This window comes from Peromyscus maniculatus, chromosome 14 (genome assembly GCF_049852395.1).
Source record: "Peromyscus maniculatus bairdii isolate BWxNUB_F1_BW_parent chromosome 14, HU_Pman_BW_mat_3.1, whole genome shotgun sequence".
Taxonomy (NCBI): Eukaryota; Metazoa; Chordata; class Mammalia; order Rodentia; family Cricetidae; genus Peromyscus; species Peromyscus maniculatus.
Genome location: NC_134865.1, coordinates 24,242,607 through 24,314,695, shown reverse-complemented (window position 1 = coordinate 24,314,695; position 72,089 = coordinate 24,242,607). Strand labels below are relative to the sequence as shown.

Genomic DNA, 72,089 nt, shown 5'->3' with positions numbered 1-72,089 from the left:
AATGGAGGTTCACCTTTGTGAATTGAATTTCTACCCTGCTTTTAGGCAACAGTGGAAGGGGAAATATACTCATGTACACACACACACACACACACACACACACACACACACACACACACACACGTATTATATGCTACTTTTCTATTGCCTTCAGCTTCAAAATAGTCTCTATGGCAATGTTTCATATTTGGGGATTCTATATTCAGCTTCCCTTCAACAGTAACAGGCAAATTGTCAACATACAATAGCTTTGAATACACGACAGAGAAATTGGTTCAGACTACTTTCTTCTACACAGGCAGAAACTGAAGCTCTCAGAGCTCATCTAGTTTGCTCAGAGCAACACAGCTTTTTCGTGGTAACCAGGAACACTATTTGGATGTTGTTGGTCTGCAACTCTGTGTGTTTTAGTTTGGAGTCACAGCACTGAAGGTAGTCATACCACCCTGTCGTCACCTTTTGGATATCTTCCTGACTTGAATCTTTAGCCACAAACATACATCTCTATTCCTATTTGCAGCAAGAGATGAACTGACATTGTGTGCTTGTTTCTGAGGAGGAAATCATTTTGTGTTGAAATCCAGCCAGACTGAGGAAGTCCTGCTGAGACTGAAGGAAGCTCACTCATCCTTTGCAAATGCTCTGGGAGAAAGAAAAACATAAGAATTCTTGTCTGTGCGGTTTTAGCTAGCAGATATTGGGCAACAACCCACTGGATTATTTCCTATGCACCTGTATGTAAATAATCCGAATGGAACTCATTAACATTTAAATTCTAAGTTACTAAAGTATCCCAGGGAAAACTGATTAGATTGACTTGATTTGGTGCCAATACAGTAAATGACTTAATCTTTTAAACAAATCGAGACAGTAATCTTCCATAATTTTGAAACACCAGACTTTTCTAAAAAAAAAAATCATCATTTTGAAATGTGAAAGTACCTTATCTGAAACAGCTTCTTTTCCTGTATCAAATAAATGTTAATGTTTATTTTTAGAGTCATGGAGATACTAGCCATGAGTTTCCATTGTATTCCTCTAGTGAATACTTTCTAACCCAAATGGCTTTTATTTTCCTTTGAAGAACTCAAATGCCTTTGGGGCTCAATATACTTGGAAAATATGTAAATGCTGGCTTTCCCCTGTCAATCTGCAAGTGAGGATTCAGGAAGCCCTTCACCCACATCATCTGTAGCATAATAGCATTTTAATTTAGAGTGAACCTTTTTGCTTAGCCCATATGTATCTTGTATATTTTAAGGAAAACTATTTACAGAGACTGGTACAAGTCCCCCGAGATGCAGCATCTCATTTTCAATTCTGTTGGCAGGAATACTAATTACATTATCACATATTCAGCAGCATTCAGCAGAGTTAGTTTTCATTCATCCTTAAGACCTGGCATGCCCACCAGGTCAGTTTCAATAAGCACTACCTTGAGAATCTCTGCTGATGGTACACACAGATAATTAGGTGTAGTGTTACAAGAAATCTCACCCCCCAAAAGCTCAGCCTTGGAGATTTGCTCCATTTCTCTTTCTTTGAGGGAGAGAAAAAAATCCAATAGTTGCTAGAAATGAGAGAACATTTATCACCCAACCCTCTCACCCCCACAGGTTAGGTTTTTAATTGAAGTTTGGCTTTGGTTCTTAGGAGTAGCAAGCAGGACTGCTGACAGTTAATACTGAAGTCTGGGTGAATGGTCTTCTCAGACTTTGGTTCTCAAGAAGCTGCAAATGCACAGTATCTCATTTGCAGTGACTTGCTCCTGCAGAGCCTACTGAATGAATGCTCCCTGTTTTGTACTAGACCCCTTCACCTTTGAGAAATCTTTAATAAGCATTGGGGAGATTAATGACTAACACTGCTCACCATCTACCCACCTTGCTCTATGAAGGTATTAGAGGAACTAGAATTCATTATATGTGTTCTGTTTTCTATGACATGTTGTGGTAGTATCAAGTCAGAGCTGTTGAGAAAAAATATGTTTTTGGCAATATGGAGACCTTAGAAGAACAGAGTTTGGTTTTTTTAAAAAAAAAAGTAGAAGAACACGATCTAGAAGTTGTTTGATTTCATAAAGGAAATAGTAGCTTTGCTGTCATACCAAGATTATAGCAAAACTCCTTTCTCATCTTTGTTACTCAAAATGAAAAAGAGAAGTCATCATGGACCACATAGCACATTCCTATGGGGTCACTGCTTCATAACTTGCTTTTGTGTTTGATTTGGAATGTCTACTCTTTTCTCTTCAAGGGAATTGTCAGTGACCTTGATGTAGATATGATACTTGAGCTACAGCTTGTCTTCTTACCCTGTCCTTTCACGTAAGAAAATTCCACCAGCTGCACCAGCAAAAAATACAGTGAAAATTCAGACTTAGGAGGGGGGTTGTATTCAAGGCATCACATCACATTCAGTGCAGAAAATCATCCAGAAGCACTGTAAAAAATCCCACCCTGAACATCTTTAATGTCATTTTTCTTAGCAATAGAAGATAAAAATGAATGCATGAAACAAATTCATGAAGAAATATTTCTAAGATCTAACTGCTACAGAAAGAATAACATTGGAAATGTATTCCTTAGAGATTTTAAGCTCTTAGTAGAGAACTCAGATGCCTGTGCTATCCTGGTAACTGTGGATAATGATGGAAATAAATGTTCCACATCCTTATGTCTCTTTCTTAATCATCACTTTCTTTACAACAGACAATGATATTTGGGTCGAACAGTCAGCCTGCTATACTGGTTTGCATATACAATATTATGTAGTAATACAAGAAAAAGGCCAAGAGAGTTTTACTTAGGCAACGAATGTAGTCAAACCCTTCTAGATAGTCTTAACTTATGTAATGGCTTGTTTTTTGTTTTTGTTTCCTCTGTTATATTCTCTTGTGAATGCTATAGCAACCCATACATACTAGCTATGAGGTTAAGTGAATTGTGTTCTTCCCAGCTGTAGAGCCAGATAGATATTTAATGCAGTTGTCCAGTTCCCACTCAGTGGGGACGGTTCTTTTCTGGCTAATAGGCTAGAATGTAATGTCTTTCCAATCCTACTGTATGGCCAAGAGCACATCCACAGAAGCAGCATGAATGCTTCACTGCAGGGGGAAACACAGAAGGCCATGCAATCAGACATGCCTCCTGTGACAGCAAGGATGGACTCAGGTTTTTTGTTTTTGTTTTTGTTTTTGTTTTTTTAAATAAAACTCTTTAGTAAAATCATCAATAGATGCTTAATACATAAATTTAACTTTTAGTGGCTGCAAATGAATGTCAAAAATGTGCAAAGAGTAGCGATGGTCTCAATAGATAGAAATTATCCCTTATTAGTGCAAGCACCGACTTGTTGGCACAAGAAACACTGTGGAGACATGTACTGACAAACATTGGGTATCCAGACTGACACATATTGAGGTCATTTTCTTGGACCAAGTCACTCTGATCTTTTCTTAAGTTGTTTACTGAAAAATGGCATAAAGCATACACATTCTTTTGTAGTATGTTGTGTGTAATTGTGGCTAATGATGTGATGTTTATTGAAAGATGGCTCTGTAAGGTGGAGTGGACCATTCCAATGAATGTTTACAATGGTTTCATAAAGTCCTGTAGCGGGGATCCCAGATCACTGCCACACAGGGTATTAGAATTTTTCAAATAAAGAAATAGTTTATGATTCACAGGACTTGCTTCTGCCTGTTTCAACTTATTTTAGTCTATCATGCCAGCCAGAGTGACTAATGGAGCTCACATGAAATTGATTCCTTTGTTCAAAGCTCTCTGTGCAAGAGTCATGACACATGAAAGTTTAATTTGAGGAGATTAGAACACTTCTTTTTCAGCAGTCAGTCTCCTGAGTATATTTTACTTTCAAGCTTTTTAAAATTAATTTTAACATATTGTCTATGCACATTTAGAGAATGAATCAGTTAGGATATGATATATATGTTTATGTTTTCAGTGGTGGGGGGAGGGAGAGAGAAATAATAATATGAAGTAAATGAAGTCCATAGGTGATCATTCTGGGAGAAGTTTAAGTACAAAGATTGTGTCTTTATCTTGGATTTGCTATTTGTTCAGTAGAGTATAAATAGGAACAGGAGCTATATCCAATGGTCATAAGTATGAGCTATGAACTAAGTATTTTGGAACAGCATTCACCTAATTCTGTTTTCAAAACTTGTTTCTGAACAGCATAGTTGGCACATAGGATGGAGCATAGTCAGTGGCTCCTGGGCAGAATTTGGGTTCCAAAGTGAAAATTACCCTTAAAAGTAGTATCAATCACCCACTTGGTGTTAAGCCCTCTGTCAAAATCAAACTGCATTAGATTTTTTTTCCCCAATGAGACAATAGACTACTATTTTCCACTGGCATCAAATGAAGTAATTTATATGATATTTAAGGGGCCACAATGCAGGGCATGTGCAGCTTTCATCCTAAGAAGCAGGTTCATAAATGATTCTTCAATGTGTTATGGAGACCATTGTGTTAACCATATGGGTGCATTCTCTCAGCACATAGGAGTTCAAATATGTGTAATTGTAAATGTGTGTATTTGTGCTTGCGTGTGTGTGTGTGTGTGTGTGTGTGTGTGTGTGTGTGTGTGTGTGTGATTTCCTTCATCTCGGCATGTAAGGAAAATACACTCTGTGACAGCAGCCCCAACACAATCACCACCAGTTTGAATAATTTTAAGGGTACTCTTTATACCTTATTTTAAATCTGCTGTTTATTTCTCAACCACACAGGCATACCTAATGTTTGTTCAAATTCATCAGGCCAAAGACTATTCTTCAAACTTTCCTCCGGGAAGCCCCACTGTTCTTCTTGCTGAGAATCAAACCAACACTGTGTCTTCAGAACATTTCTGTTGCTGTTCAGTTAGCTGTGTCCTTGGGGACCCTAGGAATAGCAGCAACCCAGGAAACTCCATCAGTGTTGCTGCTACCTGGCTGAGCTTTGGTAAATCTTCTAGAACTTGGAGCCGAGGTGGAGAGTGTGGGTGGTAACATGCCTGAAAGTTTAAATTGGTAGAGATCTGAACCTTTTTTTTTTTCTTCACTGTCTTACCGATAAAGCTCTCAGCTTGGTGCACTTTCCAACATCCCCCCTTGTTCACAGTAAGATCCTGACAGTGCTGTCTACGGAGAATATTTTTCATGTCCCAGAGAGTATCACTTTAAAAATGAAAGAAAGAAAAGACCACCAGGCATGAATCCACTTGAACTGTTTAAAAACAATTACAGAGCCTTTTATCTAAGCAAATGTTTTCAAGTGTCTATTAAATCTTATCATTAGTGGCCTTGATGGTAACTGTCTAGGCTCAAGCTTCTGACTCAGAATAGGTTCATTTTCTAAACAGGCCCTTGTGAGAAATTGTTCTTTCATGACTGATGACTGATAGGATTCAGTGAACTAGACCTTAACATGAGTGTTCTTGCTTCTTTGTGGCATAATCTGATGGTGTGTGCTACAGGGCTTCTGAAAGCGATGCTAAGAGATGTCACTCATTTATATTAAAAATAAAAATGGTAATTTTTCATTTTTAGGTTTTCTGAGTGACTGCAAAACTAACAGCCACATTTGCATTTGACCTGGGCAGTGATTATATAAAGAATATTCTGTGAAATTTGATAGCCTTTAGAAGTTAATAGACTTTAAATTATACACAAACAAAAAAATGAAGGCAGCCCTTAGCTTCTGAGAGAAACACTGCCAGAAACAAGCTTAAACTGGACCCACTGATTCTTACAGACTGTAGCTCCTTAGTAAAAAAGAAGTAATAAGAGGTAAAGTGAGAGAAGGAGAGGGATGGAAAAAGGAAGGTGAAGGACGAGAAGGAGGAGAAAGAGAAACAAGAGAAAGGAGGGAGAAGAGAAGATGGGATGTACTTAAATCTGTGTTTCAACCATTGACTCTCTCTGCCTGCCATCCAACAACTGGTCAGTTTCTAGAGAAAACATATTTTTGATAAGCATCCCTTGGTGTCTGAAAGAGTTAACACAGACTCTTACCCACATAGTGGCAGCAGAATAGTGATATTCAGTTGACTATGACAAAGAATCTGATCTCTGCTCATTTGTAGCGCCAAAGTGTCATTGCATAAGCTGTCAGGATCCAAGTAGCAGAAGCCCATCACCAAATATTCATTTACCTGCGATGTGCATCTAATAACTGACAGCTCTGAATCCCATATCATTTTTGGTGGCCTTCCCACTGACATGTTCTTTGATTAAGAAAATAGTCAGCCAGAAAGCCAGTGTGTCCCTAATGTGCCCACCTCAGTTTAACCTCCTTATTATGCTGGAATATTTTCCCTAAATTAGATTTCCTGTCCTCACAGTGGCAGTTTACAAGAATTTAATACATTATAAAATGTGCAGTCCCCTTGAGATTCTGTGATAGATTGTGGTATTTGAAACTCATATTTCCATGGGAAATAAAAGTCTAGGCCATGACCAAATATGTTATCAGCTTAGCATTATCTTGAGATAATGGCACTATCAATGCTTGTCACCCCTGTCTGCTTCTGAGAGCTGGTGTTGCCTCTTTTGTGGTTCCTGAACAAAGTGCAGAAAGTTCCAGAGCTTTGTGAACCACTTGCAACAGCCAGCCCAGCTAGTCCCCTTTGTTCCATGTCATGTGGCACATAATCACACACAATGGTCCCCTCCACTCTTTTCCCTTACAGACACTGCATTGTAAGAGCAATTATGCTGCATGGATAGGACTGCGTAGTTATGTTGGAATCTGGGATGCAGCATCAAGGCATGGTGGTACTCTGTGAGCTCTTACTGTAGCATGTCTAGAAGAAAAGAATAGAGTGAAGAAAAAGATAGAAAATAGAAGCCTAAAAAGTCAGTCAAATGAAACCTAAAGCCTCAGGCACAGGCTCAGGCTCATCAGTTTACTAGCTAGGAGATATTAGATGCTTCTGGGCTAAGTGGGAAAAAGGAGAGAGAGGTAAAGTGGGTTTTCTTCTGCATATAACTTCATGGAGAAAAAGCAAAGTAAAAATTAGTGAGACACAGTCGCTTGCATTGACCCTCTTGCTCACGTGTGTCTTCACCTCTGTCTTCACTCTATTTCAGTTGCTTGTCCAGAATTTGAGTTCCTGTAGGTGAAAGGTTATTTCTGATTTCCTAATGATATTGGGCTCTTTTTTTCTCCTCCCATTTTTTTCCTAAGATAAATCTGTGTCTGGGTCAAGGGTTCATTGTTTCCCAACAGAATCAGAAAGCAATTTCTCACTGCACATTTGTGCTTTGTCCTTCTTTTGAAATGCCTTAGCAATCACCACTAAATTGCATTAGTAAGAGGTCATCTATATGGTTACTGGGAACTACACATTTGATTCTCCATTTTCAGTGTGATTCTCACCTGGGATAAGACAGTAACTGTGTCTACACATGCACGGCAGGATTGAGATTCACAATGTCTTTTTGATTAGGCCGAACCATCATCTGGTCAGGTTTTGACATTTAAAAGGCATGAACAAGATGAATTCAAAGAAATGTTGAATTCACAAGCAATGACTGGGGAGTCTCAAATTCTTTGAAATGGAATCATACTCCTATTTCCTGAGAAATTATCCTCACAAATATTGTCTGAGATTTAATGCCAACAGTCTTCAGTGGAGTAGGAAGTATACTCATGGGCCTGTTAATCAGAATCAGGTTACAGGCACATCTATGTTCTACACCAAACATACTACTGTGCCTGTGAGTCTTGATTCCTGTTCTGTAAATGCAATACCATCTGTATTAGTCAGGGTTCTCTATTTGGAGTGGCAGAATTTATAAGATGAATCTAGATAGTTAGATAGATAAATAGATAGATAGATAGATAGATAGATAGATAGATAGATAGATAGACGATAGATAGATCAAGATAGAGCTATATCTATCTAGATAGACTGATATATATATATATATATATATATATATATATATATATATATATACAGATTGATATAGATATGGATTTATTAGAAATACTTATAGGCTGTGGCCCAACTAACCCAACAATCAATGGCTGGCTATGAATGGAAAGTCCAAGAATCCAGAAGTTGCTCAGTCCACGAGCTATCCATGAGGCTAGCTATCTCAGCTGGTCTTCAGTAGACACTGGAATGCCAAAGAAGTAGGTTCTAACACCAGTGAAAGAGTGGACTTACTAACAAGATGAGAGCCAGCCTGCAAAGAGCAAAAGCTTCTGTCTCCCTTGTCCTTATATAGGGTTCCAGCAGACGGTGTGGCTTAGATAAAGGTGTATCTTCCTGCCTCGAGATCTGTATCAAGCATGTGTCTTCCTACTTCAAAAGTCCAGACTACAAGTGAATCTGCACATGTTAAACAAAGCAAAACTTCCCTCACAGGTATGCCCTCCATTTGGGGGTTTTCACTTCAGATGCAGACAAGTGGACAACCAAGAATAGCCATGACACCATCTTCCTTATAGTTTGTCAAAGCAGAATGTATATATCAAAGTAATAGAAAAGTTAGCAGGGCTGAGTAGATGGTTTTGCCAGGAAAGGGCTTACCATGCTCAGTGATTCAGTTCAGATGCCCAGCACCAACACAAAAGTCAGGTATGACAGCATGAATCTGTAATTTTAGTATCACTGGGGATGGGGTTCAGGGAGATCCCTGGAGCTCACTGGCCATCCATCCTAGCTAAATCTGTGAAAGATCCTATCTCGAAACAAAGACAAAGTGACTGACAGTGTCTTCCTCTGATCTCCACTGCATGCATGTGCATGTGCTATTCACACATTGATTCAACATACACACTAACATAAATAAGAAAAATAAAAATTATTCCACAATTTTAAGTTTATTTTTCAGTAACTTAATGGAATAGAAATAACTTTCACTTTGCCCTTGACTGTGGGCAAGAGTGGGAATCGTTATATTGTTTCTATCAATTGAAGGGCATTGCTTTACTGATGACAACAAAGCCTATTCAATGCTGTTCAGATTAGGAATTTATTTTATTTGGAATTGAAAATAAATGGTAACAAAAGGCAGTCCTCACAACCTCGTTACTATTAATTTACTACTGATAATAGCTTTACTATTAATTGAGGCTGTCAAATTTCTTTAAAGGAATAATAAAATGGGTGAGTAAAACCAGGGAACTTGTTTTCTGACAACCATTGAAATTATAACATTACATAGGTCCAAACCAGCTCTGCTAGAAGCAGACTCTGAAGTAGAGAAGTAATTTATGGAGGGGAGATCATGAGCTAAGCATGAGTGAGGTAGGGTTAATGTGAAGAGAGCAGGGATATGTAGTGGGGAATGTTGACTTGTAATATAGTCCCAGCCTTAGCAATATTGTCAGCATCTCCAGAGCTGGGGTGCTACCCATAGTGCTTCAACAGTGGAACAAGAGGCTCGTCCTTTGTGTTCTCACCTGAAGCAGCCTGCAAATGTGACTGTCCTAGAAAGGGACATGACTAGTGAGAACGCTTTCTTCAGCTAGGATTTGTTTCAATGACCACCAATTTTAGCTCATGGGTCTCAGTCCTGGAGAAGAATCTGAGTGACACATCACAGCACCCACTATGACGTGTGTGTGATGACAGGGTACAAAGGCAGATTTGGAAACAGATGAGCTTTGGGTTCAAGATGTCCCAAGTTTGGAGATGAGATATGGCAATGACAAGTTATGACAACCTAATCCAATTACTTCCCTTGTAAAAATCTCCGTTCAACTGGAAATAATAATAATAATACTTCCCCCCCTCTGCTGTTGAGAACACTAATTAGAATACACATAGTGCACTGAGAGATAGAGAATCAGTTTTCTTCAGGATGAACCTTTTCATTGATTTTCTAATCCAGACTAAACACAGAAAAATAAGAGCAACACTAAAAGGACTCAGCAGGTTGTAGTGTGTGTGCACGTGTGCATGCTCATGTGTGTGTAACAATAATGAAGAGGAAGAGACCATGAACTTGAGATGAAATAGAAAAGGACACAGGAGGAATGGAATGGGGAGAGCGAGAGGTGGAAATTTGCAAACACAATACTCATGTATAAAATCCTTAAAAATATATAAACTAAAAAAAACACCAAATACATTGTTATTATTTACTATCCAATAGATATTTTGAAGTTCACCATGCCATTCTTCTCTGCCCCTTCTCCCTGCTTGTCTTTTCTACTAGGAAATACTTTTAACGAAGCTCTCCAAAGGAGAAAAAAGGAACACGCATAATACAGCAACATCGTTGTGCCTAGCACACAACAGATGTGTAAATGTTGGTCCCATATTCCTCACCAATTCTCACGTCCAAAATAGAATCAGTGAACTAATAAATCTCTTCTGAGTATCTACTCACTTCTGAGTACCAAGGATAAGAGTAAATCAAAAAACCGGTCCCTGTTTTAAAGAGAATACTTAGCCACAACATAGAATAAGGACGGACACACACTGAGAGAGAGACAGAGACAGAGAGACAAAGAGAGACAGAGACAGAGACAGAGACACACAGAGAGAAGCAAATAATTACATTAGAAAATCAATCAATGTCATACAAACTATATCGTTATAGGATAAGATTAGTAATAGCCAGAGTGACCAGGACAATTAGCAAAAAAAAAAAAAAAAAAAAAAAAAAACAGTTTCATGGAAGTAGCAATTTTTGAATGAATGGGTTTGAAGGTACAGGTCAAGTGTAAATGTTTGACAGGTAAAGTAAGGATTCTGAAGGACGGATTCCTCACTGAGACACTGAGAAGGAGCAGGTATTTCTCTGATTTGAGCATCACTGTGTATATGTATTTGAATAGGCATTCATAAACTGTCACCCCGAAGCCCAGTCTAAACTTTCCAGGGCTACTGCAAAGCTGACTCTTTTTAACCTATTAAAATAATACCATGCTAGTGAAAATAGATTCTGTCTGTGTGTGAGATGGTCACATATTGATTCCTGATTTCTATTGACTTTCATATTACTCCTGGCTTCCCCTCAGAAAAGCCACTGGCTGGCTAAACCTAGTTTATGAAAACACTAAACCTAGTTTTTGAAAAGACTGAAATACTAAGTCAGCAAATGAAAATACTGCTGTTTTTGATACACAGAATATAAATAAACCAGAGAGCAAGGTACCTGGATTGTACTAGGCAGCTGCATATTGTCACTTATTTTATTCCTTCCATCAACTAAGAATTAAAATGGACTCCAATGAGACTAAATTCCTCTAAAAGAAGGACCATATCCAAATCAGGTGAGATTGTGATTGCAAAGAAAGCCTTCAACAGAGGCTTCTGTAACTCATTATTTGTTACTGGGTGTATCTGAAACCATTAGGTTTCAATCCCTGCTATCTTTTAGATATCATATAGTTATAAATGATATATAAATAGTTATAAACTAAAAATCTGTATTCTCTTATCTACTGTGCTCAGTGCTTTTTCCCCCCACTACAGAAATTTCACATTATATGTTTGTCACCCAACAGTGTTCAGACTAGGTGTCTTTGTATGTAGTTCAAACACTTTCACTCTCTTTAACATCTCTTATACTACATCTTAATTGTTACTTATTTGCATTTATCCCACAGAAGACCATCTACAAGATCAGAGAGCAGTTAACAAAACTGTTAATGAATATTTGTTTGGTGAGAAAATAAATTAACAATGAATAAAGTTCTTAATAAAGCAATCAATACTTATATCAATAACGTTCTAACAAAGCATAGAAAAATATTCTGAAAATAGGAAAACGTTGAAAGAGTTAATTCTCAAAGAAAATGAGTTGTGATGATTTGCAGAGGACATGGGAAAAGGGTAAAGAGACATCACAGAATCTTGGAACTCTTGCCCCAAGACTTGATGCTCTGCATAGACGCAAAGCAAGAGGAGGAGAATGGTCCTTAGAACCTAGAGAGAAAGCAGTTCAAAGGTCACGTGGTCAAGAGCAGTGTGGCATTTCTCAACACTAGTGCCAGCTGGTGACCACTTTCTATGGAAAGAAGCAAGGTACTAAGTGACTTGGTAATTTTTTCAACTTCCTCTGCTATTTCCCAGAGTTTCCTCACACTGGAGCCTACTGGAGCCACGAAGGCACTAGAACATTCTGATGGCATCCATTTAGACTAACTTCTGGGATAGGGATCAGAATATAAAAGACCTGAGAATGTCACAGGGGAGAGATTGCTCAGATCTGGGTCTTTCTGACAATATTGTGTAGCAATCACTTTAGTGAATGATATTTCTCAAATTATTTTTCAGGCATTCAGCTAGGAATACCATTGTCTTCTTTCACAAAAGAAATTGAATTAATTCTTTAAGGCCCAAATGAGAAATGCTTCTCCTAATGATTTCTTTAGTCTTGTTCAAGATGGTATTAATATAATATATATGTATATATATATATATTCAACTATATATAACTATAACACATACATATAAATCTTTTTCTAGAGTAATTGTCAGAGTGCTAAAGTGGAATTAGTCACAGTAGCTACTTACAAAGAATGCACTCTGTACTCAGCACTATTTTCACATTAGATATGTATGTACTTATCAAGTATCCTTTCTTCTCAACAACTCATTCAGGCAAAGGAACTGAAGATCAGATTTTCATTTATCTGTGCCATATCTCATATGGATGACACAGGATATAATAAAAATGAGCATTCCTGTATTTTCCCAAAGCCTTGCCTTTTAAACATTCCACAATACCAACATGAGTTTTCTGTGATGTTCAGCTTACCAGGTCCACGTGAAGAGACCATGTCCTAATCACCTTAAAATGCTTAGTGTCTTGCTTAATGTCTACACCGTAACAGACATCCATAAATGTTCCTAGAAAAGTGAAAATAATGCAGAGAAAATAAAACGCTTATAGATAGAAGCCACACCAGTCAACATAAATGATAAAATTCTATAAAATATAAAACAAAGAAAAGTCAGAATGTGTTGTGGTTTGAATGAGAATGACCCCATACCTCATATATTTGAATGCTTGGTCTGAACTTGGTGAAACTGGAAAGGAATAAGAGATGTGGCCTTTTTGGAGGAGCTGTGTCACTGGGGGTGGGGTGGGGTTGAGATTTCAAAAGCTCATACCATTCCCATTAGTTTTCTCTCCCTTAGCCTTTTGCTTGTGGATCAAATTTAAGCTCTCAGCTACTGCTCCAGCACCATGCTTGTCTTCTGATGATGGTCGCAGACTAACTCTCTGGAACCATATGCCCTGAATTAAAGGCTTTCTTTTATAAGTTACCTTGGTCATGGTGTTTATCATGGCAGTAGAAAAGTAACTAAGACAGAAGTTTAAGTCTTAAACCATTGTTTCTTTTTCCTAGATACACAGCAGATTACTTTGATCCTTTTGCAGGAACTCTGACTAGTCCCAGCCTGGCCAACATGGCTCTGGCAGGCCTTACCCTTCTCCCCCATTCCCTCTGCCTTGGTAAACCATTAGATTACATTCCTAAAGCTAGTCACCAAGGTCTGTTCCCTTATTTGGACACTTTTTTTTTATGCCAGACTCATTCCTGAGGATGAGTACCAAAGTCCAGCAATCAAAAGTCCCCTTTAGTTCACCTAATTAACATGCCCAACCAAAGCATACCACCACATCCTAGCTAGCCCATTCTAACACAGACCATGCCTTTTTCTCTTGAAAATCACAACTGCAAGGTCATTTGCTACTCCCCCCCCTCCCCGAATCTGAAAGCAGCCACTTTAATTTTTCTCTCCATCTCTGTGAAAACAGGTGTTTGGGTGTGGTTTGTGCCTAATCAGAGTCCAGGAGGGAACTACCTCCGTGCAGGAGTCCCCACCACCTTTTGTCTCAAGTGAAAGCAGGTTAATGTTTCTTTTCTTCTTACAGTTTTGCTAAGAGTCACAAGATTCTTTTTCATTTGCCTTTTTTTTTTTAACAGCCACCCTCCCTTTCCTTGGAAAAATCTTCTCTAGAAGCAAAAACCCTGTCTTTTAGAGCAAACTTTCTTCCCAGGTTCCCTGCTTGCTGGCACCATTACTCTTTCTCATCACTGGAGCCTTTCTGAAGATGTTAACACACTGCCTTTTGTCATCACGAGGGCCTTGTTCCATAAGTCTCTGAAGTTCTATTTCTTTGTCTCAGCTGCCTCAATAAAACCTTACAGCAAAAGTTAGTTGACTACGTAAACAGGTTGCTCTTCAAAGGCAAGGTTATTATGATACTGGTCTAATATCTATCATAAACAGCAAATCTATTTCCTATATAAACAGGACAACTTTCTGAGCAATGCAGACATAAGATTAATCTTCAGTCATAAGCAGATAATGAATCTAGTAATTATGAACTTAAGGGTTGGGAAAAATAGAAGTATATTTAGACCAACTCCCTACCTATTAAAAAAAATCTCTCTAATAATAAACTAGAGTTAGTCACACAAAATGAAACCTTTTCCTACATTAAAAAAAGTCTTGTTCTGTGTTTGTTTACTCTGTTAACAAAACTGGCTTTATCCAAAATCTGCTTTTCTGAAAATTTTATGCTTCATGTTTTTAAATAACATTTACTGACTCTGCTCAATCCATAGACATTGAACTAGATTCCAGGGTTTCTACTTATTATATGGAAACCAAGTACCATATGCTACCCAATTGCCTACGTCATGAGTTGAGTGCTCTGGAAATGGATTCAAAAGAAAGGGGGTTCCGAGTCCTTGGGGAAAGGAATTGGATACAATATCACAACATGGAAGAGGAAGATGAGCTTCAGTGTGGTTTCCATATGATAGAAATTGACAGACATTACAAGTCCAAAAGGGTCAAGATGGAAAAGAATTTGTGAGTGAGAAACACAGCTTGGGATGAGTGTGAATTCAATGGTGAGAAGCAAATATATAAGCAAGAAAAACTTACCTAGGAGTTAGAGATGAACCACTAGAGTATAATGTATGATACTGAAATGGAAGCAAGATAGCTCTCTGAACATAAACATAGATCAGGAAATAGAAGCTTTTCCTATCCTTTGTCCCTCCCTTTTACATATAACTATTTTTCATGTTTGCTAGGGTTAGGTGGACAGAAGGTCTCTGTCACTTTTCCATTCCTCATTGCCATCAGAAACATCCTGTTCATATTTGTGGAATCTGAAAGTAATAGAGTCAGCTGGTTATAGAATACTACACTGTCAGCAACCATGGAGCTACTCAACATCCCTCTTTCTTTTCATTACAGAAATAGAGAAAATGTCCTTATTGCCACCAAGTAGGAGTGGCCTCAGTAGATAGCAATTGCTGCTTTTAAAGATTTATTTTATTTTTATTTAGGTGTGTGTGTGTGTGTGTGTGTGTGTGTGTGTGTGTGTGTATGTGTGTGCATGTGTGTGCATGTGTGTGCACACACATGTGTGTGCATGTGCATGAGTGCCTATGGACAATAGAAACAGTGTTGGATCCCATGTTCTTCAAAGCATCAAGAACTTCTAGTTGCTGAGCCATCTCTCCAGTCCCTACTACATTTTTATTTATTCTTTGAAAATTGCTCACAAACAATCAATGCATCTTTGTCATATACCCCATTTCCATCCCCCAACTCAGCCCAATCTTCTGTGTACCCCTTTCAATTTCGTGTCTTCTTTTTCTACTATTCTTTCGTGTCTTCTTTTTCTACTATTCTTTACAAGCCACTGAATCCCATTAATGGCAGGCATATATGTTCTGTGGACACTCAGTGGAGCATGGTGAAGGCACCTGAGAGCACATGCCTAAAAGAAACTGACTCTCCCTCCCCTAGCAGCCATCAGCTCTCAGTAGTACCTCAGCTTGGTTTGGAGGCGTGTGCCTCTCCCCTTCCATTATGGAATGCTAACTGACTTGATCGTGTACAAGTCTCGTGCAGACAACCGTAGCTGCTTTAAGGTCATGTGTGCGGTGGTCCTGTCAGGTACACATGACATTGTTTTGTCCCACTCCTCCTCAACTTGCTCTATTTATCATTTTTCTGCTCCCTCTTTTATGATATTCCCTGAGCCTTGCAGGAAAGCACTGTAATATTTATATTCCATTTATGGCTGAATATTCCATAGATATTTGCTCTTAACATCTGGCTAGTTGTGAGCCAATATTAGCCACTATCCACTGCACAAAGATGCTTCTCTGATGAGAACTGATCGATGAACTAGTCTATGATTATGGAGCTAGACATCTAAAAAGAAGAGAGACATTAAGTCTGTTTAGCAATATAGTAGTAGTACATTTATCCTTAAAACCTAAGAGCTCTCCAGACACAGGTGTCTTGGCCAGATTTAAGGTACCTGGGGTGAATTTCCTCTTTGTAGCATCATTTTAAATGGCCAAAAATTAAAAGCACCACGATGCCGATCAGCAGGAGTGAAATAAAATGTAACAACACAAAACAGAGGAAGGAAAAATAGAAAACTGTGTTTACACACCTACGTGGAATGGTATCCAATATGTAGTGTTTCAAACTGTTCATAAGGCCACGTGCCTTTATGTGGGACTTAAATCTAACTGGAAAACAGTTTCTGACCTCCATAACATTCATGCCACTATTGTAGACACATGCCAGTCATTATTTCAGTTCCCAGGTTTCACAGCTGGATAGCACTGTTGTTGACTTTTTTCCTCCAGCAGCTGCATGGCATCTTCCACTGCTGTGAAAGCTAGCTACCAGACGGAAAGTTTCTTGGTCAGTTCCAGCTTGATTTCACCAATCTCTGTGACCAAAATGTATATAGTATCTTTAGCAATATGGTTTTACCATCAAGTTCTGCTAGACAACCATGAATAGTGGCAGGCAATAGTCTGCATTATATAACTATCACTTTTATGTGGCTCATTTCAATAAATAGAAAATTGCAATCAAATATTTAAAATTCATGCCATTGTTTTTAATAACTACCTTCTCAGACTTAAAAAAAAATGACAACATAGATATCACATGATGTCAACTATCATGGAAACCTGTTTGAGTACTATCTTTCTTTAAATGTTATCCTTATTTAGCTTATTATATATCTATACTTATTACACATATTAAAAGATTTCTTTATTGCTCCATCTAAAACTCCAAGCACAAATTTATTCAAATATGACTGTATTTCTGTAATTAATTACTTTCTCTCTGTCACTCCCTAATTTCTCTCAACCTATTAACTCAAGATGCTACCATGAATCATTTTCATTGATTCAAGAGCAACACAGATGAATAATCCTTGCTTTACTTAAATTAGTTTCTATTGTAACAAATAGTTCAATGGCTACAGTTTGTCCACTTTAAAATGCAGCTTGAAATCTGATCAGCCTTTCAGTCAAGTTGGAATATGAGACAGTCCCAGGAGCTGGTACTGAGCTGTAAGGTAGAACTATTGTGAAAGGTTAATGATTTGCAGGACAGAAAGGATTGGTTCTTCTGAAAATTTTGCCCTCTTTTCTCTTCCGTACTCACTGTATTTGTTTTCAGTTGTGATGAAATACCATGACCAAAAGTGACTTAAGGAAGGAAGAATTTGTTTTATGGCGGGCTCCAGACAAAGAGTCCATAATGGCTGGGAAGGAATGACAGAGCAGAAAGCAAAGAGATCCCATGTTATGCAAACACAGGAAGCAAGGAGATGCAGCAGGAAGTGGGTGTGGCTACAACCCTCACGGCCCTCCTTCAGTGATAGACTTTTCCAGAAGACTCCGCATACTAAAGGTTCTACAGCAGCTCCCCCAAAGCGCCCCCAGCTGGGAACTAAATGTTCAGTTCCATGAGCCTGTGGGACATTTCTCACCCAGGCCACAACACCACTTTCACTTTTCTTTCCAGTTAAAATGAAGAAGCAGGAGGCTCTCTCAAGACTCAGCCCTCTGACTTTGAACTTCCTAGAAGAGGATCCATAAGCCAGATGAGGTCTTTTTGTCAAAAATCGCCCAGACTCAGTTATTCTGTTATGGCAAAAGAAAACAGAGTAAGGCAAGTACTTATGACATAATGTCAAATATATGCATATATGAAAAAAATGTATCTTTTATTCTGTACAATCAGTATGTGGTAATAGTTTTTAAATAAGAAAAGAAAAATGGTTTCGTCTTTTTAATATAACAAATGGTATAATATGAAATGCATACTTTATCTATAATACTTTGACCCACATCTCCCCAGAGTAAATTATTATTCAGTATTTTTAGTCAAACACCTCACGATATTTATCAGACACATGGAAATTTATTTGACAATTTTCTTCAAGCACCAGCCTGTGCTCTGGTGTTCCTTTACTTTCCATGTACTGTATGTTCCATTGAAATGTTCATGTCCTTCCAGAATTTACATGTTTAAATACAATTCACAGAGATATACTGTTAGGAAAATGACCTTTTGGAGATGATTAGGTTCTAAAGGCAAAGAATCTGGATGAAGAAACATCACCCTTCCCACCAAGCACACAGGGAGATGGTACTGTGTATGATCCAGGAGGCATGAACAGCCAGACATAAAATCTTCCTTCACTTCAAGTTTGTATTTGTTAGTAGCTGAGTATGTAAATGATGTGTATGGCATTCTAGACTAATGATTTATCAATGAGTTATAGCCTCTGCCGTAAAGCATCTTAAATATAAAACCTGCTAACTTCTTACTGATTATATGCCTAAACATTTAATACTATTTATCATAAAGGGTGTTCTCTTTTGTGTTTTCTAATTTTATTTTGTAAATCTAAATAGGCTGCTAGTTTTATACATTAACTTCATGATGCAAAGCCCAAGAATTGAATGGCCTAACAAAGATCACCATCCTGACCCCGTTTCTGCCATCCAAATCTCTTCTCTAGAATGCTCACTGTACTTCCCTATTGATTCTTGATGTCAGCATCTAGCAGCATCTTCAAGAAGGCTTTTGCATGTTCAAAACAGTTGGTTCCCTTGATCTTAGGAAATGGATGTTTCTCTGTGAGCTTTGAGTATTTCATGTAACATGGAGACAAGTACTTATGATGTCAACAATTAGAAAATTACAAAATGATTTAGATCCTATTTTTTTTTTTTAGTAGTTAATTGCATTCACATGTGTTTGGGAATAGAAACACCCTGTAGGACTGTCTGCAGCTGCTACCACTGAAACATTTGCTCTTATAACAAGCTTCAGTGGAAATTGTCAGACATTAGATATACAATTCACCATCCCCAAAACAGATGCTAAGTAATGGATACTGAGCATGGAATCTTTAAACAAAACCAAAACAAACAAAGGAAGTCCCCAGGAGGTTAAGGTGATAAGCTCAGTGGATAAAACACTTGCTGTGCCAATGTGATGACTGAGTTCAGATCCCCAGGGCCTTGTAAAAAAACCAATTACAGCAGCACATACCTGCAATCCCAGACCTGGGGCAAGGTGGAGTGAAGGCAGGCAAGGGCTTGCTAGCTGTACTGAAAGTTGTACTGAAGTTGTACTGAAACAGAGTTCTAGATTCAGTGAGAGACCCTGTGTCAGTAAGAAAGGTTAGAGACCAATAGGGGAAGACACCCAAAGTTGACTTCTAGCATGCATGTGCATGTCCAACACACATATCTCTCTCTCTCTCTCTCTCTCTCTCTCTCTCTCTCTCTCTCTCTCTCTCTCTCTCTCTCTCTCTCACACACACACACACACACACACACACACACACACACACACGCACGCACGCACGCACGCACCTGAAAAGCAAGCAAACAAACTACAACAGCAAATATAAAAAATAAAGCAATTCCTTTCTTCCTGGAGTTGCCACTGCTAAGCTAAAGGACATGTGAAGGGTAATCCTATGCAAGGCTCTCACATCAGCCACTAAAGGATATGTGAAGAGTAGTCCTATGCATACAGGGAGCTTGAACCAAGACAAACAATGGCTCCACTTTAAGGCACAGAATGTTTTTCTTCCACTGAAAATCATGGTTGGTTCAACATTCCTAACATATATCAACTTTATTTCCTTCTCTAAATCACGTGAGGCACCACTCTGTTGCAGTGAGCCAGTAGAAATCTTCCTTTTCATTGCGAGGAAACTGCTTTGTCATCTAGTATCTGTGTAAACTGTTCCTGCAATGGCTGTGGACTCCAGATTACTGCCCACCCACCTAGTGTTCTCAGATGGGAAGCCAGTCAACCATAAACTCTTTGGTTAAAAGTTTGGGCAATTTGTGTTAGCTAATTTTACTGAGTGTTAAGTATTTAGCATATTTTACAATTGAATGGTTTTGCGTATTCAATCCCAATAACAAAAGGAGGGTAGGTGTGGTCAATACTCCCATTTTAAAGAAGTGGAAATTAAGGCCCAGAAAGAGTAAGTAACTCTCTTGAGTTCACACAACTGTGGAGTGCATGGTCATGATCTAAAGCCGGCCCTTCCAATTCCAATCATTTTGACTTTTTTACTACAGCTGCTGGGGTCATCCAAAGTGATGTTTTGACTTATCATGGCCCCAAATTTGTTCAGTCTGTCTTAAAACCAGGGAGCCTGCATGGTACTGACCTAGGCTCTCTGCATAAACATTATAGTATGTAGCTTGATCTTCTTGTGGAACTCCTAATAGTGAGATCAGGGTCTGTCTCTGACTCTTTTGTTGGGACCCTTTTCCTCATACTGGGTTGCTTTATCCACCCTTCAACTTGGTACTCCATGTTTGGTTGATATCATGGGAGGCCTGCCATTTTCTGAATAGAGGAGTGAATTGGGGCCATCAGAGGGGAAGAATGGGGGCTGGAAGGAGAGGAAGGAAGGGAAACAAGCAGTCTGGCTGTAAAAAAATAAATAAATAAAATAATAAAAAAGTTACTAGTGTTATAAAACAAATATCACTGGGTTAAAAGAGTTATTTAGTGTCTGAATTTTTAATGGTGGTATCTACTATCCAATCTATTATTTTTCCATAATATTAGTATCTCTAGAGAATCATTTAAGAAATAAAAGATAGATATAACACATTCTCTCTCTCTCACACACACACACTAAACATTTTTAAAAATATGTTTATTTTAAAAAAAGTAGACACACAAATTCCAGATATGTGCCATGTTCTTCTTGTGCTTCAGTTTTGTAGAACACAGGCTGTGTGCCACACAGCTGCTGATTTGTCTTGCTCTCCAGCTCTTCGGGAAGCTATAGCAACAGTATTCTCAAAGTCTCTTGCCCAGGACATAATAGAGTCGCAGGGACTTCAATTGCTTTGGAGAGAGTAAATAAAATGCAGTCTCTTCTTCAGCAATTTGCAAAAAGTGAATGAAGGCAAAACAAGAATGTAAAGAAAACGAGGGGGTTGATCTGAAGAATATTCCCAAATAGAAGACACTGAAAACACTGCTATCAGTTGAAGGATAATGTGTTTGGATAAATATTTATATGTTTCCATAGTGTGCTCACTTATGCTCCCTCATGTATCTTGCAGACAGTTAGAGAAACAACTACAAATCATAAATAAGAAACAAAATGAACTCCCCCAAAGCCTCTGATTACTCCATTACTGAAATCCAGCTTAGTAATCACTTCTTTTCTTTCCCACTGTATTTTGATAAACGAAGCAAAACAAATCTGTAGGATTCATAGACTGTTTCTCCTATAAATGAAAGGACCCAACACAGAACTAGCAAGAAATTAACTCATATTTCCTTCAAGGAAAGAAAAGTGTGTTGAGAAAACAATATATTCCTAAAGAGAAACAGCACCAAAACATCTAAAACAACTTGAGATAAAGGGCATCAGCATTTCCACGGACTATGAGGCAAACCAGTTGTTCATGGACTATGCATTTCAATTTTGGTTTCTGCCACCATTTCTTGTATAAACCTTGGGATTTGATTTTATCCTGGTTGCTTCCACAGTAGAGACTAAATGAGCCTGAGCCAGACCAACTCAAGGAAGAACAAAAATAAATCTACCAGAAACAAAAAGAGTGTGGTTTGGTCCCAGAAAGATATTTTTAAAATAATCCGTCAGAGATACTGAAGTTCCATGTCCTCGACAACCACCAGCACGCATGCAATTGAACCACCTTTTTATTCTGTCTACGCTGCTGTCAGCCAACACAATGAGCACATTTTCTGTTTCCTACTGTAACAGATGAAATATGGGTCTCATATGGAGGAGACCCTTCAAGACATTTTACCTCTATACAAGTCTGTGATAAACTATACATGTCTTATCCTTTATAGAAATTCACTATCTAGTTTTTTTTTTTTTTTGGTTTTTTCGAGACAGGGTTTCTCTGCGTAGCTTTGCGCCTTTCCTGGAACTCACTTGGTAGCCCAGGCTGGCCTCGAACTCACTGAGATCTGCCTGCCTCTGCCTCCCGAGTGCTGGGATTAAAGGCGTGTGCCACCACCGCCCGGCGACTATCTAGTTTTATACAAGAGTAAAATGCTACAAATCAGAACTACGGATTACACTCTTAAAACAACTTAATCTGGTATTAATTAAAGAATAGATGTAATTTCAGCATATTCAAAATATGTAAGAACAACTGCTAATCCAAGATGATTCTCTAGCTCCTTACTGCAAAAATAGAATTTCAAATAAATCCCAGTTATTGTCAAAATTGATTTTGAAAGTAGCTGTATATTGCCTTTCTGTTTGAAAAAAATAAGTTGAGTCAGTTCTCAGCAAGGTGGAAGCTAATATCTCTTTTTCTCAAATGTGTTAGTCAAAGCCTCCAGAAATGACGTTAAAGGCTAAAATGAGACATCGTAATAAAGCATAAGATGACACTGTTTCATGCTGTCACTAGTTGATGGAATTCAGTGTTTTTTATGAAGTAGAAATATTCAAATAACACTTCTTTGTCTGTCTCTTTGATGATAAACAACCAATTTCACAGATTTAACATATTTTATAATTGGCTGTTTGGATATAATACAGACACAGTTCTCAATGTATTTATTATGACAATCAAATACAAAGAGACACATATATATGTTTTTTGTTAATATGCCATACATGTACTTTCCAACTGCATCTGTCAATTTTATACATAAGAATTTATGAATAGCTCTTTAATTAAAAACAAGTTTAAGTTATGCTCAATTAGTCAAAATCACTATAGAAACTTAGAAATTTTCAAATGAATGAGGCAGCTTTAATTTATTATACAATAGAGACCAGAATGTACAGTAAAGACCAATTCTAAAATTCTATCAAATAGCTGAGTTAAGATGACCAGTTAGTGACTGTTGAAGAAACTGTTACTATTAAAACTCTTTGGAGATTTTTTAAGCAATAAAAATACATTTACCTGCTGAAATTATTAACAGTCTTATCTAACAAAACCATAGTGTTGTGTGCCATGCTTCTTATTGTATGTTAGTTAAAGTTAAATTAATTTAATTAATGATAGGACACTGTAAATCCATCTTATTTACAAAACCCTCATGGTCCACAGAGTTTTTACAAGGATATTTTTCTCATAGAAACAAGTTTAGTAACTGAAATAAATTACATGCTTATTGCTGTCTTTCAAGTTTATGTAATCATTATTCTATTTAATAAAATACAAGTCCAAACCCCTTATAGACATACATGCCCACAATCCCAGTACTCAGGAGAACAAATCGGAGTTCACTGAAGGCCAGCATGAGTTATATAGGATACTCTATATCAAAAATAAGTAAATCAATAAATAAATATTTAGAGCTAGAGACTATAGTTCTGCAAAGCGCCTGCCAAGCATGTACTAAGCTCTGAATTCAATTCTCAGTGATACAAAAAATTAAAAATATAAATTTATTAAATATGACTTTCAGCATCAATGTCCACCTCTGTTCCGTATTCCCTTAGAATCTTCAGCTTCTACTGCAGATGGGCCAATGATCTGTGCAAATTAACTGTAGGAGGAAATGCCATGAGTCACTCCAAGGTCAAAGCAGGTAGGACCTTGATACCTGCTCTATTTCTCTTTTCCCCTCTTACAATGATCTTGTGGCCATTCTAAATTGCATGTCATAGGTACGATTACATAAGTACCAATGTACATGTTTTCAGCTAGTCTGTGGCAGAACTTGCAGTTAATTATCCAACAAGAAAAGGTGGCGAAGTTATATTTTCCCATGAGTTTTCTAAGTTTATAAATTAGTAAAACCACACATACTATAATGTAGAGATTAGGTGAAAAGAAAAAGAGGACTATACATTCTAAAAGACCATAAAGCACTGAGCAACAATAATAAAAAATATTAAGCATATATATGTGACCTACAAATGTTAAATCCAGAAATAGTACCACACAACAGAAGGACCTTAAGCAATTGCTGTACATTAGTATTTATACCAGCATTGTTCACTGAAGCCAAAAAAGGGAAGCAACCCAATTTTCTGCCAATAGATGAAGAGATAAACAAAATGTCATGTAAGAATGCAGTGGTTGCTGCAGGTGGATGGACATTGAAGATACAGTAAGTGAAAAAAGCCAGTAACCACAATTCAAATATGCTTAAGTAAAGGAGCTTGAGTAGTCAAATTCACGAAGACAGAAAGCCATAGAGTGGCTGATAAGGTTGCTAACCTGTGAGAATACCAATTGCTTTGTTCTTCTCTTCCTTCAAGGCACAATGGACTGAGAATTCTGTGAGGTCAAACACATATTTCCTATCTTATGTCACTCTGTCAGGGATGGTGGCCACTGAGATACCAAAGAAACGGATATGAATTGTACTGTAGCATCTGTAATTATGCCTAGAAAAGCAACAAACTGCTCTCCTTCATGCTTAGGTCACCTATCGTCATGGGAGTCGCATATACACATGAACACACAACAGACAAAAACTTGAGGATTCCATTCTGCACTTATGAAATGGAAGCCATGTTAATGGTGATAGCTCATTTAATCATCACAACAAACCTATGAGAATGTATTGATACTGAGGTTATCTGGATTTTGATGATGAGGGAATGGAGCCCAGGATCATATGATTAGCAAATGCCTAAATTTGAACCAGGGTGGAGAGATACCAGCACTGAACTCTGTGCCATCATCACACATTCTGTAGGGAACTAAAACCAACGTGTCATAATGGAAAAACACAAACATACAGTGAAAACAAATTCTACAACTTTAAAAGAAATACATGAGCTTCCAGATTTCTAGAAACTAAACTTTGTCTTTGGAACATTTGAAGCTCAGCTCAAACCCTGCATTAGAAATAAAATGGTGAAGTCTTTTCTTTAAATTCTGTTTATGATTTAAGGTATGAAGTCTCAGCTCATTAGGTTAAAAACTGAGAAAAGAATTGAGAGACATAAGTTTCTTCATGCTTCAGTCTCCTTATTTGAGGGTTTTGGAAAGGTCTGGGCTAGCTGATCCCAAGAACCTCTCCTATCCAGACCTACTGCTATTGTATAAATATGGTTTGAGGAGGATTAGCAGCCAAGAGACAATCTCTTTAACACAGTGGGCAAAGTGTCTCCTGTCCATCAACACACATGACTTCTGCTCTGGGGGTGAGTCTCCCTCCATAATGCTTTCATTTCATTTTAATAAAAGTCCATATGTGTTGTGTGATATTTTGCTTGTGTTCTGACAAATAAAGCTTGCCTAGAGATCAGAGGGTAGAACTAGTCACTAGGTAACTATAGAGACCAGGTGGTAGTGGTTCACACCTTTAATCCCAGCACTTGGGAGGCTCAAGCCTTTAATCCCAGCATAATTGGGAGGTGGAGATGGGAATATAAAACGGATGGAGACAGGATTGGACCAAGGATGAAGAGAGGTAAGAACTCTCTGCTGGCTGCTGCTCTGCTTCTCTGATCTTTCAGCTTTTACCCCGATATTTGACCCCTGGTTTTTATTTATAAGACTAAATAGGATTCTGCTTCACAAATGCACAAGGGACTTCAGGGGGTGGTCAGCTCTCTGAGGCAAATCTGGCGTGATTCAGGTGAAGATTTTTGCTTTTCTATGTGCCCTAGATTTAGCTTGGAATGAGGCCCCTCTATATCCAGAACACAGGCCTGGCACTAGAAATATAGCCAAGAACCAACAGTTGGGGAGCTTACAAGCCCCAGGGGTGAACCAATTATGATTCCTATCATAGTGGACATAGTATCAAAACACCTTCTAAACTGACACCTCTCTCTGTATGCATAGGTGGTGAAGTTCTCAGACCTCCTCAGAGAAGGGTTTTGGTCCATTGATGGTGGTCTATGCAGAAATTCACAACTGGTCAAAGCTCAGAATAAGCATCAGTAGAATGCTCTGTAGAATGCTCTGGGACACCCATATCATATCCCCTCCGAGGTTCAAGTACCATCTCAGAAAGATTTTAAGAGCCATGAGTCAGAGGACAAGAGCCCAACAGTATCTTCTAGACATGACAGAGTGGGTGAACTCATGAATTCATGGCAACTATGGTTGCCTTCACAGGACCTGCATGAGAACAAGTTAGCTAATATTCCAGCATTGGGGGAGGAGAGAAATCACAAGCCTCTACCCCTAATTGAGGAGCTATTAACAGCTGATGGCTTCTAAGGATGGGAGAGTCAGTTTTCCTTAAGGATGTGTTTCCTGGTAAGTTGACTATGGCCCAATGATGGCCCCATACCATGAGTATGTGGGCAACACAAACTGGACTTGACGGGTTATTTAAAGAGAAAAAAAAAAGACATAAAGTTGAGAGACGGTGGTGAGGTGGACCCTTGAGAAGATACAGGGAGGTGCTAAAAGTGAATATAGTCAAAACACATTGTACAAAATTCTCAACAAATTAGTAAAAAATAACATTGAAAAATGTTTCTTATTATCCCATGCTATGCTTGGCTTGAGGATGCGGCTTAGTGAGTAAAATGCTTTTTGCAAAACTATTGCTCTGAGGATGTGAAATTGGATCTGTAGAAGCCATGTAAAATGCTGGACATGGCAGTGTTCATCTGCAACCCCAGAAGAGAGACAGGATGGAAATGATGTGTCTCAGGGACTTGTCGAACAGTCAGTCTAGCCAAAATGGTGATTTCCAGATTCAGTGAGATGCTTATTCTCAAAAAAGAGAAAAGAAAAAAGCCAGATGGAGAGTAGCAAAAGAAGACATCAGCTTCAGCCTCTGTACCTGCAGGCAAGGGCACACACACCCTCACACATGCATGCTTACAACACACACATGCAGGCCAATAACTAAGAATAAACATAGAACAAAGGAAGAAGTTCCAGTACCTATATTATGTTCTTGACAAACATAGCTGAATAATTTTAAAAGTTCATATAAGAATTAACTCACTCACTCATTTACATTTTGAGTTTTGCTAATCTTTGTTTAAGGTCCCTCAGGAATTGTGTAGTGTAGCTGGAGGGCTTCTCTCCAGGTTCCCCAAGCCCCGCAGTCCCACAATCCACTTATAAAATAATCACTCAGACGCTTATATCACTTATAAACTGTATGGCCGTGGCAGGCTTTCTGCTAACTGTTCTTTTATCTTAAATTAACCCATTTTTATAAATCTATACCTTGCCACGTGGCTGGTGGCTTACCAGCGTCTTTACAGGTTGCCTCTCCTGGCCGTGGCTGCAGTGTCTCTCCCCCAGCCTTCCGCTTCCCAGAATTCTCCTCTCTCCTTGTCCCACCTACTTCTTGCCTCGTCACTGGCCACCAGTGTTTTATTTATATAGAACAATATCCACAGCAGTGTAGGATTAGGACAATAACTTTTGGCATAAGATAACTAGAAGAGAAAACAGACCTCAACTACTTAGTCACATACATATGCTGTTTTTTCAATACTTCCATTTTTAGGGTTTATTTTTCCAAGTATTAAGTCTGATTAACGGCATGAGAATATCAGTGTAATTTCTATGTAGTAAGGGCACAATAAACATATTTTCACTTTGGTTTATTTGCTCATTTTTGCTTGTTATTTATTCACTTAGCAATGACATGTCTTATCTCAACAGTTAAAAAGTTTTAAAGATGTTAATTCTTAGCCTATATGTCTTTGATATTCCTCATAGTAACAGACTTTTCCATTTGTCTGAAGCATTGAGAGAGAAGCTTTTATTCCTCTGAGATATGCTATTGGAATGCCCAGAAGCTGCCATGAGATTTCCACAATAGGAGGCATGGAGCATGCAACCCTAAATGCCGAAGAAAATTACTAACATCATCTTAGGGTTTTCATGTTAGAGACAGCACAATGCAGAAAACAGGGGACCACTTGGGAATAACTCTGGATAAATTTAAATCTTAGCCTCACCATGAGATGTGCAGCCTATGCAAATCAGCTGCACTTATTTCCACACAGGTAAATGTAGAAGGCAACTACATCTCATGCTTTCACAGAGAGAGAGAGAGAGAGAGAGAGAGAGAGAGAGGAGAGAGAGAGGAGAGAGAGTTAGATACTGGCTGTAGTGGTGGTAGTCTCTAGTGAAATAGGACAGACTTAATAGAAGTTGATAAAGAATGGCTGTAGCCCTGTCCTCCCTCTGAAATAGAAAGCCAGGTGTCTCTGTCCCCTGGGTAATAAACACATTTGAAGTTACTGGGAGGAAAGGTTTAGTTGTCTTTATGAAGAGGTTTTAAAAGGAACAAAAATTAAAAAAACATAAAGTAAACAGACAATTCGCAAATTTTCGCTGAAAAGAACAGTTAACAAAAGATGAAAAACAAGGAAAGGCTAGTAGAGTTGCTACTTTGACTTTGCCATCAAGACATCTGCCAGCACATAGCTGACTACAAACAAGAAATGTTGGTCAGAAATATGGAGTGGTAATTCCTAGATATAAAAGTCCGAATGCTCTTAGCCTGGCCCCCAAAAAACTGAAAAATCCAAAATTAGCTGTGTAACTCTGAGTATCTATAGAATGTGTTTGTTTCAAACATAAAATGCCTAACTACAAGACAGTAAAGGGACTCAAAATAGTGAAACAGTTACAAGCGGAAAACTCACTTCTCAAATTGATTCCCATCGACTCAGTAACAGCAAGAGATCTGCCTAATGAGACCGGAAGACACAACTTGAGAATTTTGGAAATGTCCCACAAAGTAAGGAATAATTGCACACAGAGAATGTGGAGTTCCATTAAGCCCACCAGTATAAATGTAATGGGAATACCAGTTTGCTCTTTCTTCTGTTCAGATTTACTGCTGTGTCCTTAGACTGAAGTTTTGAAATCTTGGTGGTTTCTGGTAAACACATGTTGATGTGCCTAGTAGTACCTCTGTAAGGTTTTAGCTATTTCTGTTTATTCTTTTTACTTGAGTATTTCATTTGTCTGTTTGGATGCAACTGTAAGGGAGTCTTTCTGGATATCTCCATAGTAGAGTTCACTGAATGTGTAATAATGCTAAAAGATCATTTAGGCTAACAATTTTTTTTTTTAGTTTAGCCTTTTGGGGTTTGTATGCATAAATCAAATCCTCTGCAAACAAAATTTATCATGCTGCTTTTAATTTGGATGTTCCCATGCTTTCCTGTGAAATTGCTCTGGCTAGTGCATCTGAGCCCGTGTTAAATCAAAGCAGCCTCTGTGGGGCCTGGTCTTGTTTCTGATCTTGGAGGAAACACTTTGAACTTCAGAGTGTGATGCTAGTTGCACGTTTGTCATGCATGGTCTTTATTGTGTTGTGACATGGATGTTTAAGCCTAATCTGTTGCGGATTTTTATTACGAACAGGAGTTGATTCTATTTTGGTATTTCTCTGTCCCTCTTCAATGGTCATACAATTGTTACTGTTTCTCCTGTTAATGTTTTGGTTCACATCTATTTGTTTGACTCTTTAGAAGTCTCTTTGCACTCCAGGGATAAATCCCAAGAGGCGGTGGGGAATGAGTCTTTTACCATTCTGCCGAACTCAGGATGGGAACAGTTTCTGAGTGAATATGTTTATATCCATTGGGACACTGATCATACATTTTCCTTTTAAAATTCTATTCTCTTTCTCTCTCTCTCTCTCTCTCTGCGTGTCTTTTTCTAGTTTTAATATTAGGATAGCATTGGTTTCACCAAGTGAATTTAGAAATATTCCTTCTTCTTTAGTTTCTAGTTTGATCAAATTCATCAGTGAAATTATGAAGTCTTGGATTTTTCTTTGATGGTGGATTTTTTTTGTTATAAATTTAATCTCCTATTGATTATTAGTCTGTTCAGATTTTCCATTTTTATAATCTTGGTAGTTCATATCTTTCTGGGGATTTAATAATTTCTTCTACATTATATTAGCTACTTATAAGTGTCTGCTGAGCCCAACACTTGGTTCTTTGCCAATATAGTTTTTCATTTAATTTAATTTTTTATTGTTTGCTTCGCATTCATATATGGTTTATATTTTGTGTTTTATTCAATGTTTTGTGATGTTTTCACTGAATATTCTATACAATATATTGTACCAATTCTAAATATTTGTCCCTTTCCGAGATTTGCTATCTGCTGGCTTGCTGGTTTACCTTTTAAGTGATACGACTAGAATAGTTTATTGAGGCTACTTTCCATTAACTATATACCATCTAACAGCACTCTTCAGGGTACCAGGCTTAAGGAAACCCCGTGGTCAGGGACATTTGTGGCTTTAGGAAGCCTCACTCACTGTTAATTCCCTTGCTCTCTAGTTAATTTTCAAAATGGCCAATCTTTATTAGTATCATACAAAGCCTTCACTGTGACTAGTTGACAGTGTAGTGTAAATTGTCCATAGCCACATGCAATTTAGTCTTTTTGGCAAGGGGAAGCGATTACCAGTGTTCAAACCTTGGTCTACCTTCTTAGGAAATACCTTTTGTATTTAAAATACACAGTTCTGATGAGTGAGAGGTACCCATGAATCCCCAACAATTCAGGGTCTGGTAAGAGTTCATTTCTTTGTTCTTGGAGAAAAAGGCCCTCTTCTCCCTGTGTTCTCATAGGATATAAAGAATGAAGTGCTCTAGTCGGTCTTTTTTATAAGAACATGGATACTTGTATAAGTATTCACCTTCATATCTCAATTCTTTCACCTCTGGGCATCATGATAATGGGAATTATGTTTATAATGTACACATAATTATGTGTATATGCATATAGGAATTGTATATATGTATAAGAACTGTGAGAGGATACAGCCATGCTTTTTTGTAAGCATCACTCTAAAGTTATAATATATATAAATTAAATATAATATATAAATATAATATATAAAGTTATAATATCAAAGAAATTAATTAATTCCCCTCAAAATTGATTTTTTCTAGTTTTTTTCCTCATTATGATCATATGCATTTAAGAAAATGATACATTGTAGCTAGAAGATTTCCTGTGTCCTGCCAGCTGGCCAGGACAAATCTCTCCCACTTGCATCCCCCAAGTAAGCACACAGAGGCTTATATTAATTATAACTACTTGGTCATTAGCTCAGGCTTAATACTGACTAGCTCTTACACTTAAATTAACCCATAATTTTTAACTATGCTTAGTCACATGGCTTGGTACCTTTTCTCAGTTCTGCCTTGTCATCTTGCTTCCTCTTTTCTAGCTGGTGACTCCTGACTTAACCTTCCTCTTCCCAGAATTCTCCTTGTCTGCTTGCCCTGCCTATATTTTCTGCCTGGTTACTGGCCAATCAGTGTTTTATTTATCAACCAATCAGAGAAATACATATTCACAGCATATAGAACATCCCACAGCAATACGTATTTTTGATTTTTTTTTATTTCAGTCATTGTAAGAGGGTTTTGAAGAATTTTATTTAGTGAGCTAAACTATACACACAACTAACCTCAGTCTCAGGGGCTTTGAAAGACCTCTATTTATTCTTTTCTTATGAGTCTGTAGATCTATAGTGAAGGAGGGTATCCAAGAAGTGGTTGGGCTTGGGATCTAATCTCAAGTTTGGCTCCAAGGCTACTTCACATTTCCTTCATGTTCTGTGAGTTAGTAAGTAAGACTGTACATCTTCGTGTGGTGATGATAACAGAGATCATCAGCAAACAGTTCACATTCCGCTAGTATCCCATGTACTAATATCCAGTCCATAGGCCTAAGAAAATCATAAGCCAATCTGGGAGGTGAGAAAATGTGCTTCTCACAGGAGGAAAAAGAGAATAAATATTACTGAAAAAAATAATTTATCTGTTCACATTGTCTTTTGGAATGAATTCCTCTTGATTAGTAATTTTGCAAGATACGTTGGGGGACTTCATATCCTAGTCAGGCTTTATAATATCATTTATGATTCCTGTTCCAGGTAATATTGGTAATATTCACAGATATAGCCACCAAGCCACTGAATGATTTAAGCCTTTTTTTCATCTTGAGGCACTTTTTCTTCCTGCCTTTCTAAGCTCAAAGCTTCTCAGGCAGCTATAACCTCCAGCAGTGAGTCAGCAGCTTTGCAGGCTCCTTCATAAACAAGAGTGCATCTCAGGCTCCAGGCTCTACTTACTCAGGCACATCGTGAACCTAATAAACTTCCAGATACTTCTAGCTATATAGTACTGAAAAGTAGAGGACCTATGATCTATAGCCTAACTCACCAACTTGTGGTTGTGTCTGTAAAATGAAATTAAATACCACATTTTTCTAAAGACTAACAGAAGGAACTTGTATTCCAGAGGAATTGTGTAATCACTGAAATACTCCAACTTAACAAATGCCTACTCTGAGTTACTTACTGCTCACAGATCTCCCCCAAACAGAGATGCTCAGCATAGAAGGCATGGCCATTAAGAAAGGATTTTTACCAATATCTAGCTATTTGACCAGGGAAAATCTGAGAAAATCATGATATTCCCACATTTATTTACCCCTCAATATAACGCCATTTTTTTCTATTTTATTTAATTTTCTTTTTTAAAAGTTGCAAATAGAGCCAGGCAGTGGTGGCGCACGCCTTTAATCCCAGCACTCGGGAGGCAGAGCCAGGCGGATCTCTGTGAGTTCGAGGCCAGCCTGGGCTACCAAGTGAGTTCCAGCAAAGGCACAAAGCTACACAGAGAAACCCTGTCTCGAAAAACCAAAAAAAAAAAAAAAAAAAAAAAAAAAGTTGCAAATAAAAGGAAAACACCCATACACATAAAATAAAAAAGAACAACAACTGAAAGCTATGGTTTTTTAGTCTGATTGACAACACTTCTCATAGTCATAAAACAGTGTTGGCACACACTGATTCAGAACCAGAAGTGTTTCTGTTCATGGTGGCTACAAAGCTGTCCTGTCTATGCCCACTGACTGATGTTCAAATAACCGCTAAAGCTGTCACTGTGAGCATGGGTAACATTTCTGCTCTTACTTAGATAGCAGAGCACACTTTACAGTCAGTGAGAGATGAATTAAATTCATGTTTTAATTACTCTTACCTTTTTCAAACTTGTTTCTGTATGAAAATAGCTGCTAACTATATAAATATGTTTATGGACTAATGATTATAAAAACTTAAGCCAACACTAATTAGCATTTTTTCATGGTTTCAAAAATAGTTAGTATAGTAACTTAAGTTTTGAAAAATATGAGGCTAGAGGGACCATAGACTGTGACATTGTATTAACATTTAATAGTCCAAGAAGAATTAGGGTGTGGATATAAATACATCCTGATCAGATTTATGCAAATCTAAAGTTGGTAGAAAGTTCTAAGGCACAGTGATGAGATTCAATTTAAATATCTCTTTTAGCTAGAAGTCTGTTTAAATCTCTACAACAATAACCAAAGTAATTTATTTTTATAACTTCATAATTTATAAAAAAGGGTTATAATACATTGTAAAAGTGCAATATTTAGACAAAAAGAAGTTCATGTCCCTGGCTTTTAAGTCAAATCAACAAATGTAGAAAATACTCAGAGGGAGTCTAGGATTGTGAAGGACTCAGAGACATCACACATTACAGCTGAACAGGACTTAATGTACACAAGAAGAAAATTGTAAAAAGATGTGTTAACTCTCATCATATGTTTGAAGACCTTCTTATGAAACAAGTTTAAAATATCTTTATAAGTATTATTTTCAAAAATGAATCATCAACTACTATGTCTTAGGGCCTGGGGGATAGGATGCTGAACTTTGGTTATGGGAATCAATGACCAGCTTTTTCTTTTCTTTTTTTTTTCAATGATTTGTTTAAATGTGTTATAAAACCCAACCCAGAGTTTTGACTGAATTGAAATGTAAATTCACAGAATTCAGAGTTTAAGACTGCATTAATTTTTTTTACCATTTATGGATTTGCACTGACAATCCAACCCATCTTGGAAAACTCTGTGGGAAAGGTGTCCTTACTATTAAAGGGGAAGGAAGAATCCCTCCATATAACAACCAGTCAATTCAGATAAGCACATCAAATGGCAACAACACCTGATTTTGTTACTGATCAGTTTGAATCACATGGTTAACTTACTCCTGGAATTTGGGATTTGAAAGATAACCTCCCAGACAGCTAACAGAGGGGAGGAATGTGTTTCCTGGGATAACCAAAACGTTCAGAGGACAGGGCATCAAGAAGGGAGGTTCACCTCCTGCAGAGGGAACATAACAAGCGTAACATGTAGTGTTGCCAGGTGCAACGCAAATTCTGTAGGCAGACGAATGGATGGCATGCACTGTATAATTTTTAAAATTAGTCTCACAACAGATGTCAATCCAAAGAAAGAAGGAGGTGGTAAAGGACTAGTCTCTCACTGGCTCATACTATGAGTCTTTAAGAGCAGAATAAAACATCCTCTTCCATATAAACATGCATCATTGTCATGAAGGATGTTGTCTCCCAGGTTCTTTACAAAGAGGCTGGGGTTTAGGAACTGTGTTGGCTCTCTTTGGTCAGGAGATGCAGACTTTAATGTGTCCTCTTGGTAGCACAATGTAGCCAAGGAGAAACAATGTCACCAAGACTAGATCCAACAGTCTTAGGGGCCATCCCTTCAGGTGATGTGCTCCTTATGCTTTTCTTATGATCTTACAAGCTTTATTATTCCCATCTCGCTGTATAAAATTGAAGCAATGTTCTGTGCTTACATTTTGTTTACCTCATTTTTCCTAGCTAGATATTATAAATGTTCTCATTTAGATAATAACCATATTTTAAGGCCCACTAGATGATCTTCTCCTTTTCTGTGACCTGATTGAAGATGGAAGATGAAAAGAGACTGATTCAGGAGAGGGTAATATACCTGATATGAAAAATTAAGGGGTGGAATGATTTATTCTTATTAAACAAACAAGCAAAAAAAGCAATATGTCCTCCTGCATGCCTTTACCGTCCAGCAAGTGGGAGACAAAAGACAAGAAAAATGAAAAGTCAGTACAAAACACTCATATCTACGAACTATGGACTCTACGCTACAAAAATTGGCAGTTCTGGAAAATAAAATAATGAAGAAAACACTTTGCTTTGCAGTGAATGAATGAGATGTTGATGTACTGAATAAAAATGTAATGATTCTATCACCATCTTAGACAAACCACCTCCTATTGAGAATAAACACACTCTCCCCTGGGCCCCAGGAAGACCTCACTCTTTTTCACCACAAGCAAATATGTATAATTTGTGAAGCAGAGTGCTGATACCAAGCACTATACTCTTTGTGTCTTGTTAATTGTATTGTTGATTCTGTTGGTACCCTTAAAGACCATCCAAAATCTTATGGCACTGAACCTGCTTATGGTTTGCACATGATGGGAAGGAAAACCAGAAGAGTAAAGGTGAACTGTCCATATTAAGTTGGAGCAAGACAATGATGATGACATCATGGCTTCAATACATAGTAATGAAGTACTATGTAATATACATAATACTATGTACTATGACACCAATACATAGAATATTCACTTTGTAAAACCAATGCAGGTGAGTTGGCAGCACTTGTCCTAACCTGTAGTAGAATATTTTAAGGTGTGTTACTCTTGTATTTGTTACATTTGATTAACACTGTGAAGCTGTGTCACTGTGCCTGTATAAAACACCTGATGATCTAATAAAGAACTGGCCAATAGCAAGGTAGGATAGACGAGGCTGGCAGGCAGAGAGAATATATAGAGGGGGAAATCTGGAAAAGGAGAGAGCTAGGAGCCAGAGAAGGAGGAGGACATCAGGGGCCAGCCACCCAGCTACACAGCAAGCCACAGAGTAAGACTAAGATTTAAGGAAGTAAGAGAATGGGAAAAGCCCAGAGGCAAAAGGTAGATGGGATAATTTAAGATAAGGAAAGCTGGCAAGAAACTAAGCCATTAAAGCTAGGCAATCATGAGTAATAATAAGCATCTGTGTGTGATTTATTTGGGAGCTAAGTCGAGGACCCCTCAAAAGACCAAAAAACAAATAACAACACTAACCATTATCTATGTTTGTTCTTCATTAAGCATGCAAATGGAGAGAGATATCATGGCTTCTGGGGTGTCACACAATGTACAAACGCTAGCATCTTAGAACTTGTATAGCATATTAGCCTCAAAACATCACATTTCTAAATGATGCATGTAAATTTATCTTTGCAAAAGTAGTGTTATTTTTAAATAGCACGTGTAAACCTGAGTTGCTATTTTTAATGAAAATGAATGTTTTGATAATGGCATTAACTCTTTCGTATTCATTTTCATTGATTTGTTTAGAATCTTTTAAGCAAACCTTAATTTCTTAACATGTTATCAAAATGGGAAATATGCCAGTGAAATGATCAAAATATTTGGATCTTAATTTTACTTTGTCTGGATGTTCACAACTCAAATGATCACAAAGTTCTTTCCAATTCTGTAACACTAGCATCTGAAGTGCTAAAAAAAAAAAAAAGGCTAAGTTTTTTAGAAACAGTAAAGACAGAAGGAGAAAATATCTATCTTCCCTCTTGTGAGATTTTTGTTTTGGTGTACCTTTTTGTACCTTTGTACAGGGCTCACTGCTAGAGGGCACCACTCCCATTTCCTTAGGGAAGGGAGTGCCGTGTCCCAAAGAGGATTATCTTTTCCTGGGGCCCTGGATAGTCAGTCCAGCTATGTCTCTGTTAAGTTCTTCACCATTTCATTATCAACATAGTAGAAAGCATTTCCTCAAGAACAGATTACTTGCTATTTCACAGAAAAATAACCCTTGGCATTTGGTATATAGAATCCAGCTGCATATGACATATCTCCATTTCTCTTGGAGGATTTTTAATGCATTTATCACAGTATTTGACTACAGAGTATACCAAAATGAATGATGCCAACACCCAAGACTCTCCCCAAAACATTGTGGAACTCAGGAGACCACTGAGACCATCATCAACAGAGAGAATCCTCTACTAAAACTTATAAAATTTTTATCCTGCCATTTGGGTATATGAGACTTTAGAGTAGGCGAACTGATCCAGAAAATAGCTCAACTATTTATTTTGCCCCAGTTCTATGGAGTAAAAGTCATGCAAACTGCCTTAGTTACTTCTCTCTTGCTGTGATAAACTATCCTGACAAAACTAATTTCAAGAAGGAATAGATTATTATGCTTCACAGTTTGAGGGTACTCTGAAAATCATGGAGACAAGAACTTGAGGAAGTTGGTCTGACAGCATCTGAGCCAGGAAGCAGAGAATTATTAATGTTTCTGCTCAGCTGGCTTCCTCTACTGGGAGAGAATAGAGCACAGGTCTAGGGGATAATGCCACTGTCCTCTGTGACAGTCATTGTTTCTAAATTAACCTAATTATTATAACCCCTCACATGGATGCCTGGTGGACCTAATCTAAATAATTCCTCACAGATATACTTGGAGGTTTGTAGGTGATCCCAAATCTTATCCAGTTGAAAATCAATATCAACAAAACTACCACTTGTCAACTTGATACAAAAATTCCATCAATTTATAAGCCATAATCTTCCGCATCATGTCCCGATAATCTTGTGGCTATTTTATAAATGAAAAATATACTCAGTCCAACTTCAAAAGTCTTTAATGATTCTCATTACTGGTTAAAATTCCAAAGCCCAAGCCTTATCCAAAATACAAGGTAATTTTAACCAGGAATACCTGAAAAATCAAAAGATAAGTTACAATGTTAGAATTATTAGAACATAAAATAGCACAAAATAAATATTCCAATTCTGAAAGGGGAGCATGTGCTCATAGGAAGTAATGATCTAGACCAAAGTAAAAACGAAAACCAAAAAGGGAAAGTAGCAAATTCTACAACCACATGTCTGGCATCTGTCACTTACAATAAAAATTAGCAGGGTTCCAAAGGGCTTAGGTAACCTCACCCCTCCAGCGCTACACTGTGCAGCCTATATAGCCTCTCTCTCAGATTGCCACCATGCCATACCCTCCACTTTTCTCAGCAGAAGACTCACAGTCCTGGCATTGCTAATTTCTTGGGGTTTACACTTCGGCATTTCCTTCACTGTTTCCTACAATAGCCTGTCTCTCAGGAGCTCTGATATGGCCATATATTGTCTGACTTCTATTGCTCTCTGAAATTGTAAAGCAGAACTCTAAGATCCTGTTCATCTGACTAACTATATCAAGTTCTGCTAAAAGCTGGAGGTATGGTCTGATTCCTTGGACCACAGCTGTTAGCTTCTGTGAGCTGATCCAGGGGAAACATTTTCCAGGCAGTTGTCCTGGAGGAGCAGAGAGCTCCTTCAGCTCAGGCTCTCTTCCTTCATATGTATTTGGATCTTCACATGATAGAACCTCCAATTCATAGAGTTTTGTGACCCTCAGGATACATTTCCTGTAGGCCCAGTGTAGCACAGGAGGTTTCTCTTTAGTGGTGCTGATCTTTTTAGGGATTACAGTTACTTTCTCATCGCCAATCCAGTGATTCTCCTGTTTAATTCATTGCATTTAAATTAAACATCACTGGAGTTCCAAGGACACAGGCAGAATGAGACCAGACTCTTGGCTAAAATATTCACATAGATGACTTAACCCAGTTTCTCATGATGCCCTTGTTCTTCTCTGAAGCCTCAAGAGCCAGGCTTCTACTCTCCATTATTTTTCCTGGTGTTTTGTTTTACAAGCTTCCATCAGAAAGTTCACAGGGCTCAAATTTCCAAACTCTTCCTCATTCTTGCCACAAACTTGTTCCGCATCCTAAGAGCAGCACAGTCAGATTAATCACAGCTATGGTCTCATTTCTTGGCACTTTATTTTCTCTACTGGTTACTCTTATGTTGCTGTCATACAATATCCAGACAAAAGCAGTTTAAGGCAGAAAAACATTATTTTGGCTCATGGCATGATGCATAGTTCCCCATGACCAGGGCATCAATGTGGCGGGGTTTTGAGGCAGCTGGTCACTTCGTGACCATAATTAAGAAGCAACTAGAAACTCAGTTCACTAATGGTCAATTCACTTGCTCTTTCTTTTTATATTTTAGGACTCAAACCCTGGGAACAGTGCCACCTGCTCTTGAGGGTGTACGCTCCCACCTCCACTAACCTAATCAAGACTATCCCTCACAGGGATGCAGGGAGGGTGCTCTCCTAGGTGGTCCCACATCCTGCCCATCAACACTAACCAATGCACACACCTACAAAACACAGGGAAAGTTCCTGGCACCTTGTTTTCTCTGTGTACATTATTTAGTCGGTAAGAAGCAGAGTATGAGGCAATGTTCAGAAGGTCCTGAGCGTATAGTGCACCTCTTCCTTCTGAGGTGATATTCTACTAACGAAGAAAATAACAGGCAACGTCATCAAAAAGATGATTCATGAGGAACCTTCCCACCGCCATCACCACTACAGTGGGGGAGCAGGACATAGACAAAGGCAGCTTATTCTGTGCTGATTCTCTGTCACACCCACAGAAAGATGTTCCAATTGTTTGTTGTATGGATGAAGTCAAATTAATTAACATGCCATGTAGTGCTGTAAATACCATAAACAGACTAAAATAAAATGTCCGGTTCTGTGCCCTCTATTTCCCCATGTTGGAGGCCAAACTTTGCCCTTGAATGAACACGAACACCTCATTTCTCAGTGACTCACTGTCAGATGCTGGCTCTAAGTCGATTAGATTATCATCGTGTCATCTTTGTTCTTGGCAGTGTTTAAAAGCACCTCTAGCAGCTTTATTTGAACACCACTTTCATCCCCAAAGCTTGAATCTGTAAAACAAATAGACAAACATTTATAGACACCCCTATATCACTTCAAATTGTTGTGATTAGTGTGCACGCGCTGAATATTATTACTTAAACAACCTCCAGCTCATGTTTAAAAAACAAAAACACTTTGGAACAGGGCATCCTCGCAATGTTCTATTAAGGATGCTGTTTATTTATATCAGTGTATAGAAAAGTACAGCTGTACAAAACATAAATCAATGTCAGAAGTAAAAGGCATTAAAATTCATAAGGTTCATTTTCCGACATCCAGAGCAAACTGTGGCTGGGAGTTTGTCACCGACTTAACATCAGCAATAAAATTATATAACTGCTGATGTCACATTCTTTGAGGTACACTCAAAGGCACCTAAAATTTTATAGCTTAGTTTTGCTTATTTTAAGAATGAGCATATATTACTCTTAATTTTGTTTGTTATGATACCTAGAAGACCTGATATAAAAAACAGCATCAGAAGGGAAACAACTTGTCATCCACAGAGATTTAACCAAGATGAAAAGTATATGCATATGACATCATTTGACTATTGATTAGAAAAAAAAAACCCACAGGACTGAGTGTTGATGTAATGCCTATTAAGAGAAATGGTGTTCTGTACGGCAGAATGAGGAAGAGTTACTGTGAGGCAAGGAAAACTGAAGACAAGCCATGTTGATGCCAATGTTCCTTCCTGGTTCAATAATAATCTTTGGTTTTCAGTTAGTAAAGCTTCTAGTGACTAATGAGATTTTTGTTAGTACTTAAATATTCAACTGGCTTGGGACTTAGGTATTTTTCTTTTCTTTTCTTTAAGTCCTTATTTTTTCTCCCTCTGATTAGAACTTCCTTAAAGGCAGGGACCACGTAGCTGCATCTGCAGATTCACACATACAAGCATCTTGAAGGCAGGAACCACATGGCTGCATCTGCAGATTCACACATACAAGCATCTTGAAGGCAGGGACCACGTAGCTGCATCTACAGATTCACACATACAAGAATAAACTTGTTCGCTGTTTTCACTTAGTGAGCTAGGGACGTGAAGCCAGCACTAGAAAAGCATGGACTGAGATGGCTCACAACTTTCTGAGTTCCAAAGCAGTAACCCTCACCAGTTTTTAGAAAGTTATAATGGCCTGGGTGCCCTAATAAGCAAGTTACTCACAGAAGTTGGTTTAACACTTCCAGCAGCTTTAGCAGGCAGGGACACTTAGAATTCCCATTTTCTAGGAGAGAAAACTGAAGCACAAGTGGATATATATCCTGCTGAAGCTGTGCAACTGGCAGAGCTGGGGTTGGAAGCAGTGGAGTTCAGATGCTCCGTCCTCCAAACAGCACTTCATAAGATCTCATTCACAATACTGATGCAAGCAGACTTTCTTTTGAGTCCTAATATCTCTCCTAAAAAAATCATGGCCTACATCTCATGACATGGTAAACAGCAAATATTTATACACCAGACAAAACCGCATAGTGTTTCTTTGGTGGGAAGTCTTTGCTACACACTGCCACTTCGTGGGGAATTTTTGTATTTTAAGGAGTGATTTCAGGTAAACATATGCATACATACATTCTTGGAAAGCTATATTATGCCATCAACGCATAGCTTGGATGTGTGAAATTACCACAGCCAAACCAAAAAACAAAAAAACAAAAACAAAACAACAACAACAACAAAAAACCAAACCTGAATTCAAATGCCTTTTTTAAGAATACACAATGAAATATGTTGAAGAAGAAAGAGGCCATCCATCCTTAATCAATACATAGTTATCCAAAGCATGTTTATGCTTTATTTTTTTCTGTTTACCATGAACTACTCACTGCATTTAGCTCTGTGTTTGCTACTGTAGTACTTTGCTCACATCTACCTGAAGATGACAACAGAGAGAGCCTGTGTGATGTGTGTAATGCATGATTTCATTGCACCAAGGCAGACTGTGGTCTGCAGGCATCCAGTGTGGGAGACTGATGCTCAGGTGACTGGGCTCCATCAGGATCCATCTGCACGACATCTCCAAGCAGGCATTAGAGACAGTGTGAGCCAGTGTAACCCAGAACAGCACTACGAATACAAATGTGTTTAAAATGGCTGACTAGGTACAAGGTGAGTAAGACCCTTTGCAGCCTTTCATTTAGTCACAGGATCAGGAGGTCTTGTCCCTCCAAATAGAGTAGAGAATGAAGGTAGTTTTCCAGCTGAGCAAGGCAAAGCTGGGAGATGAAGAAAGTGACTTTGCCTGGCAAAGACCTTGCCTGTTAATATTCTTTTTAAAAGAATAGAACTGACACTGAGCAGATTCCCAAATGAATAAGCCTTAGGAAACAATTTTTATTAATAAATGAATATTTTTATTTTCATCTACATGCACTCAAATATTGGCTTTATGATATTTGGTTGCATGCATATATCACTGTGTCAAAGAAAAGGGGAGAACCAGCCTTAATAAAAAATGATTTATTAACTCTTTGTATCCTATAAATTTAATATGCTATGGGTTCTTGCTCTCATGGCAGATTTCTTTTAGAAGTATATATTTTAATAGGAGCTCATGATACTCCTGAAGAAAGTATTGCTGTACATTAGTAGAATAAAATCTCTGGTTTATCCAGTCCACATGCAGGAACAGGTAGGTGACTACATACTGGCTGGTAAGCTGACTTGGTCTGAGTCCTTTGATTTTCAACCAGTTGATCTCTCCTCTCAAGAGAACCAGCCGAAGACATTTTATATTGCTCTGTAACACTGATCTATTCATTTTCTGACCACAAAATAACACAAGAACAACCTGCATTGCTGTTGCTATTGTTGTTTTGGCCACTGTTCTTTTAAATATCAGTCCCAGGTTCTAGTAGCTTATGTTTTGTTAGGAAACAAACAAGCTTAATTTCTTTGCTTTCCCTTTTTTTGCAATAATTATAACAGCAAAGTGTAATCTTTTCATGAGCATATATATATGTGTGTGTGTGTATGTGTGTGTGTGTGTGTGTGTGTGTGTGTTTGTATTTTCCTTATAATTGCACATAAAATCCATCCTACTTGCAAACTGCAGAGAGTAGAAAAATCATTCTAAATGCTGGCCTCGGGGAATCTTTGCTTCCTACAAGATTTAAGGTAGAAATATTCAGAGACTATATCCCTCAAACAAGACCCAACCACTTTTTTGTTGTTTCTTTCTTTTCTTTTCCAAAAAAAAAAAAATTACCTAAAGGTAGCTCTAAGCATTAAGGGATTGAGATTTCTATTTAGTCACAAGTGAACTAACAGGTTTTCCTACCTGTGGGTATCAGCTTGGGATTTCAGTTAGCTAAGCAGCTTTGGACCCAGAATAAAACACTTAAGGGACCAGGGAAAATGTAGGCAGCAAGCAATCTGCAGACTGCAGACCTTGTTCATTTATTTATAAGCCATATTCTCTTTTATAGCATAATTTTAAATTTCTAGTAAAATTGAGAAGATAATGCCGAATTCCCGCATAAGCCACACCTAGTTTCTTCAATACCTTTTATTTTGTGTGTGAACACAATGAAACCTGTGCATCATATTTATTTTTGCCATGATGGATATATATGCCTGTTTCTGCTGTGCTCAACTAAACATGTTTTATGTATTCATGTTACATATGTAGAATCCATGACCGGTAATGTGTGTTCTGACTATGTGTTAGAAGTAGGGAGAAAGATTTTTCTATTGTTGATTGCTGAGTGGAAACAGTGTTTTCCTGATCAGGAACAAAAGGCCAGATAAAAATCCCAAGCAAAGACAGGATCTACCCAAACTCTGATGAAACTGATCTTCTGGGGCGCTTACCCAAAGGTGAAGGGTGACCTCTCCACTCTGAACCCAATGCCAAGCAGGTTTTTGCACATCCTATTGGATCCAGAAGTATTTTAAGGATGAAGGCGTCTGCTGGGGAGATGCTGCTACTCTTTGGAAATGTGTAGTGTTGTCACTTATGAACTGAGAGGGCTATGGTCTTTACTGTCCCCTCTCTACCAGAGATAGCACTGATTGCAAGGGGTAGATGTGACAGAAGGACGGATTTGACAGGAGGAAAGAAAAGCTATCACTCTTCTGGATTTTTTTTTTTCACCAAACATCACAGAAGCAAAGACTGAAAATCTGGGACATGTTCTAAGCTGTTTTCATTCTGCTATGACATAAGCCAAGGAGGTTAATGAACAAACACACTGAATGTAATTTAGAGGTAGAAAGGAGTGTAGGGGGCCATTAGAGGAAAAGGTCCAAGGATTTGAATAACATCCATGTAATGCATCGTTTGATGTTCCTTTCACCCCAATGATTGTTTATAATTGTCTTATTTATTGCTATGCTGTTCATCTTAATATACTTTTCGGAGATTTTTCCCCCTGGGGCATCTTTATCAGAAGCAGCTATGGATGCTTTTCTAAAATCCCCAGAGCTTATGTGCAGAATACATAAATTTAAACTTTTTCTTGCCGTTTCTTCAATCTAAAGACAGTAGCTGTAGGAAGCATTAGCCAGAGGGCGTTCTGCTTCTTCCTTGCTAGTTCTTTATCTCCTATTTCCGATTAGGCTAACAAACAAATTCTGAAACTTTGGTTCTGCCTCCCCCAAGCCTGATGCTGCTGCTCAGGAAAGCACTGGAGAGAGATGTGGCCGACAAAGCTCACATTGCCCCAGGGTGTCTGCCCATTCTGCTGCTGTTTACCTTTAGGTTGGCTTTAGGACGTGGTAGTCTGAGTTTCCACAATGTAGTTAGAGGCAGCAGAGGGACCCTACGTGTGATTTGTGCTTGTACCTCTTTCCCAATTCCATCTGTTTTTAATATATTCTCTTGATAAAAATTTATCCTTTCTCTCCAGTCAGGCTTTTGCCTGATTTGATAGAGTCCCTCTGGCTCATGTTGAAATTGAAATGTATGATATCTCATTGTTTGCCTATATTCCCAGCTGTCCAGGCACTGAGTTTATTTTTATAAATGAAATATTGAAAATAAACATAAAGCTTTGGGCATGCAGTTTCATGGAACAGGATCAACATTATAGCATTAGCATGGTCAACATAAAACCGAAAGCTTCTCCATCTCAGGTGGCAGATCTGTGGCTTTCCCTGAACATATCTCTAATAACAATTTTTTTTTTGTTTCAGGAACTTTCCATAGGCTGGAGGCAGCAAATCATCAGTGTGGTGAACTAACAGCAGATCTAAGTAGAAGGAAACAGTCTAGGACTGACCTGGTCTTCAATTCAGATTCTGCCTTTCGTAAGTCCTTTGACATTGGCAGCTGTTTAAATTCATCTGAATCTATTGTTTTCTGTATTTTTCTCTATGTAGGGTATGACATGTACCTATGCATGTTTCTTTTCACTTGTTTAGTTGCATATGTCTGTGTGCATGTGTGTGGAGGCCCAAGGCTGACCTCATGAGTCTTCCTCAATCATTTCCCACCTTGTTATTGGAACACGGTCTCTCAGTCGAACTCAGAGCTGGCTGATACAGTAGTCTAGCTAGTCAACTTGCTCCAGGAATCCCCTGTCTCCACCTTCTAAGTGCTGGAACTACAGGTGGGCCTCTATGGTTATCTAGAATTTATGTGTGCAGACTGAGGGTCCAAACCCTAGACCTCGTGCTTGCTCGGCACATGCTTTATCCATGAAATCATTTCCTCAGGCTCTTAATCTAATTTTTCTCCTCTAAATTTCAGGATAGCGATTTCTCATGAAATCATGGCAAAGATTTAGCTAAGCAACCCATTAAAGAGATGTTACTAAGATATACATTATAACAGAGGCCCTTGGCCTACAGTGGTGAAGGAGACGCTGTCTCTATGTTCCTAAGTGTTGTAATCCAGTTGGAGAAAAATCCTATGAATAGTAACACTCGGTGAGTTGTAGGTGCCATAAGAGAAGCACTTGGAGGCAGACAAGAGAGGTCACACAGATTTGGGGGATTAGGAGGGCCTGCTAGATAAAGATAGCTGTGCCTAAGCTGACAATTAGAAAATGAGTAGGTAATATTGGCATGTGTTAGGTGCAGCATAGCAGTCCATTGAGTCACTTTTTCCTTCCCTTCCCTTCTGTTGTGTTCCCCAAACTCCGCCAATGAGATCCTTCCAAAATGGGCTCCACCCACTGACTTCAGAAGCCTTACTGACATTCAGCATCGGTGTCAGTGATGAGGCATGCATATAAACAAGGATGGATACCGATCTGTGGAATTCCAGATGTCATAGCAATTCTCCAAACACTATATAAGTGAGATTTTCTGGGTCCCTTAGAAAGTACTCCAAAAGACCAAACTTGACAACCACCTCAGGAACCACAAGTAACTGGACTTCAAAAGCCAACAACAGAGATAGTAGTCTGTGCTTTTTCAACAGTTTCTTCTATTGAATAAAAAATTTTAAATCTCAGTAGTCAAATGGCAGTGTCTGAGACTTTGTTGCTCTTGTGGCGAATGGGGAAAATTTAGCCATTCCCTAGAAACTTACTCATTCTAGAAGAGAATATTAAAAATGAAGCTTATGGTTATTTATTATGGGGCCTAGATTTTAGTACTTTTATGGTTAGAGCCACAAAGAGAAAGGCTCTGCTGTTTTCTTTTGGGGTACACCTATTTTGATTCCCCAGGCATATTAATTTGCTGTAATTCACGGCAGAAGGTAATTTTTACTTTTGGAATTAATTGAGCTGAAAGCTGGACTCATGACAGCCCACCCCCTCAGTGGCAAGCACAGAAGCTGGGGACAGACGGCCGTTTCAACTTTACTAGCCTGACATCCTGCAGAATCAATGCACGTCAGCTGTAGGGACTGCTGCCTGTGCTCATACCCATTTGCAAGTTGGCTGGGTGCCCGCTCACAAATTGGGATGCCAGTTCCACTAGGGCACAAGTGTCAACAAAAGATCACTTCAGACAAGAAGTCTGCTTATATTTCCAAAAGCCATGAGTTTAGAGAAAAAAAATAAAGTAAAAATTTAAGTTGGTTCATGCCACAGTTGCTGACAAATAGGTATTTACATTCCATCACACCTTCAGCCTCAAGAGACCTTTTATTTAATGACAATGCAATCTTCTCTGTCTTTTAAGTTTGAATTTAAATTTCTGCATTTCAAATGAGGCAGAAAGGATATGATGTGTCAACCCTGAAAGTCACTAGAAAATGTCCATTTCCTTTATTTCTGTTACATGCATTAGCAATGGAAAGAGTAAGTAATGTGTTATTATGAGCATTAGGTCTCCAGACACTAATTAGAATGGTGATACTGCACCTAACAAAATGCAAATACATCTTTAATATTCAATTAATTCAGCAAATATAGTTAAGTGCCAGGCACCCAGTAGGGACTGGCCTTATTGCCTGGAGTCTTTCCTTTTAATCAAGCCTACATACCACTGACATGCAGTCAGTCCCACTAAAGCATGGTTCCCATTTTATTAATCTCACACTCAGAAGATTCTTAAAATTTTTCCACTGACCATGTCATAAAATTCAAATATAGTAAAAGAGAAGATACGTCACATTCTAGCTGGATGATGTTTTTCTTCTCATAAATTTGTATGGGCTTTCACAGAAGCTAAGTTGTTGTTTTGGTTTTTTGCCATCTTTGCCTTGATCTCATCCCATCTGCTTTTCATTATCCTCTTTCTATCTGTTGAAATTTTCATCGTTTTGGTAAAATGTCTCTTCAATTCCAACTGACTATTTTTCGAGTTGTACTGTGGGAAGCGTCAACTGAAGACTCTTACAAAAATTCTCCTTTACTTCTCAATTCAAACCCAGCAAAAGACATTTGTATCCCATTAGCATTGTGAAGGAGTAAGAGGAGCCTTGGAGAGGCACATTTTCCTGGCAGGACCCTGTTAAAGCTGTCTTTCTGAGGCCCTTCTTCCTTGATAGCCAGGATTCTTTCTTCCCTGCAAGACCCTCTCTGACTTCATTCCACACAGGTCCTTTGGAGGTGTGTCTCAATGACCCACATTGATAGCCTATGAAAATACTTGGCATAGTTCTGACACATACCTTGAGATCAGAAAAAGCTAACTGTTCTTTTCCATTTTTCTTTTTCTCCCTCCTTTTCTCTCTTAGTATCATCTTCAATTTCCATTAAAATGATTTAGTGTTCCCTACATTTTTAATGAATTGTTGAATAATACAAGTTCTATGGCAATTAAAGTCTCAAGACAAGCATGAATTAAGTGTTACAAATGTTCTGAAGAGGACTGGTATGGATGAGGACAGCTCAGAAAGGTTACATGACTTTCCCAAGATTCAAACCCAGTCAGTTGTGAGGAGAGGATTCACAGCTACTCAATCTCTCATCACTATGGAGTGTGGTGACTCTCCATAATATTCCAAAAGCAGGAATTATCATGTAGATGAGGAAACCCAGGCTTAAAAACTGTTATGTGACTTTCCCAAGACTGTACCAGTCAGTTATTGGGAAAAGATTCAAACCTACTCAATCATTCACCAAAAAAGAGGTGCAGGGAAGGAAGAGGAGGAGGAAAGGAAAAAGGAGAAGGAGAAAGTTGACTACCTGTTCTGTGCCACAACCAGTCTCAGCATTTGAGACTCAAAGATAAGAAATGTGCACAGGGAACATGATTTTACTAAGGAAGCAGGTCATCAAACAGGTTGCATGGCATGAAGAAGGAGTGAAATCACTATTCTTGGTGACTCGAGATGGCATAATAAATAAGTAGTCAGTTTCACTAATAAGTGGTTTGGAGATGGAAGCAGATGCAGAGATCCACAGTCAAACACCAGGCCAAGCTCCAGGAGTCCAGTAAAAGAGAGAGAAGAGGGATTCTATGAGCAAGTTCATCAAGATCATAATGGGGAAACCTACAGAGACAACCAGACCAAATTAGCGGAAACTCATGAAATTTAGATCAACAGCTGTGGAGCCTGCATGGGACTGGACTAGGCCCTCTATATATCAAGACAGCTTGATCTGCTTAAGGGGCCCCTGGCAGTAGGATCAGAATCCATTCCTGGTGCATGAGCAGCCTTTTTGGAGCCCACTACCTATGATGGGACACCTTGTACAGCCTTGATGCAGAGGGGAGGGGCTTGGAACTGCCTCTACTAAATGTACCAGGCTCTGCTCCCCAGGGGAGGCCTTACCTTCTTGTAGGAGGGAATGGGGGTTGGGTTTGGAGGGGGAGGCTTCAGGGGCAGGAGGAAGGAAGAGGGGGAACTTTGATTGGTATATAAAATGAATAAAAATTTTTCTTAGTAAAAGAAATAAGTGGTTTGGAAAAGAAAAGATGAACTGAATGGTCCAAAAAAGAAAGGCACTCCAGCCAGAAGAAAGACACTACAAAACACAATGGTTTTCACTGCTAAAGAACATTTCATTTTGTAAATGTATTACGTATTTCCCTATTGTCTACCTGATGGACATATTGAATATTTCCAGGGTATTTACTGTTAAAAATGATGCAGTTGTGACATTTGTGTATTTTTAAGGCTTGTATGTCAAAGCTTCTCTGGTAAGCATACTTTAAACAGAATTGCTGAGCCTTACACATATATCAAGGGTACCATACCCTTCCCAATGAAAGCAAAGACTTTAAACCATCTTTCTTCACCTCCTCCCAGAACTGCTGAGTCCAGTTTGGTTTCATTATTGCACAAAATACAAAAGGAATCCATTGTTTAATATTTATTTCATATCATATATTACACATTAAAACTCATTTCACATTAACTTTCTGATCATTGTTTATGGCATTTAATATTCTCCATCACTTATATAAAATAAATCTAGTTTTGAGAGATTGTGTTGCTCTTTGTCTTTTGTGAAGCTATACTATATAATTTAAACAGAGTGGACATGTGTCCCCAAACTGAATAGTTGGGCACAGTAACTGGGATGTATGCCCAGTTACTCTAGAGGCTGAGGCAGGTGGATCATTCATCTTAGGAATTATAGGTGAGCCTATGCAGATAGTTAGAACTCAAAGTTGAAACGGAAAAGACTGAGTGAAGAAAATAAGAGTGGTTATTACAGTAGCTTCCAATGTCTCCCCTTCTCAATTATGAGACTATAGTCATCAATACCACTGCAAAAGAAACTTCCTTGGCAGCGGCCTGCAGCACAGCACAGACCATGAACATCAACATGACCATGGCAGCCCTGATAACCGACATCACCATGGTCTTCGGAAGCAGCACCACCACCCCACCACCACCCCCAAAAAATAATAAAAGGGAAAAATCAGTCTAGACAGGAAGCCATTGAAGAGAGTCCTTAAAAACTGAGATAAAGACGCTGAAGTGTAGCTCTTCACAGCTGATGGATTCTGGCAGGGGTAGGGGGTGAACATGGCAACCACTCAGTTATCTTTAAGGAGCTGGCCACGAGGAGTTTGACCATGCAGTGAATATATGAGCAACACAAAGGAACTTGGTGTTTTGTTTTGTTTTGTTTTTTTCTTTTTTGGGGGTTGGGCACATAGGTGGGAGGGAGGACTTGGGAGGAATGTGAACTGAGTTTGACCAGGGTGTACTGTGTGGAATTTCCAAATAATTAATAAAAATATTTTTTTGGAAAAAAAGTGGCTCAGTTCACCTAAATATGTAGATGCTAATAAAAATAAATATATGCTAATAGGATAGTATTTTAAGCATTTAAGAAAAGAAGAAAGTTCTGGTAAAGTGTAAAACAGGTATATAATATTAAGTTCTCCTAATTTGGGTTCATAAATTATGTGTATGCATATTTATAACAACTAACAAATACTAGCATATGACGTGGTGGTGAAAACTGTCAACTTGATGGGATTTAGACTCACCATGGAAACAGACCTCTGTACATATCTGTGAGGGGATTTCTAGACTCTGTTAACTGAGGGAAAAAGACTAACCCTATGTGGATGCTGACACCACTGTTCCATGGGTTGGGCTCCCAGATGGAATGAAAAGATGAAAGTCAGTCTTAGGATTAGGGTCTGCTCTGCTTAGTGGTTAGCCTACTTCGTGGGGTCCCATCATTAAAAAGCACAACTGACTGACTTCTCTTCCAGCAGCCACCAAACACTAAGAGCGCCTCAGCTGCTGCTGAGATGGCACGTCCAACCTTCCTGCGCCCTCTAGGCTGGCATTCTGTTTGCCTAGCTCTTGTGCTAGTCTTGTGTTTGCTGTCACAACTGCTGTGAAGTCACAGGTGTCTCTGCCCTGTCAGGGCTGAACACTGTTTTCCTACAGTTATGCAGCACCTCTAGCTCTTAAAGTCTTTCCACACTCTCTTCAGAGAAGATCCACTGGGGTTGGGGGACACTCTACTATATTTTGTTCTCTGCCCACAGACCAGTGGGAAATGATTGTTAATTGTCCTCACAAACTGTGCTTGACGGTGAAAGAATAAAAAAAGAAAAAAAGAAAGAAAGAAAGAAAGAAAGAAAGAAAGAAAGAAAGAAAGAAAGAAAGAAAGAAAGAAAGAAAGAAAGAAGGAAAGAAGGAAAGAAGGAAAGAAGGAAAGAAAGAGAAGAAATGTCAAAGTTAGGCGGGAAGGTACAGAAGGGTTGAGAGGGAGAGAAGGGGAGGAGTTGAGGGGGGTGAATGTGTTTAAATACACTGAATGAAATTCTCAAAGAATTAATTTTAAAATTATTAGAAAAAAATTAAAAACCAGGTGAAGTGGAGCTGAGCTCTGCTTCCCTGCTCTGGCTGCAGTGTGAACAGTTGTCTCAAGCCCCTGTCACCATGGCTTCCCACCACGTCAACCGTTTCCGTGAACTATGAGCCCAAATAAACCTTCCCATCTGTAAGTTGCTTAGATCAGGTATTTTGTGCCAGCAATGTGAAAAGTAAGTTATATATATATATATATATATATATATATATATATATATATATATATATTCTTTGCTATATGTCACATATCATGTTTGTATTGTATTTAATATTATAGTCTTGGTAAATGTGGGGGGTTTGTTATTGGTACTTGTATATAACCTGCTTATATCTTCCCATATAGTTTAAATAATATAGAGATTATTTACAATATGTATACAATGTAGACAGTTGCTTTACTCTATTGTTTTTGAAATACCAAGAAAGATCTGTACATGTCTAGGGGAGATTAATTTTTTTCAAATATCTTCTGTTGAAATTTGGTTGAACCTCTGGATAGGGGATCTGTGGATAATGAAGGCTTCTTGTAATGATTAATGTATGTTTATATATAAAACATAGACACAGACACGTACTGAATATATACACATTTTACAAACTACTGGACTTACACTGTAGAATAGCATCCATATACATCTACAGGATAAACTTAGAGAAATTAAAGCAGGTTGATAATGAAAGTGTGCTAGCTTCCACACCCCTTTAGCAGTTAATTCTGGAGCTTCTTTTATGAAGTAGTAATGATTATTTTCTTGGCCTTTGCCATTTGCTTGGGTTAACAGAATTCAGAGGAGTTTGCATTTTGTTAGTTTCTAGCCTAGACCTCAAAAGGCCTTGCATGATTATTTTCTCTTCTCAGAACCCTCCTTCTACCATAAGAAGGATATGTTCAGGATAGTCTGCTGGTGGAGGTGACTCTATGTAGAACAGACACAGTGATCTTTTCTTTGGCTGAATATATACTGAATATAATTCACTTGGATATAGTCATATGAAGCAATAAAGAAAGAATTTGTCACACAAATATATAAAAATTTGCATACCTAAGTCAATGGGTGAGATAATTTTTTTTTATTGCAGGCTCATTCAGCATTACTTTTTACACTATAATTTGAACAAAATCTTCCCTGTGTTTTAAAAAATAAAAATGGAGTTAAGAAGATATTAATTTAAATTAAAACTTAAGTTTGGAGAAAATACAACCTTTTTCTGCTTCAATTCTTTTTCAGGTGTATGTTGATAGAAAACTCAGCAATTTCATTAGAACTGTAAGGGGATTCACTTCCCCTGGAGTTCAGACGACATTCTTCCCCACCCCCATATGCTTTCTCTTGCTGAAATTATACTCATCAGAGAAGGCCTCGACTGCTAGCTCCTTTAATTTTTTCTGGCGTAGCTATGATATGAACATTAGAGATGTAAGCAATCAGTGACTGTGTATTATATTAGTATGCCCCAAGCAAGAGACACCCAGATACCACCACTACCTCCTTCTCTGCCCAAAGTCATTTGCTAGTACTTTCTTGCAAGAACTACTCTAACAATGCTGAAGGGCCAGAGAGAGTGATTTCTCTTCATTAGTCCCAGTAGATGCCTTTTGTCTCTTTGAAAACACAATTCCATTTCCCTCAGTTCTCTCTCTCTCTCTCTCTCTCTCTCTCTCTCTCTCTCTCTCTCTCTCTCTCTCTCTCTCTCCCCGCCCCCGTCTCTCTGTCTGTCCCCCCAAACCCCATGTGATTGAGAGGCATGTAGGTGTCACTCTTATATGCTAAGGTCAGAGAGCAACCTTGAGGTCGGCCCTTGCTTTCTACCTTGGTCCAGGCAGTCTCTTTATGTTGCTGGCTGCTCTGTATATTGGGATAGTCAGTTCACAGCTGGTAGAGATTCTCCTGTCATCCCCTTGATTTTCCATGAGAGAACTAGGATTAGGGACATGTATTTGCTATGTCTGGCTGTTTTCCATGGGTTCTGGAGATTCAAACTCAGGTACTCATGATTGTGCAACAAGCACACTGGGCCATCCACCTAGCTCTCCTTAGAATTCTTATCTGACAAAAATGAACGTAAAATAAATCCAAACACTCGATTTTAGAGGAATATATATATTTTATAATTACAGACATTCTTATTATGTGGGCAAATTACTATGTGTTGTGTTCAAAGCAAAAATATTCCAATTGTCATGGTCAAATATTCCTAAATTATAAATCAATAAAGGTATTTATCTGATGAAACAAGAAAAAAAATTCATTCATGACCAGAGAAGAGGTGGGCTTCTAGAGCTGCAACCACTGGGATCGCCCAACAGGTATGAAATGTCATGGGCTGAGTCCTTTTGTCTCCCAGACCTGCTCTAAAAAGATTAAAGCACACAGATGACACAGAGCTGGCAGGTCACAAGCACCCCATCTCCCAAAAGGAGGCTAAGTCCAAGTCCAAACTATACTCATGTGTTTAATCCAGCCAAGCCAGATGGGCCGATGTATGTAGTAAAAGTTGGTACTATTTCCAGAGGCATGTGATTTTCACACATTGAAACATGATGTCAGACATAAGAGGGCTCTGGAAGAGTGATCACTTCTTGCTTTCAGTAACTGGTAACTGCTTAAGATTCATTCAGCAGCAAGAACCAAGATAAGAAAAGGACATTGGCTCAGAAGCTTACAGCACATTAAATATTTATTCTATATTTTCATAGTTAAGACGGCACACCAGAAGCTGCATTCCCTGGGCTAGAATCTTAACTCTAAAGAGCCCTAGACTGGGAGACTTCATCTGTAGAAAATGATTATCATATAACACACAGGACCACAGTGTGGACCAGAGAGATGGCTCAGAGTTCAAGAGCTGCTGTAGAAGACCTGGGTTCTGATCCCAACACCCACATGGCAGTTCACAATAGTCTCTAACTCCAATTCCAGAAGATTCATGTCCTATTTTTTTGTTTGTTTTTCAAGACAGGATTTCTCTATGTAACCCTGGCTGTCCTGGAACTCACTCTGTAGACCAAGCTATCCTCAAACTCAGAGATCTGCCTGCCTCTGTCTCCTGAGTGAGAAGACTAAAACTGTGTTCCACCAAAGCACAGCTGGAGAAATAAATGTTTATCAAAACAATAGTGCCTGTCTTGTGGGATTCAATAAACAAGGATATTGCTATTGGAGACTCACTATTTCCCCAATTTCTCTACACTCTCACTTTCAGAACTCAAGTGGGAAGCCTTTGTCCCTTTTGAAGATGAAACAGACAAACTTTGCAATCTCAAAGTCCATAGAGGGGCTCTCTAGGATTACATTTAGGAAAAAGGAGCCTAGGAAAAAAACCGAACACTTGAAATGGCAAAGTACACCTCAGGGAAGCAAAGAGTTGGGCGGGGCAGAGACTGAACATTAGCAGAAATTAGGAACCTAAGGAGAGAAACAAATCCCTAGCCAGGAGCAAAGGACGGAGACTGAACTGTCCACAGAGCAACAAAATGAGGTGGTTGTTCTGTTTGTTGGCTTAGTTTCAAACATTTTTTAAGTGTGAGTAAGGGCAGAGGGGGATGAGACACAATATTACCTTTCATTTTTATTCTTAGACTTACTCAGTTCTGTCTTTGAGAATTTGCTTTCATATTTACAATTATTCAAAAATTGAGCATGAAAGAAAACAAAACAATAGGAAAATTCCCACCCCTCAACAATGTTTACCCTTATCAACTAGGGCAGTGGTTCTCAACCTTCCTAATTATGTGACCCTTTAATATAGTTCCTCATGTTGTGGTGACCCTTAACCATAAAATTATCCTTGTTGCTACTTCATAACTGTAATTTTGCTTCTGTGATGAATGGTAATATAAATATCTGTGGCTTCCTATGGTCTTAGACTCTCCCTGTGAAAGGTTGAGAACCGCTGATCTAGATAGAGAGAAGAGCTCAAAAGGTTACAAAACTAGAAGCTCTCCCTTATGAAGCAATTGCTTAAAAAATAAATGAACATTGGGTTCACATTTTCTTTCCTTCAGGGTATGACCTATACAACACCAGAGCAGGGGGTATTTATTCTTAGTAATGGGTTTTTGCTATAACAAACTATTCAAAACAATTTACTATCATTTACTTTACTTTTGTTGAAAAATAACCAAGAATACTCACCTTCTTCAAAATAATTATCACACAGCTCATCACTTGATATTGTTTGAAAAATTCACAATGAATTATAAATTCCAAACATTTCACAAACTGAATTATACCTCTCCACACCTGTCATAGCCATTTAAATAATTGGATTTGACTATGTGGGGACATATGGATCTCCTTGGGAGGGGGAAGTAGAATAGATTTTATGGTGAATTGGGGTGGGGGATGGGAAAATTAGGTGGGACAATGTCAGGGGGGGATAGGGTTGAGGAAGGGAATTCGGGGAGAGACAGTTGGAATTGAGGAGTATTTGATGGATGATATGGAAACCTAACACAGTGGAAAATTCCTAAGCTATATGAATGCAATCCTAATGAGGTCTCCCAAAAATGAACAGAGCCTCAAATAGCCCATCTCTTATCACCTAACAAAGCTTCCAGTTCCAGGACTGGATCACATTCAATTGAGTTGTTGGCTAAGGTTATCCCATGAAAATCCCTAAACAACCCAGACTGATGCCAAGACAGTGGGTTGCTCTCTGCAAACTGACAGTGGGGCCCCATTGCTGAGGACAACACTCACACAATTCATTGAACATGGAGAAGTAGAGCTTGTGTCTGCATAGAATGTTTAGCCCTATGTTCTAATGCCTTTGGTGAGGGAAGGTAGTCTGCAGCCTCCCCAAGAAGAAACACAAACACCAATCCAGCCACAAAACCTTTGACCTACAATCTGCCCTGCCTGCAAGATAGTGTAGGGCAATGTGTAATAGAACTTGGAGTAGCCAACCAATGTCTGATTTTATTTAAGGCCCATTCCATGAGGTGGAACCCATACTCGATACAGATTGGGTGAACAAGAACCAGAGATGAGATAGCCCAGAGACCTAGGGCAAAAACAAACACTACTGATATTTTAAAAAATAATAAAATGATCCCTAAGAATATTCTACAATACTGATAAATCAGTGCCTTATTCAGTCATCATCTGAGAAGTTCCCTCCTACAGCAGACAGGAACATTCATGCAGAGAGAGAGAGAGAAAAAAAAAAATCTTAGAATACAAAGCTCTAAATGGGTTGTCTTCATCAAGCCCCTCCCCTTAGAGCTCAAGGGAACCCATGGAAGAGGAGTTTGAAATGAGAGAGAGCCAGAGGGGTTGGAGAACAAGGCCCTCTAAATCAACTGAGCAAGGCTCATATGAACTCACAGACACTGAAGCAGCAAATCTAGGGCTGTCACAGGTCTGCACCTGGCCCTCTGTATATATGTTATAGCTTTCAGCTTACTATTTTTATGGGACTCCTGAGTGTGTGAACCAGTGGGTCTCTGATTCTAGTCCCTGCTCTTAGGACTCTTTTCCATCTGTTAGGTTGCCTGGTCCAGTCTAGATGTGATGGGTTTTGTTTTATTTTATTACATTTCATTTTGTCATATTTGGTTGTTATCTCTTAGAAGCCTGTTCTTTTCTAATGAGAGACAGAAAGAGAGTAGAATGGGATGGGAGGGCAGATGAGGAGGAACTGGAAGGAGTAGAGGGAGGGGAAAACTATAACCAGGACATGCTATACGAGAAAAGAATCTACTTTTTAAAAATTTTTGTCTCTGCTTCTTCTCCCCTACAATACATCCCAACTGCAGTTTCCCCTCCCTCTGCTCCTGACAGTTCTCTCCCACCTCCCCTCTTCCCCAGATCCACTTCATTTCTGTCTCCCAGAAAAGAGCAGGCCTCCCAGGGGCATCAACCTAACATGGCACAGCAAGACAAAGTAAGACTAGGCAAAAAACACTCATATCAAGGCTGGGTGAGGCAACCCTACTGGAGGAAAGGGAACCAAGAGCAGGCAAAGAGTCAGAGACACCCCCATGCCCACTAAAAGGAATGCCTCCAAAACATCAAACCAACAACCATAGCATATATGCAGAGGATATAGTGAAGACACATGCAAGCTCTGTAACTACCTATTCAGTCTTTGTGAGCTCACAGGAGCACTACTTGGTTAGTTACAGGGGCTGTGCTCTCCTGGTGTCCTTGATGCCTCTGGCTCCTACAGTCTTTCTCCCCCTCCTCCACAAAGGTACCCAAGCTTCAAAGGGATCCAATGGAGACCTATAACCTGGCCTCTCCCTCTCTGCCTAATGTTTGGATGTCCTCCTATAAGCTGCAAGAGGCTGCCTTGTTGATGATAATTGGGCTTGGTGCCATCTATGAGTATAGCATTGACCTTCTTTTTCTTTTTCTTTTCTTTTTCTTTCTTTTTTTTTTTTTTTTTTTTGGCCAGGTGTGTTTGATTCTATCCTAGGTCTCTGGCCTAGCCAACCTCTGGTTTCCGGTCATCCAGAAAGTGTCAGACATAGGCTCCCCATCATGGCCTGGGCCCCAAAAAAGACCAGTCATTGGTTGGCCACTCCCACAAGGTCTGACCCACCATTGCCCCAGCACCATTTTGCAGGCATGAAAGATCGTAGGTCAAAGGTTTTTGTGGCTGGGTTGGTGTCCTAGTGCCACCACTGGAAGCTTTGCCTGGCTATAGGAGATAGACATTTCAGGCTCTGTATCTTCCATTACTAGGAATCCTCACTGGGGTCACCCTCATAGATTCCAGGGAGTATCTACTCCACTAAGTTTCCACACTGTCCCCCAAATGCCCTCCAATTACAGTCATCCCTCCCCATCCTCTGTCCCTCCATGGCCCTACCTCCACCAGATCTCTCCTATTCCCATCCTACACATCCCCAGTCCACTTGCAAAATATGTTCTACTTCCCTTTCCCAGGGAGATACGTGCACACCCCTTCCCCCAGCATGTATGATGTTACTTAACCTCTCAGGGTCTGTGAATTGTAGCATGATTATCACTTACTTAACAGCTAATTACCAGTTATAAGTGAGTACATACCATGTTTGTCTTTGTGTGTCTGGGTTACCTCAGTTAGGATGGTATTTTCTAATTCCATCCATTTGCCTGGAAATTTCGTGATGTCATTGTTTTTTAACTGCTGAGTAATACTCCATTGTGTAAACGTACCACATTTTCTTTACCCATCCTTTGCTTGAGGTACATTTACTTTCCAATGTCTGGCTGTTATGAATAAAGCTGCTATAAACATAGTTGAGCAAGTGTCCTTGTGATAGGATGGAAAGTCAGTCCTTTGGGTATATGCCCAGGAGTGGCATAGCTGGGTCTTGAGGTAGATTGATTCCCAGTTTTCTGAGGAACAACCATATTGATTTCCATAGTGGCTGTAAAGTTTGCACTCCTACCAGCAATGGAGGAGTATTCCCTTTGCTCCACATTCTCTCCAGCATGAGCTGTCACTTGTGTTACTAATCTTAGCCATTCTGACAGGTGTAAGATGGAATTTCAAAGTAGTTTTGATTTGCATTTCCCTGATGGATAAAGATGTTAAACATTTCTTGAAGTGTTTCTCAGTCATTCGAGATTCCTCTACTGAGAGCTCTCTGTTTAGATCTCTACCCTACTTTTAAATTGGATTATTTGGGTTTTTTTTTTTTTTTTTGAGGTCTTTATATATTTGGGATATTAGCCCTCTATCAGATGTAGGGTTGGTGAAAAACTTTTCCCATTTGGTAGGCTGCCATTTTGTTCTACTGATGGTATCCTTTGCCTTACAGGAACTTTTCAGTTTCATAAAGTCAGATTTACTGATTGTTGTTCTTCGAGCCCATGCTATTGGTGTTCTGTTCAGAAAGTTGTGTCCTGTGCCAATGTGCTCAAGGCTATTCCCCACTATCTCTTCTATTAGGTTCAATGTTGAGCTGTGGGGGCCCACCGAGATCCCAGTTGTGGTTGGTTTTCATCTTGACTCAAGGTCAGAGAGTCCAAGCTTGTTTCCCCCCTTCATAATAGGATTTTTGACGAAAGGCTTGTTTACCAGGTATCTTATGTAAGGTATAGTCACCAATTGTCTTGAGTACTAAGGAGGTGTTTACACTTAATTGTAACTTTGTACTTTGAACCGTGATGTCCTTGAAAGAGGGAGGTCTTTTTGTCCCCTCTTGCTTTGGGGTAAATAAAGGCTGTGAGTAATAAAACTTGGTGTCTGAGGTATTGACCCAGAACCCTCTAGAAGCTATCCTGTGTCTCTTTTTCTTTATCTATGTCTATATTTCATAGCTATCATTTCCCAATTCCACACTCCCCACTTCAGAACCTGTTCAACAGGTTGAGCAGGACTTGACATTAAGCTATTTGATCAACTTCGATTTGAGTTTTGTGCATGGTGATAAATATGGATCTATTTGCACTCTTCTACATTCAGACATCCAGTTATACCAGTACCATTTGTTGAAGATGATTTTGTTGTGCCCAGATCATAACCCCCAGAGAGACCATCAAGGACGAGCATACCAGAATGCAAAAGCAAGGTTTATCTGTTACAAGTCATGACAGGGAACTCATCTCAAGCCATCTCAAGTGAGGCAGGGAAGAGTTCCTCTTTCTTGGGGAAGTTAGTTTTTATAGGCAAAACCCATAAAATTTCTTAGAGTGGAGGGGCTTAGTACGGGTCCATCCTTGATTGGTCCAGTTTTTCCCGGGCCTGGACTTTATCTTGTTCTAGCTTATCTGTTTGCCCTGTCAGGAGTTTTACAACTCCTCTCTGGGGTCTGGTCATGTTATCTCTGGAGAGGGGCATCTCATCTCGTGGTTAATTGGTTACCATCAGACATCCTGACTCTGTTCTTTTGTTCCTGGGGCTGGTGCCATCATTTCTGGGGACTTGAAACTGGCCTGGGTCTATCTATATTGAGATATCTTTGTCTAAGGCCCCCTTTTTGAGACAATAGCGTGAGGGTTTTGTTGTGCCTAGATTACATCCCCAAAGTCACCACTGGAGACTTTAGGTACAGAATGCAAAAGTAAGGTGTTTTCTAAGTTTACAAGCCTCCAGGGAGGCTCTTCCAAATCTCTCACTCACAGCAGGGAGGTTGGAAGGAGCACTCCCCTTTCTTTGTAAGGCTAGTTCTTAAAGGCACAGACCATATAATTTATTTTAACCTGCCTCCCTTTTTTAGTCTTTTGGTCGAATATCCCGACTGTGTTTTCCAAAGTCTCTGTAGCAGATACAGCCACCTGGGGAAAAGGGGTCTAAGTTTTGATCTACACTTAGGAATCCTGGTTTAAGCTTCTCTTTGTCTGTAGGGGATAGAGTGGGGGGTTTTACTGAGGTATCACAATTTCTCTTTTCAACTGTGTATTTCTGATTTCTTTATAAAAAAAATTAGGTGTCCATAGGTGTATGGATTTATGTCTGGGTCTTCAATTTGATTCAGTTGGTCATCCTATTTGTTTTTATGCCAATACCATGTGATTTTTATTACTATAGTTCTGTAGTACAGCTTGAAATTAAGGATAGTGATTCTAAAGTTCTAGTACTGTTCAGGATAGTTTTAACTAGCCTGGGTTTTTTGTTTTTCCATATGAAGTTGAGTGTTATCCTTTCAAGATCCATAAAGAATTATGTTGGAATTTTAATGGGGATTGTGTTGAATCTGTACATTGGTTTTGGTAGGATGGCCGTTTTTACCATGTTTTTTTAATTTTATTTTATAATTTAATTTAATTTTACATATCAGCCATGGATTCCCTTGTTCTTCCTCCTCCCCTCTGCCCCCTGCTTTCCTCCCAGTCCATCCCCCATTCCCATCTCCTCCAGGGCAAAGACTCCCCTGGGGATTGAGTTCAACCTGGTAGACTCAGTCCAGGCAGGTCCAGTCCCCTCCTCCCAGGCTGAGTCAAGTGTTCCTGTATAAGCCCCAGGTTCCAAACAGCCAGCTCATGCAGTGAGGACAGGCCCCAGTCCCACTGCCTGGGGGCCTCCCAAAGAGATCAAGCTAATCAACTGTCTCACTTATCCAGAGGGCTTGATCCAGTCGGGGGCTCCTCAGCTATTGGTTCATAGTTCATGTGTTTCCATTCATTCCTGCCTATCCATGAGCATGGGAGATCTTTCTGTCATCTGATATCTTCTTTAATTTCTTCCTTCAAAGACTTGAAGTTTTTGTCGTACAGTTTTTTCACTTTCTTGGTTAGATTTATTCGAAGAGATTTTGTATACTTATGGCTATTGTAAAGGGTTGTTTCTCTGATTGCTTTCTCAATTCATTTGTCATTTGTATATAAGAGGGCTACTGATTTTTGTAATTAATCTTGTCCAGCCACTTCACTGGAGGTGCTTATTAGCTCTAGGAGTTCCCTGGTAGAATTTTGGGGTTTGCTTATGTATACTATTATATCATCTGTGAATAACAATACTTTGAGCTCTTCCTTTCCAATTTGTATCCCCTTGATCTCCTTTCATCTTATTGCTCTCCCTATTTCTTCAAGTACTATATTGAGTAATATGACAGATATGGAGAGAGTGGACAGCCTTGTCTTGTTCCTGATTTTCATGGGATTGCTTTGACTTTCTCTGTATTTAATTTTGATGTTGGTTGTAAGATTGCTGTAAATTGCCTTTATCATTTTGATATGTTCCCTGTATCCACAATCTCTCCAGGACTTCTATAAAGAAAGGGTGTTGGATTTTGTCAAAAGGTTTTCAGTATCTAATGATATGATTATGTATGATCATGTGGGCTTTTTTTTTTCTTTCAGCTTGTTTATATGGTGAACTGCATTTACTGATCTTCATATGCTGAACCATCACTGTATCTCTGGGATGCAACCTACTTGGTCTACTAAGAAAAAAAAAAACTTTAAAAAATAAATAAATAATTGGGCTTGTGAACAGACTTCATCTTTCTTCTTGTTTTTTTTTCTTCCAACAAATGGAAAGGTACAACACTACATTATTTGCAAGTTTGTTATACATATTCTGAAGCTATTCATAGGCTTCTGAAAAATACTGTGTGTGGACTAACCAAGTAGTTCACTTGGGGCTGATGGGTTGTTTATTCTCCACAGCTCATTTTGTAGCATTCTGATAGTTAAATCAATGCTAACTCTAAACTTACCTTTGACTAGTAATGGTACATGATCTTTTCTCTACCCTGCCCCCATTCCAACACACTAGTGAGAACTATGTAAGAGGTTCAGGGCTCTAGCTTCACAAACTATGCATTCAGTAATTAGAATTGTACTTTAATTATCTATCTCTCCAAATGTTCTATAAATATAACATTCCTGTATAATTTTCTTTTTCAAAATCAGAAAAGATGTATGTAAAACAAAACTTGGATTTTTAAATATTTCTTATTATCTCAAAGAGAATTAGTTAAATATTTCTTCTTACTATCCTGAAAGCTATTTAATTCAAGTAATTTTACATCACTAACTCTCATAGCAAATAAACTACTTTCAGAGCCCCCAAATAACTTTTATTATCTATTTTAAAAAATATTTTTGGCATTCTAATAATCATATATCAAGGCAGCAGGGCAAATGACCTTTGATTCAAAAGTACATAAATCATGATTTCTTTAGACTGTATTTTATGTATGTGAACATTGATATTTTATATGAACAATCATGTTTTTCTTGAATACAAATAGCAATGTGGAGCATATTTTCCAATTATCTTCCTGCTCAGAGTAATAGCTCATATACTACACATTTATAACTATGAATAAGAACCAGCAGTGGCAACTTGGATCTTTTAACTAGAGAGAGAGAGAGAGAGAGAGAGAGAGAGAGAGAGAGAGAGAGAGAGAGAGAGAGAGGGAGAGAGAGAGAGATAGATCAGTGATCATAAAGGAAAACATGAAGGACATCCTAGAGGAGGCATTTGGTCAACTTTAGAATGAAGTTGGAATGAATTAGTTTCATTACTCAAGGAATAGTCTTTGAGCAGTTATTGAAAGTGTTCCTTTACTTTCCTTGAACAAAATCCAACAGGATGTATAAAAGATGACCAGATGGGCAAAGAAAGAGTAATGAGGTGGAGATAAGGCTATATTCAAATTCTGGAGAATCAGAAAAGATCAGTGTGTTGAGTGATGAAGTAGCATATGCAAAGAATCACCATATGAATGCCCTTCTGCCCTCTAAGGATTCCAGCGCTCATTGTAAAGAGCAAGGTCCAAATGTGCCAATGTTCACCTGCTGCTTTTGTATTCCAAGTTCACTCTTCATAACCAAGATTCTAACACTGGAACAATTTTTCTGTTTTGATTTGGTTGATGGTATTTCTCCAGGACAGGTACTAGATGGACTGTAAAGGAAGGGCATGGCACAGGCATTCTAATTATGAATGAATAGAAGCTGTGGTTGCCTGCACTGAGCAAGTACACAATTGAGCCTGTCAGTAGCCAGATGGGGTGGAACTCATGGGACCCTTCCCCTCCCTATTGAATTATGAGTGTGCATGGATACTGAAGAATGCGGAGTTAGTCTCATCATATGTGTATTCATTGATAAGCTCACAAGGCTCCATTGGGTAGCTCCAAACCCTTGGTCACACAGATGGCTCTAGAAAAACTCAATGGATCACAAAAGAAAACAGAATGATATGGACATGGAAAAGGGACCTCTACAGAGGTGGAGCAGATTTAGCAGAGGTGGGAGGGAGAAGGGAGAGTAGAGAGTGAGAGCAATCACAACAAATTACATACATGCAGGAAATGGATGTATGCACATTTGTAAGGAAAATTCAATTATTCAAGAGACTTTGCTCCCAGTTTATGGTATGCATTTTCAGGGGATAATTCTTGGCACTCCTCAAAGGTTTGGGGTTAGCTTAGCAGCTAGTAGTTTCAAAAGCTTACCTAGCTGATTAGTTGAATCTTGGGCTTAATAACCTGTTCTTAACAAGCTTGTGTTTTCTGAAGAAGCCTATCCAGATGAAACATGTATAGTAAACACTGACAAGTTGATGATATTATATGAGGTAGTTCCTACATTCTTGACAATGTCATTATTGCTATTTTGTAAGCCCACCCAGAGTAGGGAAAGGAATTTAATAAGTTCACTAGGTGAATTTGTTAAACTCAAGATATTTTGGGGAAAGATTATTGAATAAATATTATATAAAATGTTAATGATAAGATTTGAGGGAAAACAGATACTGATTTATGACTGTAACACATATTAAAAATTTCAGAAACTTAATGTAAGCCAGGAGATGTAAGAATTAAAAGGAATAAAGTAGAATGAAAAGCATTTGGTCAGTAGATGACATGCTACTTCAACTTATAAGGAACATGAGAAAGAATCAAAGGTATGTCTACTTTTCTTGGATAATTACTGAAATAATGATATGATACGGAATGATTTAAAATGGCACAAGTAGAATGCTTTCAATATAAAAATTTTGCTAAAGAATATATTGGAATTAGTATCCCAAAGTAATGTAGTATACTATATATGTAAAGCTGGAACATAGAGAAGCCTGACCTCATGTATATAGTTGGTGATATAGATATGACTTCATAGCGTGGTCAGACTTTGTAGGAGGAAAAGTTAGGGTAGAAACAATAATTTAGGAAACAGGGCAGGACCAAACACAAGAGAAAACGTGAGTAGAGGAATATGAGAGAAAGAGAGTTCAATAGGAGTCAACAATGTGCAAACATCATAGAGAGTTTGAAGGGCATAATCCAACTCTGATCATCAGACCCACAGTCAATGGAGAGAACTGACTCCAAAATGGTGTCCTTTGACCTTTATGTGCAAATGGCATTAGTGTGTGCACATGTACATACACACACACACACACACACACACACACACACACACACTGCATAAATATATAATTGAAAGTTTAAAATATTGTGACAAAAGCAACTTAAGGGAGAGATGGATTACTTTATTTTTACAGTTCAAGCATAAGAAACTTGAGGGAGCTAGCAGTGTTCCACCTGCAGTTAAGAACCAGAGGGACAGCCAGGTTCTACATTGTACACAGTCCAGGATCACAGGCAAGGAATGATGCCACCCATAGTGCATAGATCTTCCCACGTAAGTTAATGTGGTCAAGATATTTCAGCATAGGAATGCCCAGAGACCCATCTTCCAGGTGATTCTAGATGCTGCCAAGTTGGCAATTCACACCAATCATGACACTAGACAGGAAGAATAAACCTCTTGTATGAATGGCTCTAGGGATTGGACCTAACTAGGTGGGCAAAGAATTAAGAAAAACACAGACATACGCATGGAAGAAACTGAACTTTCTGATGGAGAAACTGAAGCACCCTAGATGTTCAGCATACTTATTGTTATATACAGTTGAACAGAGAATTTGGGTAATTACATACAACTGAACAAGGAAGCAGGATTATAATTTATAGCTGAATCAACCAGGCAGGCTATTAGCTAATCTTGAACAGGAACAGTTTCTGTAGGGGAGCAGTCTTCAGGCTGTAAATATTCAGAGGAAGAAAGTTATGGTGGACATATTCTGCACATACTATTAATCTTGGTGTTCCCCTGAGCCTTACCCTGGGTGGGGGACACAGGCTTGGCCATTTTCTCATGAGTATGAAGCTATCGTCCTTGATATATCCATGCCTGTGTCACCCACAACACATGCCCACTCAGGTCTTCACACACTCAGGGCTTCCTCCACTCCTCACAAAACCTCAGTGGGTCTGAGGCTTGGTTGGTCAGGATATTAACAAGTTATTTGTGTAAATCATTTCTAATGACTCTTCTAAAGTGCTTATTTTAGATTGTGGGACAGCCACTTGCAGAAAATGACCTCGAAAACTTTTTTAAATGTGTGCAGAGTTGGGTATTTGTTTCCATCAGTACTGACTTTGAAGGTGAAGATAAGGAATGGATGGTATTGATCATATAAGCAAGAAACACAAGTGATGGAGAAATATTTCAGGTAAGACTAAGTGTGGGATAGTACAGATGAAGAGGTTAGCCTCAGGTAGATGGAAGTTTCTCTTCTCTAGAGGGACAGAGATAAATTCTAAAACTAGTTGGAAGGACAGGGAAGAAGGGAACTGAGAGAACAGTTATGTGATTAACACATAGTAGTCCCTAGACAAGACTTTAGTAGACTGAAGACAAGACTAGTAATTCATAGGCAAACCGTCTTTGCCATTCAGTTCTTATTTGACAAAGAATGTCTTTTCTATTGTATGCAGAATTTGAACCAGCTCACCAAGTTGAATCTCAGACTACTGATGGATTCATTTCTTTCACCATTCTTTTTCCTTCGAACTACTTTGCATTTTGGTGCAGGCAGGTCTTGGGAAGAGCATTTTGAAAGACCTTCAAGCCAGGTAGTGACCTGCTTAGCCTTAGATAAAACAAGTCCTGTCAACAGCCCAGGATGTGCGCCTGTGCTGCTTAGGAGCTTAGAGGGATACTATGCAAGCCCTGGGCAGAAGGTGCAATGATAACTTGCATTTTTTTATATCTCTGGGTTAAATTTGGCTGCAGTGATTGTTTTAAAGGGAAATATTAATCCTTTGTTTTAAAAAAAGCTGTCTTTTTCTCTACAATAAGTGTGGGAGCATTTATTCAGCATGCATTAAGCTAGTGCTAAACCTGTTGCCCACTTCAGTTCAGTCACTAAGTTTGAAGATGACTTTGTGACTTTGTGTTTAGTAATGGCTGAGCTTATTTGATCAAAGCCAGAACAGACTGTCTCATATTCTGACCTCTAGTAGTTACTTTGACTCTTTTTACTTTCTTACCATCATGGCAAATACCTTTTACATAACTGTAGATTCTCCATGATGATTCTCAGGAGCAAATTATGAGCAATGGGAATCAGCACGCCTCCCCTGATGACTGCTAGAGAACTTCTATAAAAGTAGAATCAGTGCTGTCACTTACCCTTCTGGCCCTAGAATTAGCTGCAAGGGACTCTGCAGCCTCACATTAAATAGGACTTAATGCATAGCACTTGCAAGATGATATTATACATTAGTATTCATGGCTGACCTATTTCTAAGGCAAATTCAAGGGCATACTGTACTTTATACAGCCAAATGCTCACATGCTTAGAACTTACTGAATCAACTTAATTCAAGACATTATTTATTACATATGAAGAAAATAAATACAGTAGGCATGTCTCCTTATGTGCTCATTGTACACTCAATGGAATAAGTGAACGTTTACACCTATGTTAGGAAAATAGAGACAACATGGGCAGTGGTAGCCCCTGCCTTTAATCTCAACATTCAGGAGGCAGAGGCAGGGGGATCTTTGAATTCAAGGCCAGCCTGATCTACAGAGTCAGTTCCTGGACATCCAGGGCTACACAGAGAAATCCTGTCTCTAAAAACCAAACCAAAACAAACAAGCAAACAAAAAACCAACAAAGAAGATAGAGACAGAATTGTCAGATGCTAATTGTTATATTAACTTTCTCTAATTCAATGCTCACCACTACATTTTCTATGCAAAATAAGAAATAAGGCAATATGATATGAGAAAACCTTATTGAAAAAAACTTATGAATGTTACTAATCACAGCCACGTTAAACTTTACCAAAGTGCTGGACTTCTGGGAAGAGTTTTGATGATGAAGGACCCCTTTGTGCATTTCCTAGGAAATGATGTGCAAGAAAGAAACACCCTTACACCTTTGATGGATAAAGCCTCCAACAGGTGAATTCCTTGTTTACTTCCAACAAAGGCAGAAACCTGCCAAATTTCTATTATTTGTTTTATGAATCTTATACTTTACTGTCATCACTGACCAAAATATGTCTGGACAAAATATTTGATAATCTGATCTACCAGTAGCCATAGACTTCTCTGCACACACACAGGACTCCAGGTTCAATCTACCCATACCCAAAGCCTGTATTGGAGGAGTTGACTCCAGAACTCTCCTGAAAATCAGCAGACCACGGGGGGGGGGGGAGGGGTGGGGGGGGTGGGGGGGGTGGGGGCGGGGGGGGGCGTGTCTTCCCACTCATCATGTCCTGACACCTTGTCCTTTCTAGCTTTATTTGCTCCACACTACACAAGCCCCTTCTCACATGACCTTCTAGATGCCCCTTTCCCGCATAAGCCTGTCCCTGCTGCACTCACCTTCTTCCAACGGTAGCAGCCCCTCTGTCCCGCAGCAATAATCCTCTCACAATACAACTTTAAAAGGGGCTTCTCTGTTCCTATGCCAGGATTTGATTGTATTTGACAGTTGGCACTTTCACAAGTTCAGGTCTTCCTTCACAGACAGGTTAGTCTCCAACAGTGTATCTGCAAAAGCCAGGGCCCACACAGGTGAACAATCCCATCGAGCATCTTCCTCCAAACTCCAAACAACCTCGGCATCTCTGATTGAATTCGTGACTAACTTAGCTCTGAGGAGTTAGTATAATACAACCCGTGGGTGTTATGAAGCTGTCACTGTGTAGAGTAGAGCCAGGGAGGGGGCAGAGAGTGTTTTACACTGTGTTGCCTAGCAGGGTAGCCTGGCATAGAGACAACAGTCACTGAGGAATCAGCATCCCATGTTCCGTCCCATATCTACTAAATGACCTTTGGATGATGACTTATTCTCCTTGGGCCTCTGTAATTTTATCTGTAAAAATGAGGGGATTGAACTTCATGATCTCTAACCTCCCTTCGAGCTCCAGAAGTCTATGATTCTAAAACAATTTAGAGTAAATCATAAAGACAGACCTTGAGGCAGTCAGATCCCACAAAGGTGACTGGGGGGGGGGTCTGCACAGTGCCATGGCCAGGCCGTGATGAGATTGGTAATTAAATATAACAACACAGGTCATAATCAGACCGCATGCTTCAGAAGACACATTAATCATGATAGGGGTCAGGAAGGGCTCTCCCCAGAACATGACAGGGACCTTGCAAAAGAAAGAGGAAAGTCTCTGGCATGCTTTAGAGGGACAAAGCCTGAGCCATGTTGGGAAATTTAAGCTTTAGTCTTGCATTACATTTGGGCTTCATCTAGAATGTGATAAATTTAGACCCATGATCATAAACTTTTCCAGAGTATCAGGACATAAAGAGGCCCCAGAGGCCACCAGAATAGCCCTCCAGTTTGTGTTTTCTTAATTCTAAATTAGATAGTTATTATTAATCCTTTATATATATATTCAAAATAATCTATCATACTATAAAATTAATAACTCCTCGAGACTATCAAGCTTGGCTTTTGAATTTCAGACACTTCAGCGAGGCAGGTAACAGAGATCTGCAAAGAGGGTATGCTAGTGGATCCCAGTGGGTCCTAATAGAAATAATATTCTATAATTCCCATACTTATATATGTTCTTGTTTCTTGTATAACCCTCTGTCAAATCATAAACTCCCTTGGGAGACCATGAAAATAGGTGCTGGTAAGGTTGGAAAGGGGGGAACAGACCTGGAAGAGTGAGCTCAGGATGAAGGCCTTTATAAAAAAAATTTTGATGCCTAGGAGTAAGAAAAAGAAGAAAAAGTAGACATAGCAAGGCTTCACAGTCCTTGGGGCTCAGATCAAATATAACAGATCCGCCAAGCCTGAGGCCAGCCCTGAGGCTCACAGGCAATAAGAGGCTTGGCCTTATGAATGCCTAAAGCTTTCTCTGCCTGTTTCAGACCAGCACTTTGCACTAGGCAATGCCACGCATATTTAAAATGATGTGATTTTTGTCACATTTAATTCACATATACTCATATCCATACCATTATCAAGGCCATGCCAGTGGCTTGCATTAAACTAAAGCTAAAATGTAGTCCGGGCTTTCATTAGTTGGTTTGTCACGGCAATGCCTCTTCCAGAAGCACCCCAGTGTACCCAATGCCTTTTCAATCAATCCCTCTCTCTGTAGAGACCACAGTACCTCCTGCCCTTCTGGATCAGAAGATGATTTAGAACTTACCCCAAGACTGGGAAATAACGGAGTACAAGTCACAGTTTATGTCCTTGGGTGAAGTGCAAGACACCTAACAGATGACTAAGTACCGTTTAATTCAGCAGATTGATGCAGTCCTTTACTCCTACCTCTTTCCTGAAGCAGAACTAGCAAAGGCATCCTTCTTGATGCCAACTTCTTGGGGAAAGTGGATACTAATTTAGACTCAACCTAAGCTTCTGCAATGTCCCTGTAGCTTTGTGCATACATGGCCTACTTCAAGTAGAGACAGAGTAGGAACACTGAGATCTACCATCAACTTGTTAGTCTTTGATAAGATAGTTAATCCACCCTTCTCCTGTCTGAATGTATACAGACTTGTTCAGAAATTGCTCTAGTAAAAACAAAAAAAATATGCACACAAAAATTCAGCCTTCCAGAAATTTCAAGAGAAAATGCTTCCTAAGCTAGCAAAAGTTTTTGATGCAAAGATTATAGTCTTCTGATACATAAAAAGACTTAGATAATTTTCTACATTGTTATTGATAGTTTTCTTTTTCATGGAAAATTATTCTGTTTTCCTAAGTGGAATAGGCAGATTGAGGATTTCAAAGACTGGCTACATCTTAATCCTCCTGACCTGTGAATACTCTGTTGTTCCGCAAAGAGAAATCAAGATTGCAGAAGGAAGTTAGGTTGCTAATCAGCTGACTTTAATGTGTATAGATTTTGTAGATTAACTGGCTGGACAAATGTCATCACAGTGTGCAAGCACAGCAGGGAGGCAAAGAGCAGGAACCAGGAAAGTGGCAGCAGAAAAAGCTAGTAGCCCTGGCTGGAAAGATTTAGGAACCATGAGAAGCCCAACCATGTTGAGAGCCTGCAGAAACTGTAATTGACAATAGATTGTTTGCAGGAAAAAAAAAAAAAAAACCCACGGACACCTAGAGAACCACTTCAAACTTCTCACCTCTAGATCTGTAAGCTAAAAATTTTGTTTTATTTTTAAGCCTAGTGCATCGTAATTTGCTGCAGCTGATAGAGAAAGCTGTAACACTCAGAAGGTTGACCAAAGCAAGCCAAGAAGCCAGCAAAGACTCCTGCAGGGAACAGTCATAGGTACTTGAAGCAGGCCCACCGACAGCTGCAAGGACTGTTTAAAGTGAAAGAAGTGTAAAACCACCAAGTAGGGAAAAAAAAAATCACAGTGTGGGGAAGACCGCAAACCGCAACAGCCCCTGAGCGGCAGGCACAGGGAACCACTAAGCAGCCAACCACAGAACCACAGGACAAGGAGTTCCTTGTAAACCAACCCTTACTGGCTTACAACCACACTCCCAAAGGTACAATTTAATTCTCAGTTGACTATCATACATTCATCAAGTCATCTACGGCATGATGACAACAGCCAAGCTTTTTGAGTATTCTTGGAAGGGAACAATAGACAGTTTGCATTCTCCTAATTGCCAGAATCAGCAGTGTTTTATAGTCATCTATTTTTCACCTGGTTGTGATTTTTCAGTCTCTCTTTTCCTTCCCATAACCTATTTGCATTCCCAGAAGGTATTCTTAGTGGGAGAACCCACTATTAAAATACCTGAGACTGTGAAGGAATTATTATATATACATAATTTTCTTTCCTAAATTCCTCTGT

The 72,089-nt window shown here is 38.9% G+C and overlaps 1 protein-coding gene across 2 annotated transcripts; it reads left to right on the top strand.

Annotated features, from left to right (window-relative positions):
• The first annotated feature begins 17,802 nt into the window (after positions 1–17,802).
• On the top strand, positions 17,803–62,458 carry LOC143268427 (uncharacterized). Of its 2 annotated transcripts, XM_076550708.1 has the most exons (4): positions 17,803–17,943; positions 23,771–23,859; positions 45,087–45,200; positions 62,322–62,458. In XM_076550708.1, the coding sequence occupies exons 1-4, from the start codon at positions 17,876–17,878 to the stop codon at positions 62,363–62,365; spliced, it is 315 nt and encodes a 104-aa protein (XP_076406823.1). In that variant the 5' UTR covers positions 17,803–17,875; the 3' UTR covers positions 62,366–62,458. The 2 variants fall into 2 exon arrangements, 1 of the variants encoding a protein (XP_076406823.1); XR_013044310.1 differs by lacking the exons at positions 17,803–17,943; positions 23,771–23,859 and adding an exon at positions 25,560–25,698.
• Positions 62,459–72,089: the final 9,631 nt, after the last annotated feature.

What these genes read in the sequence shown, in the direction of transcription:
- LOC143268427 (XM_076550708.1), top strand. Translation starts at nt 17,876, where the DNA reads ATGAGGTCTTTTTGTCAAAAATCGCCCAGACTCAGTTATTCTGTTATG. An exon ending in GCAAAAGAAAACAGAGTAAG is followed by an intron (nt 17,944 to 23,770) that starts GCAAGTACTTAT and finishes GTATTCCCTTAG; the next exon opens with AATCTTCAGCTTCTACTGCA. An exon ending in TCACTCCAAGGTCAAAGCAG is followed by an intron (nt 23,860 to 45,086) that starts GTAGGACCTTGA and finishes TTTTTGTTTCAG; the next exon opens with GAACTTTCCATAGGCTGGAG.